This window comes from Carettochelys insculpta, chromosome 10 (assembly GCF_033958435.1).
Source record: "Carettochelys insculpta isolate YL-2023 chromosome 10, ASM3395843v1, whole genome shotgun sequence".
Taxonomy (NCBI): Eukaryota; Metazoa; Chordata; order Testudines; family Carettochelyidae; genus Carettochelys; species Carettochelys insculpta.
In genome coordinates, this window is record NC_134146.1 from 44,384,532 (window position 1) to 44,456,620 (window position 72,089).

The following is a 72,089-nucleotide window of genomic DNA, read 5'->3' on the forward strand; positions in this document are numbered from 1 at the left end:
ATGTATTTCAGCACCTCATTAGTAATCTTCAAAATGGCCATTTGCATGGCCATTTCAAAGATTTGGGCTAGTGTAGACAAGGCCAATATTAATATATGTTTCTCATTTAGGAATTTATTAGCCAAATATTGGTTTTAAAAGCAAAGTAACATTATTACTTACAAAAACATGGGCATGATGTTTTCTTTGTACTTTTTGGAATAGGTATTAATAAAATATTAAATGTATGGAATGCTTTCCCCATTGTTGTGGCTAGCAAAGGACAGAAGGAAACCACATTATATAAGGTGGTGGTTGAGAAGGTATCTATAGTCCTCTTGTTAGTGCACTCTCTTTTAGTGGAGCCCCTGCTTCAAATGAAGCCCCAGCTTGGAGCCCCCTGTCCTGAGCAGGGCTGAATCTCCAAGTCCCAAGAACCGAAGGTGGTGGGGGGATGCCTATTTCTTTCTGATGCGGAGTCACATTTTTTTTAAGTTCAAATGGGGTTGCCAGAACAAAAAGTTTAACATTGGAATAGACTCTCCAATGCAGGGCATCTGTTTTGTATCAAAACTGGCATCTTCCACCCACAGCCCAGCATAAGAGTGTGTGGCACAAATTCAAGCCACAGCATCGTGATTTAATAACCTACAGGGCAAAATTTTAAATAGCGTACCTGAGTGTGACCTTCTGCTATTACTCTGTGGCACTCTTGACCCCCTCCACAGTAGTCTTTTGAGTCTCTGATGCTGCATTTAAGTGGAAGCATTCCACTGGAGTGTTGCCAGTTTCACGGTGAAGTGTGTGACATCTGAGGAGGATCTAGAAGGGTGTTTTGCCCCCTATACCTGGCAATTGAGCATCAAGGAAATGGTTAAATATTCAAATTCTGTCCCCAGTTTCTGGCAGTGTAGTCACATACATTTGACCCTCAAAGCAATAGTAGTGTAGGTTAAGATTCTAAATAAAAATCCATATTTCCTTAAAGAAGGAATAACTTTTTAGAAAAAGTACATCAACATTCACATTAAGGTAAAGGAGAGAGTACTATTCCTTACATATCATTAGGGTTTCTTCCTCAATTCTGTTTGCTATGTTGTTTCCTTTTTATTTTCAATGTGTGCCAGTTGGACATTCCTCACTCTTAATATTTGCTGTGAAAGTCATATAAACTTGCAAAAAGAAAGAGAAAATAGATGATGTGCTAAAACAGTATCATAATCCCATCCAGCTCCAAAATAAGGTGCTTGTCTCTGTATATCTGGGAATTTTATGAATCTGTATTTCATTTCACATTCTTGCCATATGTAGACTTTTTTTATTAGACACACACACACACACACACACACACAAACGTCTGAAGCTGCTGATACAGATTTTTTTACTTAACATGTGTTGATCCCATTAAGAAAGTTTTAGATCTTTTCACTTTTTAAACTGTTAAGCAGTTTGTCTTCATTTAAAGTGTTGCACAATTAGCATTAGAAACCAAAGACCTCACTTTACCTACAGGACAGTAACAGAGAAGGAGCCGTGCTAGTTTATACACTATCAAAACAAAAAGCAGTCAAGTAGCACTTTAAAGACTAGCAAAATAATTTATTAGGTGAGCTTTCATGGGACAGACACTTAAGTGGGTCTGTCCCACGAAAGCTCACCTAATAAATTATTTTGCTATTCTTTAAAGTGCTACTTGACTGCTTTTTGTTTTGACACCTACAGGACAGTTTCATTTGAAAGGTAATGACGTAGCCTCTTTCCAAGCTACCTTGGTAACTTTCCTTAGTAGTGACTTGGGACAAACACTGTCTTCCCCTGTCAAACACTGCTAGGTCTTTCCCTGTCTTCAGAGAAGTCCAGAAAGGATTCTAATTCTGATGGTGGTGTTTGGATAGGCAACAATCTGTTAGGGGCTGGACTACAATCACAAACTAACTCCTTCTGTACAGATTTCTGAACAATCTGTCAGAAAGTTATGGCTTTTAGTTATTGCTGATGTTGGCCAGATTCAAACCAATGACCGAGATGTGAAAGACTCTCCGTCCTATTAACAATCTTTTTTTGTAGGTTCCATCTATTGTTAGCATTTCGTGTCCCTGAAAATTCACATTGCAGAACTTCACTAGTGCCAGTTGATCATAAAAATGAAATATAAGGGGGCATCTCTTGTTGGGGCTAATCAAGTTAACTCTAGCCTTATATTTCTCCTTTCTGCTACATACTTTTTTGCTGTTTGGATAAATTAATGAGCTATCATAGCCCTCAAGTTTTATTTTCTCCTCAAAGTTTTTAGAGATACCAAAGGACACAATTCAAGAGACTAGAATGTAATTATAGATTTTGCATCTCCTGTATGGCCTGTCAGAAGTCTACTGTCACTTATGAAACCATTACAGCATATATTTAATGTCAGCTTGATAGAAGAAATACTTTCATAGGTTGTCTTTGATTGTCACATTTGAAATGACATCAGTTTCTAGCTTTAAAACCCATTGTTATTAGGTCTCTGTTGCTATTTATGTTAGAAACATGTTCACGTATGTCAAAACAATGTATCAGCTTTGCTGATTGGCTGCGCCTAGTTTGTGTTGCCGAGGTAACAGAACAATTGCTTTTAATCTTTTTTAAATTGTCTTGTTGTTTGTGACACAGTTGAAGTTTCAGCTTTAGTTTTTCCAGACCAACAGTGAATGATTATTTTTAAGCACTTTTATAGTGAAATATGCATAGGAATGCATTTTCTGTCGATGGATGTGAGCTTCAAATAGAAATCAAATAAATAAGTGGAGTAATTGTGATAAATGTTTTTTCCACTACATTTTTATGTCGATCATGGAGATATTGGGTTGGTTATTGATCTAAATTTTACACTGGATGCAGAAGATGTACATGCTTTTTTCCCTACTCCTTTATATGTTGCTTGTCTTCACAGACTATCAGGTCTTTGGGTGCAAACTATATGGCCTTTTCTATATGGATTGTTCCTAACCTTCTGCGGGCATGATGAGACTATAAATAGCAATTATTATTGCTGTTAATGTTTCTGGGTCTGTTTTTGTTTGGGAAATAATTTTTCATTCTACAGTTTGAACCTCTCCAACCAGCATCTTTGGAACCTATCTATGCCAGGCGAGAGAATTTGCTGGACCATGGGAGGTCAATATTGTCTAGCGGCATTACTTACACTTCCACTCCTTAGTGAGCTATTAGAAGACATTTAGGGGTAAATTACGACTAAATAACACAATGCTGATAGCCAGGACTGGTAGCCGTAAACAAATTTTATAGGACCATGGGAAATTTGGCTACACCCATGATAAGTAATTGTCCAGCTACCTGAAATCACGCTGGATTACAGATATTGCAGAATGATAGAATTCTCAATTTTAGAAGTTCAACCTGTACTCGTTCCATCTGATGGATTTTTGGGCCCTGTGCAAACCATCCAAAATTCTGTTCTGCAGTTGTAAGTGAGGATGTTTTCCTGTTTGTCCTGGGAGTTAGGTCTGGGTTCCTCAATTGCCATGTCTAATCGGGATATACCAGGCCTCATAACTCTCATAACCCCCTGTACCATTTGGCTGTGAGGAAGCCCCTCACATTTAATTCGGTATGTGGTAGGGCTGAATCCTGGAGATCATTTGTAGGCTTTACCATGTTTTCAGCTGCACACCAGCTTACATTTTTCTGTAATAGTGATGACTGGCATAAGGACCTTAGTTTAACCTTGGGTTGTGGTGGGGCATAGCATTGTTCTTGATTCATGAGATGTCAATATGGTGCATAAGGCATCTCTTGGTCATTCTTCTTCTGTGCATATTTCATGTAGTGTATATATAGCTACATCTACACCAGAGGTTTCTTTCGGAAAAAAGCTGGGCCTTTTTCCAAAGAACATGGTGAGCGTATACACACACAATGTGTTCTTTCAATATTAAATCAGAGTGTGGCACTTTTTCTGGAAGCCCTCTGCCTCTCTCAGATGAGGAAGGGCACCTTTTTCAAAGAATCTTTGCAGAAAAAAATGCATGTAGAAGCTCTAGAGACCCTTTTTCTCAACAAACAGGGCTTCTAGTTCATCAGGCAGCCCTGTTTGCTGACCTTCTGGTTGGCTGTTCTGTCAAGAGAGTGGCCAGACTGCCCAGCTGCTATCTTGACACAGCGGGATTGCTGTTTTGATCTGTTTATTGTGTGTGACCACGGTCTTTGGAAAGAAGTTTTTCAAAAGAGATCTTCTGGAAGACCTTCTTTCGAAGGACCACTGTAGTGTAGCCCGAGCCTATGATTGGTGCATTCCCATCCATTTTATCAGAAGATGGCCTCTTCACTTGTGTACACTGACAATGGTGTTTGGTAAGAAAATATATGTGAAAGGAAATGGGGCATCACCAGACTGTCACCATCATCAGAAATAATACCCATGAAAGACATACAATGTAGGCTTGAAAGGATCTGCCCAAAAGATGAGTCCCTCCATTTCCAGCTCCACTATCATGGTATTAAAAAAGCATTGGATGAGAGTTTGAAGTATGGCAGAACATATAATGTCATACCAAGACCTTCGGAAAATCTGTCTCCTGAAAGTAGGAATCTAAGATGATAAGTGTATGTTGTCATCTTCAGTACTCCCACTAAATATTGTATCACGGATGGAGGTGGTTACTTGTTAACCTTTTGACATCAAGTTACGTCAGTCAAGGACTAGCAGCCCAGGCCTTCTTGAGCTACAAAGAAATTGCAGCAGTCACTGTAGGTGCCTCAGAGGGAAATACAGACCCTGAATTCACAGGCTGAATTCCCAGTAGCAGGATAGGACATGACCATTAATTTAATACATCAAAGGGTTGAGAAGGGTAGTGCACATTTTATGATTAAGGTTGGACCTACATCCCTAGTAGGGCATCTTCCAATAAATCAGGCTTATTTTTAATGTACGTCGAAGAAGATCACAGAGCTCTAACACCTGTGCTGTGATTTATGACCCAACAATAGCACTCAGATTTTGATACTGAAGGAGCTGAGTAACTACAGGTTTGACAACTCAGTAAATACTGTTTGAAGAGACCAAATGAAATTTTAATACAAAAATAAAGGAGACGCATTGTTGATATGACTATAATAGAGAGATTTATGTTGGGAAAAATCAACAAATGCAAATAGTGACTCACCGAGTCCTACTCTGAAAACAAACATGATATTTCAGTATACCACTGGGAGAAATAAGCTTGGAGCTAGCTTAGAGCAGTTCCTCAAGCATCAGATTTCACAACGATCACTGTTTGTGTTCCCAACCCACTCTTTGATGTTATCATGCCACTGGTTCAACTCTTTTCCTAATATATCTTTTAGAACGGTTTGCCAAGTACTGATATAGCTTATACTGTTAGGTGTTTCTCTGAGTTCAACCAAAATGTGAAATGTATGAAGCAATTGCCTCAACATTTCATGAACAATCTGCACAATATTAAACCCTGTAAATGATTAGTTGATGAAATGGAAATATAAAAAGAGAGAGAAATATGGTGTTCAGTGATATTGCAGCTAATGTCCCCCTGGCTGAAAAGATGATAAAAATATATATATATGGGACATTATGGCTCTGAGATGAAGGTTTACGACAACTTTAATAATGTACAGAATTCAAAGTCAGAAGCTACAGCAAGGAGCAAATGTAGAGCAATGTGCAGCTACATTAAAAGTCGAGTGAGACTTCATAAGGTAAAATAGATCAATGTGAGCAGTTTAGACATAAGTTTGAATGGAAAGAACATATAACATATTCTCAGGGGAAAGTGAAGCAGTCAAAGTATAAGGAGCATGCTGAGATTCTTGAGAGTAAGCTAAATGGGATACCTTATTTCACAACCTAGCAGGAAGTCTTAGGTACTTCTGAATGTTGAGATCCAATATTATTTGAAGCCATGGTGCGGATAACATGTCTCCTGACATTCTGAAGTATTTGTGTGCGTTTAATTAGATCCATTCTAGACCAGCAGTTGCTCGAAGACAATATGACTCCATTCCCACAATGGTGAATGTAATGTGTGTGGAAAATGATACAAACCTAACCCTTTCATGTTACAATATTAATCCTAACTGGCACAACATGAGTCCACTTTTATAACAAAGATTGCAAAGGGAATGGGAAATGGAGCACATGTGGACTACTCTCACTGCAATCTCAATAATCTAATCTCATGTGGTCCTCAGAAGTTTAATCCAAGGAGAGTTACAAAATTACAGTTTTTGATTGCAAGAGAGTATTCCATTTCCCAGTATCTTCACTATCTTTGCCAGAACAGGCTCATGTTTATTGCAGTTTCTGTTGGTATTGAAGAATTTGCTGGAGGAGTACTTAATATTTGTAAGCATAACATTTTCTACGAATTACCAGTATACACTATGCTACACGACTATATAGATTTGGATTTACACTGAGTCCTTAAAAGCCATCAGCATTTACTCCAGGCAGTTTGAAATGCTACTTTCAAATAGGAATGTTCTTTATGCTGATTAGATGGTCATTCCACCTCTCTTGTTCTTTTTCTTTTATCATTAATAGAGTATGCATGCAGATTGGCAGCCCTGGAACATAAATGCCCACTTACCACAGAACAACTGCAGAATAGCCAGCTTACCTTTTCCATTGACTCACATGCGTCAAGCCTATTCTGAAGAGACCACTTATTGGGAGGGGACAACAGGTCAGTCTTAATGTTCCTTCAATTCCTGCTTTCGCGTCCGAGACTATTAGTTTATGGCAGTCATGATGGTGATTTTAGTGATACACTCATGCCCACTAGGCAGTGGAGGTGGGCCTACCAATTCATTTCACCTAGTGAATATCTTTCAGATGGGAATGACTCTAATGCACTATAGCCCAGAATCTGCATTAGCATCTACAAGTGGCTCTAGTTTTGGTTGGTTGGTGGAGAGATATGGAGGAGTTGTGAATTAAGCAAATTATGAAGGACTGAAACAGTCACGGAAGTTCAAAAAGTTGGGCTCAATTTTTAAGGCATGTGCATACTACAGGGAAGATTGACCGATTCAGGCTGAGCTTCTGGAGTTTGATTTTGTGCCTCTGGTAGAGATGTGCAAAATCAAACTATCTGGGGTTGACAGTAGACCCCGTACTCCTCATAAGAGTAGTATAGCCTCAGTAGTGCAGCAAGAGTAGTTCAACCTCAACCTCCCTCAGTGAGGGTGGCCAGGTAAGTTAATTGCAGATAGGTCGATTCTAGCTACGCTGTTGCCATAGCTTGAATTACGTATCTGCAATTGACTTACCTGCGTAGTATAGACCAAGCCTTACCATTGTTGAAGCACACCTAAGTCTTGTTGCCTTACTACCTCTTAGGATCAGGCCCTTTATCACTATTTACCCTGGTTTCCAGTATATGAGAGACACTATAAATATGTAACCATTCTCTGGGTGTGCATACAGTAGAACAGAAACAATAAGAAACCACACTAGTACCAATGATTGCAACCAAAAGGGAATCTGTACAAGTTTTAGCCCAGTCTTGTTTCTGGCCTACTGTAGCTAGTGAGCTAGCAGCTACTAGCAGCAATAAATTAATAGAATAAAAATGAAAAATTAACAAAACTATATCTGCCCAGACAGCATCAAAAGCAAAAATATTTTTAAAGGAAAGAAAAAAAATAGACCGCTAATTACAAAGAATTAAGGGGAATAAAAAAGCTAATTATTTTTTAGAGGGAAATAAAAATACTGCCAGAAATAAAAGGAAAAAGCATTAAATAAACAAGGTGGCTGAGAAAAACAGTGTGAAGTTTGCTTATGGTGATAATGCCATTTTTCACAATAACAAATCTACTATATATTTGAGAGAGTCAGTCTGTCTATTCAAGAGTTCATCCTAACTGGGAAGATCTAGGACCACCAAATTTGGTCACAGAGTCACAGGGCTGGAAGGGACCTCAGGAGGTTATCTAGTCCAGCCCCCTGCTTCAAGCAGGATCAACCCCCACTAAGTCATCCCATCCAGGACCTTGTCCAGCCAGGACTTAAAAACCTCAAGGGATGGAGAATCCACCACCTCTCTAGGCAACGCATTCCAGTGCTTAGCCACCTGCCTGGTGAAGTCTAATATCTAACCTACACCTTTCCCTCTTCAACTTCTGACCATTACTCCTTGTTCTGCAATCTGACACCACTGAGAACAGTTTCTCACCCTCCTCTTTAGAGCTCCCCTTCAGGAAGTTGAAGGCTGCTATTAAATCACCTCTAAGTCTTCTCTTCTGTAAACTAAACAAGCCCAAATACCTCAGCCTATCCTCATAGGTCCTGTGCTCCAGACCCTTAATCATTTTTGTTGCCCTTCGCTGAACCTGCTTCAGCAAACCCACATCCTTTTTATACTGGGGGACCCAAAACTGGACACAATATTCCAGATGTGGCCTCACCAGTGCCAAATAAAGAGGAATAACTACTTCTCTAGATCTGCTCAAAATTCTCCTCCTAATGCACCCTAGGATGCCGTTAGCCTTCTTGACTACAAGGGCACACTGTTTACTCATATCCAGCCTTTCATCCACCATAACCCCTAGTTCCTTTCCTATTGTACTTCTGCTGAGCCAGTCGGTCCCCAGCCTGTAACAATGTTTGGGATTCTTCCGCCCCAGGTGCAGGACTCTACACTTCTCCTTGTTGAACCGCATCAGATTTCTTTTGGCCCAGTCCTCCAATTTATCCAGGTCACTCTGGATTCTCTCTCTACCCTCCAACATATCTACCTCTCCCCCTAGTTTTGTGTCATCCGCAAACTTGCTGAGGGTGCAGTCCAGTCCCTCATCCAGGTCATTAATAAAGATGTTGAATAACACCGGCCCCAGAACTGAGCCTTGCGGCACTCCGCTTGAAACAGACCGCCGTCCAGATATTGAGCCATTGACCACTACCCGTTAGGCCCGACCATCAAGCCAGCTTTCTATCCATCTTATAGTCCAAGGATCCAATCCATATTTCCTTAACTTATGGACAAGAATGTTGTGGGAGACCGTAACAAACGCCTTGCTGAAGTCAAGGTATATCACATCCACTGACTTTCTCATGTCCGCAGAGCTTGTTACCTCGTCATAGAAGCTAATCAGATTGGTCAGGCAGGACTTGCCCCTGGTGAATCTATGTTGGCTACTTTTGATCACTTTCCCCTCTTCCAAATGCTCCAAAATGGATTCCTTGAGGATTCCCTCCATTATTTTCTCAGGGATTGAGGTAAGGCTGACGGGTCTATAGTTCCCTGGATTGTCCTTCTTTCCTTTTTTAAAGATGGGCACTATGTTTGCCTTCTTCCAGTCATCCGGTATCTCCCCCGATCTCCAAGAGTCTTCAAGAATAATGGCCAAAGGTTCAGCAATGACCTCTGCCAATTCCCTCAGTACCCTGGGGTGCATTAAATCCAGACCCATGGACTTATGCACATCTAGTTTTTCTAGATAGCTCAGAACTTTTTCCTTCCCCACAGATGGCTGCCCTCCACCCTCCCATACTGCATCGTCTAGGACCGTCATGGGGAAGTTGAATTTGTCCATGAAGACTGAGGCAAAAAAAGCATTGAGTACTTCAGCTTTTCCTGCATCATCTGTCACTAGGTTACCTCCCTCATCCAGTAATGGCCCCATACCTTCTCTGATAACCTGTTTATTGTTCACATGCCTGTAGAAACCCTTCCTGTTACTCTTCACATCCCTTGCCAGCTGCAGTTCCAATTGTGCTTTCACTTTCCTGATTACTGCCCAGCATTCTCCAGCCATATGTTTATACTCCTCCTTAGTCAACTGTCCACGTTTCCATTTCTTGTATGCATCCTTTTTGAATTTAAGCTGACTAAGGATTTCCCTGTTAAGCAAAGCTGGTTGCCTACCATGTTTGCATTTCTTACTGTGCAGCAGGACTGAAGAGAACTGGAAGTATTTTAAAGAAGTCTTGCTGAAGGCACAAGAACAAACAATCCTGCTGCCTTCAGCAAGACTTCTTTAAAATACTTCCAGTTCTCTTCAACTCTTTTCCCCTTCATCTTCGTTTCCCAAGGAATCCTGCTCATCCGGTCTCTTAGGGAGTCAAAGTCTGCTCTTCTGAAATCAAGGATCTGTATGTTACTGCTCATCCTTCTTCCTTTCGTCTGGATCCTGAAATCTACAATCTCATGGTCGTTGCAGCCCAGGTTCCCTCCCACTTCTATTTCTTCTACTAGTTCTTCCCTGTTTGTGAGCAGCAGGTCAAGTTGCGCACGGCCCTGGTCAGTTCCTTTAGCACTTGTACCAAGAAGTTATCCCCAACATTCTCCAAAAACTTCCTGGATTGTCTGTGTGCTGATGTATTGGTCTCCCAACAAATGCTCGGATGATTAAAGTCTCCCATGAGAACCAGGGCCTGTGATTTGGAAGCTTCACTAAGCTGCCTGAAGAAAGCCTCATCCATCTCCTCTCCCTGATCTGGCGGTATATAACAGACACCGACTACAACATCACCTCTGTTGCTTCCACCTCTAAGCTTAACCCAAAGACACTCAACTGGATTTTCTCCTTCCTCATACTGGAGCTCTGAGCAATCATACTGCTCCCTCACACAGAGCGCAACTCCTCCTCCTTTTCTTCTCTGTCTGTCCTTCCTAAACAATTTATAACCTTCCATGACCGTGCTCCAGTTATGCGAATCGTCCCACCAAGTCTCCGTTATTCCAACCACCTCATACTTGTGTGACTGTGCCAGGGCCTCTGATTCTTCCTGTTTGTTTCCCAGGCTTCTGGCATTAGTGTACAAGCATCTTAGAGAAGGGGCTGATTGGCCCACTTTCTCCTCTTCACTCAGGAAACCCACTTGATTGTTTCCTCCTCCTTCCCCACTAACCTCTGGGCTTATGTCACCTTCCCCCAACAAACCTAGTTTAAAGCCCTCTTCACTTGGTCTGCAGCTTTCTCTTATTGTAAGTTAAAGCAAGGTCAGGGCTTGGTTGTGCCAGGAAAATAGGATGTACCTGGAATAGGATTGTCTCTCATAAAACCATACAGAAAAGAGACAATCAGCAGACATGTGAAAGGGACTGACTGAGGACACCCCTCTCCCCATCCAGGACTGCCCCATTCCTGAGCCTCCTACCCCACAGAGCCCTTTAGGTAGAGTGAGAGGGCTGAAGCTCTCCTCTGATTAGTACAGGAACATTGCTGACTATTCCCCTTTATCAGGGAGTGAGGGGAAAGTGCACAGTTTTCTGCATTCCTCACTCTGGCCGGGGGGCACAGGAGGCAGATGAACCATCTGGGGGACGTGCAGCCCTGCCCCTGGCTGTCCCTGCTGGAGTTGCAGCAACCATGGTCCCAAGCTGCTGTGATGAGAGAAGGCTGGGGTAGTCCTATCTCCCCAGACCAGCCTTTATACTGAACCCTTGCCCCATCCCCATCCCAGAACAATGACTTAAATGAAGCTCGTACATTTTTATTTTGTTTTCCAAAAACAAAAATTAATTAAGGACTGGAACAATTGCTCACTTTGATCATTTTTTTCTGATTTGTCCACCTTGATTACTGTTTTTGGTTCTCTGTGCCTTAAATATTGAGTCTGTTCTGGTCTGGCTATGGTCTGAAGAAGTGGGTCTGTCCCATGAAAGCGCACCTAATAAATTATTTTGTTAGTCTTTAAACTGCTACTTGATTGCTTTTTTGGTCTAAATTCTTTAGTTAGGTACAAAACCAGAAACTGCTGTCTTAAGAAGTATGATTTTAAATAAGAACACAATCTACAACAGGATGGCCAAATGTTAATAAATATTTGTGCTCCTCAGGTGCCTACTGAGGGTACTATCCAAAGTATTAACTTTTAATTGTTCCCCTTCTAAAATGTAGAAGGAGTTATCCAGTACCCACAAAGCAAAAATACTCGTGTGGGGTAGGAGAGTAGTTGAAACCAAAGGTCAGAGCAGAGAGAGAAACGAAAATGCCTCTCTCTTCCTTCCTCCTCCATTTATATACCACTTAAATGCTCCTCACTTGCACCCAGAGATCAGTTGCCTTCTTGTTATGTTTTTGTTTTATTTGTGCCTCAACACGATCTTGTTCTGCACCTTGAACTTTTGAATACAGATATTGATATGCTTCCTTAACACTTAAGAGACTATCAAAGCAAAAAAGCAGTAAAGTAGCACTTTAAAGACTAACAAAATAATTTATTAGGTGATGAGCTTTCATGGGACAGACCCACTGCTTCAGATCCCATGGGTCTGTTCCATGAAAGTTCATCACCTAATAAATTATTTTTTTAGTCTTTAAAGTACTACTTTACTGCTTTTTTGTTTTGATAGAATACAGACTAGCTCAGCTATCTCTCTGTCACTTAAGAGACTAGCAGCACTATGTCAATCGAGTTAGGGCTGTGATGATGCAGGTTCCCAACAGAAAAGGGGATATGAGGAATATCCTTCCTCTATCCATGATGCAGCTGTTTGCACTCCCGATACAAGAGTGGTTGCTAGCACTGTTGGCATTGCAAACTCAAGGTAGGCATATCTGGGAAGATTAGGGGGTTTTGACCTTTTCTTCACCCTGTCCGGGTTCCCCTTTCCCATTTAAAATGAGTCTTGATACTGAATGCCCTGTCCTCCCTTCTCACCTCTTAGTACTAGAACAACCACACGGGTGGGAGGGGGCGTGGGTTTGGTGGGAAGGAATGTATGCTTACCTCTTTTGTACAGGTGAATCTAGTACCACTGAAAATAATCCCCACTCACCCTGCACTACTGAATGCATAATGCTTCCTCCAGCCACCACTCTGTTGTCCCCCTTACCCCCACCCCAAGAAAAATCCTACTTAATCAAGTTGTCCCCAAACAATCCTTTGAATGGGTGAGACCTGTCCTACTAAACTAAATTTCATATACCAAGTACTGGTGATCCACAGACCATGCAATTCTGCTTAGTCAATGCTCTCTAATTCATAATTCCAGGTATTCTCACAGAGCACTGGTATGATTTCTATTAGCTACAGTATGCTAGTTTTGTGGTGTAAGTAGATTCTACATTTAATGTTCTCCTGGAGCGATGAGTGTTAACGATCAAAGACCTTAAAAGAACTGAACTTTCCTAACAAAGTATTTCTGACAGGTCGCTCTTCAGCAAAGCAACTGTTGTCCCCAGAGGCTCATTCAACATTCATTTGAATCATGGAGAAAGAAGACCAGCTTGGAAGATGTTTTTTCTGGAGTGCAGAGGGGCACTTTGATCCTAGCTCAGATAACAGCTGTTCTACCTGAGAGGATTTTCTAGTAGATGTATCCTTCAGCCCAGGTAAGCCTCAGGGGAGGTGTCTGGTTGACCTCAAAGCTCTGGCAAGGCACCTGATACCTGAGGGAGGGTCTTTGAATGGGCAAGGGAGCCTGGCATCGCATTTTATCATCCTGTCAGTCTCACGTTTCTGGCAAGAGACAGTGTCCACAGGAAGGGAACTCCTAAAGGGATTTGAGTCTCACCTTGAATTTATTTTGCTCCATTGTAAAATAAGACGAAGGCAAAAAGCCAGAGTACCATGATTAGATTTTGTCTATGCTATTGTGCTTTCTTGCTGCCCTGAGAGAGCACAAAGCAATTCATTTGAAATCTGTGATCACAACTTCCCAGGACAGGAGCAAAAAGCAAATACCTGATACTTGATAAAATTCTTGGAGGAAAACGAAACAGTTCATAAAGCACCTATAAGTATTCAAATGATAGGTGCTATAGATATCCTTTCAGTAGATAGATATAGTTACTAGTGACAAATTCTGTGGTTCTTGTTCAGGTAAAACAGCTATAACAATTAATGGGCATTTTGCCTGGATAAAGTCGTAGTAATGATTGCTGAATTTTCCTTGTGTTTTGTGAAAGGTGTCCGTTCTAGAAAATGCAAATGTAAAGGAGCCTATACACTGTAATTTTTTATTTGACTTTTGACTAAAACATCAAGTTACTATTATTTCCAAATTTATTTCAATTAAATGATGTATTGACCTTTGCATGTCTAGCCATGCTGGACCAGATTCTGATCCCTGTTATACTGGTGTACACCCAGAGTAATTCAGCTGAAGAATTTACTGAGTTACTTTGCATTGTTTTCATTTTACTTCAATTCCATATGGACATGGAAGGGATTTACTACTCCCTAGAAAAATTCTACATCATTTCCTAGTTTCACATCTAGCTGAAATTAGTTCAGTGGGTACTGATGGTTGAAGCTCATTGGCAACCAAAAATATCCTCTGCCCCGGACAGTTTCTTCTATCTTCTTTTATTCTTGATGGATAGGTCCATCCATGGCTATTAGCCAAGAAAGGTAGAAATGGTGTCTGTCTGTTTGACAGAAGCTGGGAATGGTTGACAGGATGGACTGACCACTTGGTGACTGCCTGTTCTGTTCATTCCCGCTGGGGCACTTGGTATTAACAATTGTCAGAAGATAGAGTATGGAGCTGGATGGACCTTTGGTCTGTCCCAGTATGACCATTCTTATTTTGTTATTCATAGAGCATTTGCACAAGCCCTGCTACCCACTGTCTGTCAACCCTGGCCAGAAGGCTTGCTCCTGTGGACTCCAAAATTCTTTGTAGACTTACACTTTTAGGTCTCTATCAGCACATGCTAACACTTTTCGGAAGCATTAGTCAACCCTGATTTCCCCATAAAATATAAGAGACATACTTGCTTGAGACACGTCAACCAAAAAGAAAAAGGATGATGATGATGACGATAACCAGGCCCACTCAGGGTAAGCAGGCCTAGGATGATAATCAGGGTCGGGCAAAGGGGGAAGTTGTCCTGGGGCCCAGCAATACAAAGAGGCCCAGGGCCCTTTAAAGCTCTGTTGGAGCACTGGCGCACGGCAGTTTCCCAGTTGGTTTGCTCTGGGTGGTGCCATCCCAAATCACTCTGAGTGAAATTCACCCCTGTACAAAAGCCCAGCACTAGGCCTGTGTTCTTTTGATGGACAAGTATCAGAAGGGTAGCCAGGTTAGTCTGTATCTTCAAAAACAACAAGAAGTCCTGTGGCACCTTACAGATGGACAGATATTTTGAAGCATAAGCTTTCGTGAGCAAAGACCCACTTTGTCAGGTGAAGTCTTTGCCCACGAAAGTTTATGCTCCATAATACCTGTCAGTCAATAAGGTGCTATAGGACTTTTTGTTGTTTTTGATGGGCAGGTATTCCCAATGGTAAGAGATGGCAGATGAGGCTGAATGGGGTTTATAGAACGCAAGCTGCATGGGGGTTAATTCCACCCTTTCTGAACTGCAGAGGAACATTGTTAGAATGGATTTAGTCCCAGTGAAATGCCACATATAGGGTCAAATCCTGCAACCCTAACCACATAGACTTAGTGAGATAATTTCCTGAGTAAAGACTGCAGAGCAAGCAGCTCCACTGCTTGTACAACAAGGTATCATACAGCCACCCGTGGGATAAAAGAGGGACAGGCAGGTGCAGGAGGACAGCATGGTAAGCAGGTCTTACTTACTCTTGAAAACAGTGCCAGCATTGTATATGGGAAGAACCATTAGTAAAGGCATTTGAAGGGAAAAAAATCTGTGATGTTTCTGTGAAAATTTTACTGAGCTGACCTTTTAACACAACACAACCAGACCCCAGAAACGTTAGTTGTTCCCCAGTTAAGGGCATTGTCCCATTGATCCATGACATTATCCTCCTATAAACCAAAGAGTTTTCAGCTCTAAATAATTTAGCTGTAAGAGTTAGCCTTAGGCCAGGTGCTCTATTTATGCACATGGTGAAATAAATTATTCAGAAACGGAGACAGGTAAAACAGATGGGAAAGGCAGCCAAAACAAAACACCCACGGGGCAGCTGTTTTGCAGCTCCCAAATAAAGTCACTTTCCTCAAAAGGATGGGCTATAGAAATGAGTTAAATTGTGATGTTACAATTGGACAGTGACTTGTTAATCCATGCAGTGGTCACGGTACTATCAACTGTATTTAAGTTGCAGTGCAATGCAAGTAAAAAGCCCATCTTTCATGGTTTAAGAATATGGGACTTAGGCATTTAGAGCTTTTGGAAATTTTAACAGCTAGCCATACATTTTCGCTCAGGAAATAAATTAGCATACAAGCCTCTTAGCTAAATTAATTTTGGAAGTTTTCACAGCATTTTTCTTTGTGATTTAATTTATATTGCTCACAATGTTGATTTAGTTAAATAAATGAACTCTTCTCAAGAAATGTACAAGGTGATGTTTAATTCAAAAAAGTATTAGACTGATTAATGGAGTATAGGTCCATCAATGGCTGTTACCTGTGATGGTCAGGAGATGCCAGTTGTTTCTAAGCATTTAGCTGCCAAAACGTGCTGTTGAATTACAGAGAATGGATCACTTAAAATGCTCTTTTCTGCTCAATCCTTCTTAACTGTGTAGCATTGGCCATTATCAGAGACATGATACTGGGCTAGATGGGCCACTGGTCTGATCCAGTATGTTCAGGCTTGCTGGCAGGATTGTGGGGAGGTTCAAAGAAGGTAGTTGCCCCCAGGCCTGGCCTCTCAAAGGGGCCTGGAGCTCCAGCCGCCACCGCTGCAGCTTGGAGGGAGAAGTGGGGAAGGAGGGAGTGTCACAGTTCTGGCAGAACTGAGGGCCAAATGCCCAGAGCCCTGACTCTTCCACCATTGGTCCCCACCCATTAGAGATCTCATAGTATGGCAGATAGTTCTCTGAAAACATCCACTCAATGTGTAGCAGCAGTCAAAAAAGCAAACAGAATGTTAGGAATCATTACAAAAGATATAGAGAATAAGACAGATAATATTTTTTGCCTCTGTATAAATCAATGGTATGCCCACATCTTGAACACTCTGCACAGATGTGGTTGCCTCATCTCAAAAAAGATATATTGGCATTGGAAAAGGTTTTTAAAAGGGCCACAAAAATTATTAGAGGTTTGGAACGGGTGCTCTATGATGAGAGATTAAAAAGACTGTGACTTTTCAGCTTAGAAAAAAAGAGATTAATGGGGAATATGATAAATGTCTACAAAATCATGATTGGTGTGGAAAAAGTGGCTGAGAAGATGTTATGTTCTTGTTCCCCTAACATAAGAACTTGGGGTCACCAAATGAAATTAATGGGTAGTGGGTTTAAAACAGAAAAAGACAGAAAGAAGTAAACTTTCTGAGGGAGAATTCTAAATGTGCGTCATACTCTGTGAGGTCCTCCATCTTGAATTCCCTCAGTGCTTTGGCCCCAACCATCTGGCACGTTGAGTGCTCACAGGCAGGAATGGAGTCAGTGGCTATGTCTATGCTAGAGAGTTTTGTAGACAAAACTGGGGTTCTGTGTACAAAACTTGCAGAGCATCTACACACAAAATGCATTTTGTCAACAGAAACTGTCGACAAAAAAGCCGTGTAGACACACGGGGGGCCCTTTTGTCAACAGAGCAGATCAAAAGATCAATCCGCTTTTATGTGTAGATGTGATCTGTTGAGAGAAGTTTTGTTGGACCATCTCTTCCAACAGTAACTTCTGTAGACAGATGCTTCTAGTGTAGACATAGCCAAAGTGGTCTAGTGGATAGGACATACATCTGGTTCCAGGAGACACAGGTTTTCTCTCCATGATCAGACTCTGGCCCGTTGTGTGACTTTGAATACGTCACTTTACTTCTGTTTCCCCCCATCATCGTTTGTCTGTCTTATTTAGATTATAAACACTTCAGGGCAGAGATGGTCTCTTCGTCTGAATTTTTTTCAGCCTTTAACCTCTTGAGAGTCAACCTTGGTTACTCTAATGCAAACAAGTGAATAATGGTATTAAATGAGCTGCACCCAGGAAAGAATAGTAACTTCAACGACCACAATAATACTCCTTGGTGTTTATATAATCTTTTAAGGTCTAAATATTTCAGTGTAGGAAGAGTGGGCTCATTTTGATGCTCTGATAGTAGAGATTATAATAATGATGCTTCTTCACCTGAGGAAAGCTCTATTTATCCTTCAACATTATTAGTTATTTCCCTGCCTCTTTCCATTATTATCAAATAATATTCACTTAAATAAAGCTTTGTTCCTTCACAGTTCACCCCTTCTGGCTGCCCAAACCTGAACAGACATCATGCATTTGTGATGTTACAGTCAATTGTAGGGCAAGAGACAGATATCAAAACACAGGATTATGACTTCTCTGCAGGACCAAGCAGGAGACACTAACTTCAAAGGTAAAACTAATAATCTAATTTCAACTGTCTTCAAAGGTAGCAAAGGAAAATACAAAATTAGTAGCACAATAAACTGTTTCCTATATAAGTGTGATTCTTCCCCTGTAAACTTCACCTCACTGTAAACATTACTCACTACATGGTTTCTTGCAGCCACTTTTGCCCATTGCTGTTCCAGAAACTATCTCCTCAGGAGTACAGGATGTTCTAAAAAGTTTGTTTTTGTTGTTTGTTGTTGTCTCGGGGGGTTGAATACATTTTAATATTGCTTGCAGATACTTTTGGCATCTTCAGCCCTTCTTCTAGCAGAGATTCAGCTTGTTCTTTCCCAGATACTAGTGCAACCTCACAGTAGTATAAGGCAAATAATAATATCAGTTGGGCTGAGTGAAATTTTTGGCTGAAATGTTTTTCAGATTGGCCTGAGAGCTGAAACCATACCACTCCCTTTTTCTCCTCTTCCTTCTTCAGGCAACTACTCCCCATCTTTTTCCAAGGGCAGGTCACACTAGGGGGAAAATATGAATACACATGAATAGTGTAGCTGGAGTTTACATAACTTAGTTTGACTTACTGTGTTATCCCCACTGAAGAGGGTTGATGGGACCTCCATAACTCATTGTGACCCCTTGGCATACTGGGGTTGACAGGAGTTGTCAGTTTAGTGCATCCCAACTACACCTGCCAAATCAACCCCCGAGAGATCAATCTTTGGTGCATCAATCTACCAGTAAGTGCAGACAAGCCCCAAGAGCAAGATTTGCTGCGATGTCCACTGTCCTCTCGCTTCCTTCTCCTCTTGTAACCATCACCGTGCTTTCCTGTCTGCTTTTCGTTTCCAGATACTATACCTGCCACAAGTGCATCACCTCCTTCCACATCCTAACATCCCTTGTCTTCACCCCAGCCCTCATCTTTCTCTTTAATTAACCTCCCCTTGTTCCCTAGCTCTCTCCTCTTGAAGTACAAGCAAGCTCTGACCTCATCTAGCCTCAAAACGTTTTCTCTTGACCTTCCTGTTTCTCCAACCATCTTTTTTTCTTTCCTTCACCTCTAAGTTAATTAAACATGTCTTCTTCAGCTTTTCCTCTCTTCCAACCTAGCTTGGACTCTTAGTCTATTCTGGAATCTGGCCTCTCCACACTAATGAAATTGTGCCCATCTAGTCTACTAAAGACCTCTTTGTGACCTATTCCTGAATCTGCACTGCTTCCTCATCCTCTTGGGCCTCTTCTTTGCTTTTGCCACTGATGATCACACCATGATATCTTGTCCTCTCTGGTCCTAGCACAAAACAGTTCTCTCCCACTACTACATCTTTCTCCATGTCTTCAGCAGCAATTTGAGAGGGTGAGCTTTGTCTTTAATACCATCATCCTTTCCTAGGTGATTTTATTTGCCATCATGGCTTGAATTAATGTTTTTAAATCACCTGCATGTCTGCTCCTTCTTGCTCACATTCTGTCAGTAACATACAATTTAATTTCTGATAAGTCAGCTATTTATTAGACAGTAAGGATATCACTGTAAAAATTTATAAAAGATCTTTTTTTGTTCAAATAATTAAGTAAGTCCCATCTTCAGGGAAACAGCTGAACTTACATCTTTGTTAACAACACAAGTTAAGTCATCAGCTTGTTTCACGGGGAGCTGCAGTTTCACCTTCAATTAAAAGATTTTCCTCTTTCTATCAGTCTTTACAATCTGTAAATGAGAGCGATCACAAGTGTCATCGACTAAGCCCTGGAGCAGTGTAAAGCAAATCAAGAAAGCTCTTCTTGCACTGGCTTGTTGTACCTAGTGCAAATCATGGAATTTTCATTTAGTTTATTAAAATAAACTGCATTGTTTGTTTGGAAAAAAAAGTAATTCAGTTGAAACCTGTGGATGCAGAGACTCTGATAGATGCAGGCACATGCCAACAAAACATTCATTCTGATTATCAAAGGCTCTTAGGAGAACTGTATGGAGAGAGTTGTTGCAATTTACAGCTTACTGTTTTCAAAATAAGCACATAGAAAATTCTTAGAAAATGTTTTAAAATAACATTAATATAGGAACGACATTTACAGACATAGCTGAGCAGAGGAACAATACAAAGGACTGCGTAGCAAGGAATTTCTATTAGTAACATCAATTCACACATGCAGATATTGCTTATTGTTTACAAATAATATGTGGGTCATTGAAAGAGAAATGTGTGTCCATCCATTTGTTTAGAAACTTTCAGATATATGCCCATGAACCTCCTTTCCCTCCTTCACACCAGATAAGTGAATGTACAGCTTGTAAAGGACAGAGACTTAGACAATGGTAAAAGACAGTGAAATCTTCAGGGATGGATTTTCAAAAGCACTTAATGTTGGCTTCATTGCTCCTGAATGGAATCCTGGTCCTACTGAAATCAAGGGTAGGAGTTGAATCCTAGTGAGGAGAACAGAAAGGAGCATAAACCGCAGCAAATTATGTTTAAAAAATATAATTAGGAGGACCAGAAAAAGAATTTGAAGAACAACTAAGCCAAAGACTCAAAAAATAATAGCAAAATTTGAAGTGCGTCAGAAGCTTGAAGTCTGCTAAACAACCAGTGAGGCTACTGGATGACTGGGACACTAAACATGCACTTAAGGATGATAAGGTCATTGTGGAGAAACTAAATTAATTCTATGCACCTGTCTTCATGGCTGAGAATATGAGAGACAGGGGAGCTGACAGCCAGTGCAGGTTCCTGTGCAACATGGTGAGGGAGAAGGTGTGGGGGCAGGCAGCTGTACATTTCAAGAAGGGGCGGGACCTTGGACAGAAGGGCAGCCAGTCCACCACACCATCCAGAGCACAGCACTCCCCTCCCCCAGCCCTAAAAGCCATGTGGAATATGCAGTGCAGTGCTCTAACTCAAATTAAAGGGCTTGGGGCTTCAGCCCTGCTATAGTAGTGGCAATGGCAGTGTGGACCCCTGGGCTTCTTTGAATGACTGGGGCCTGGGGCAACTACCTTGCCCTATTCTTTCTAAGTGAAAAAAGATGAATGACTGGCCAAGACTGAGGAGTTATTAAAGAAGGTTTTCGGGCAAATTGATAAACTAAACAGGACCAGACAGCATTCACCCAAGAATTCTGAAGGAACTCAAATGTGAAACTTCAGAGCTACTGACTATGCTTTGTAACTTATTCTTTAAATCAGCTTCTGTACCAAATGACAAGGATATAAAGTGATGGCAATTTTTAAAAAGGGCTCCAAAGGTGATCCTGGCAATTACTGCCAGAAAACGTGATATCTGGCAAACTGGATATGTATAGGTAGACATATAGATGAACATAATTTATTGGGGAAAAAAACAAGCAATCCTGTTGCACCTTAAAGACTAAAAATTTTATTTATTATTCATTTATTTATTAGGTAATACACTTTCATGAGTAATATTCATTTCATCAGATTTCAAACCCAGAAGGGACCATTGTCAGCCCTTCTATAAAACACAGGCTGTAGAACTTCCCTGCAAATAATTCCTAGAGCCTGGCTTGTAGTAAGATATCCAATCTTTATTTAAAAGTTGTCAGTGATAGAGAATCCACCATGAACCATGGCAAATTGCTCCAATGATTAATTACTCTTGATCACTGTTAAAAAAATTTGCACCTTATTTCCAGTCTGAATAAGAACATAAGAACATAAGAATGGCCATACTGGGTCAGACCAAAGGTCCATCCAGCCCAGCATCCCATCTGCCGACGGTGGCCAATGCCAGGTGCCCCAGAGAAGGAGAACAGAAGACAATGATCAAGTGATTTATCTCCTGCCATCCATCTCCTGCCCTTGTTCTGAAGGCTAGGGCACCATACTTTATCCCTGGCTAATAGCCATTTATGGACCTAACCTGCAAAAATTTATCAAGCTCTTTATTAAACCCTAATAGAGTCCTGGCCTTCACAGCCTCCTCGGGCAAGGAGTTCCACAGGTTGACTGTACGCTGTGTGAAGAAAAATTTCCTTTTATTAGTTTTGAACCTACTACCCATCAATTTCATTTGGTGTCCCCTAGTTCTTGTATTATGGGAAAAGGTAAATACTTTTTCTATATTCACTTTCTCCACACCATTCATGATTTTATATACCTCTATCATATCGCCCCTCAATCGCCTTTTTTCCAAACTGAAAAGTCCCAGTCTCTCTAGCCTCTCCCCATATGGGACCCTTTCCAAGCCCCTAATCATCTTAGTCGCCCTTTTCTGAACCTTTTCTAATGCCAATATATCTTTTTTGAGGTGAGGAGACCACATCTGCACGCAGTACTCGAGATGTGGGCGTACCATAGTTTTATATAGGGGAAGTATGATATCTTTTGTCTTATTATCAATCCCTTTTTTAATAATTCCTAACATCCTATTTGCCTTACTAACTGCCGCTGCACACTGCGTGGATGTCTTCAGAGAATTATCCACTATAACTCCAAGATCCCTTTCCTGATCTGTCGTAGCTAAATTTGACTGCAAATTTGAATTGGCAGTATTGGACTGTCATCTAATTTTTTAACTATAATTGTTCCAAATATTTCCACAGAGTTTCGTGCTATTAATGAAATTGCTTCCCAGAGAATAATACAATTCCTGCCATGATCAAAAAGGATGTAATGAATTGCATTCCTCTTTCACTTCGTAGGAACATGCAATGGAAGCCATGAAATAGCCACCTTTGAGTGACTTATGAAAATGAGAAAGGTATACACATTTTAAGCTGCCTTGGATATTTCAGCATAGCCTTCCAGTCAATGCCTTGGGAGCTCTTCTGAAGAGCAGGTAAGAATTTTTGTCAAACGCATTGCAGGAAAAAGACAATGCAGGATGTAATTATTGCTACTGTAATGCATCCAGCCGCATGGATTTGACTGGAGTAGTATTTGCAGATCACTTTATTTTGTTTATCTGTACCTGCTGCCAAAATATAATTGTAATATAACATTCTTGGGGAGACAGCCTTGGCATAAGTGTCTCATTAATCCTTCATGGGCTTGGATCAGTCAATAACAGAACTACTAAAGAGACTGGAAACTTCTGGCCTTATGCTGTGCAACTCTAACCATTGCATGAGGTAGGAGAGATGAGAACTCTGGAAATAAAGGGAGATGAGGGGGCAAGCACTTATTAGGAGTGGCATGTTTAAAAGCTAAGGGTGGTATTTTCTGAAGTGCTCATTATAGGCTTAATTCTGTGCACTGCTTCCAGTAAGGTCAATGGGAGTTGTATCATTGACTACAAAAGGCGACGATTTAGGGCAACATTTTCATGGTGTTTTTCCCCCAGTGTACTCTAGTTGTCGTCAGTGTAACCAATGTGTAGGGCTAAACATTCTACTATATATTTTAGAGCATTAGTCTGTTTGTTCACAAATTCCTCTAAAATTACAAGAGCTAGGACTGCCAAATTTGGTATGGTGCGCCTTCTTAGAACTTAAAGCAAGGTGAGGGATGGTTGTGCCAGGAAAATGGGAAGTGCCCAGAATCAGACTGCTTCTCATTAAAACAAACAGAAAAGAGACAGAATCACCATATCAAGTACAGTCCTCAAAACTGAGATAACTGAGCAAATATTGAACGAGACTGTACCAAGAGGTGCCAGAAAATAGGATGAACCTGGAACAGGATTACTTCTCAATGCACCTTATAGAAAAGAGACAAAATGGAGAAATTTGGAGTAGCACTCAGTTTTGGCACAGCTACATCAATACTTAAAGTTTAAAAACTCCTCCTAAATGGTTAAAAATGAGGCCTACCACATTTAGTATACAGCCTAAAAACAAACAAACAAAAATAATTGAGTTAAGGACTTGAACAACACGGGGTAAATCTGCAAGTAAGATATAATGTTTCAGCTGGCTTGTAACATTTTAGGTTCCTATTTATCACAATCCACTTAATTTTGTGTGCTCCCTGAATAGCAATGAACTTCACCCTAAAAGAATACATTATTGAATAATGAAATAGAGATATAGGCTGTGGCGCTTACAGATTCAAAAGCTTTGTGTGTAAAAGCAATAGTTTAATTTTATCTGAGTACTGCATTTTCATCCTTGATCTATTATGTTTCTCATTATGTTAAAAAATGTAATATTTTAAGAAAGTTTTTGACACTCCAAGGTCAGAAACCCTTTAAATGTTTGCAGTGGCTCCAGGTATCAGTTCTGGAGAGAAGGATTGTATAAAAGTCTTTACAACCTCTTCATAGCTTGGTATAGTGAACCCTGGCAGCCTTGTACAGATTGCAGAGCCCCATTCAGGAAAAAGAGTGAACGACTAGGTTCTGAACATGTGGTACTTGACAACTCTCACTGTGGGTTACAAAAAATATCTGGTTTGTTATTGCCACAAAAGCATTGCCACCATTCTTCTAAATGAGCTGTGTACAGTTTTTAACCAGGACACTCAAGATTTGTTTTTATGAGAGTCATTATGGTCTATCTTTTCAGTGCCTACTTAGGAAGTTTTAATCTGTGGTTTATGAGAGTTCTTACTTCACAAGCCTCTGTAATAACTCATGTTTAGTGCTCCTCAGCTCATGGACATGACTCATTCACTTCCCTCTAGAATATTCTTGTCTACTTATAAGTTATTGTTTTTGTCTCCCAAAAAAAAAATCTATTATACTAGTGAAAGGTCTTATTTACCCTGATATAGGAGAACTTGTTAATAGCTAGGGCATCTAATATTTTCACAAAACACACTTCTTGTAATTTTTCTGCGTTACAAATCCCATAGAAATCAACGGATCAGGCCAAAATTACTTGTCATGCAGTGATCACAAAAACAGTGTGATGGTAGAAGCATCCTGCCCCCACTGAATGATCAAACCAAAATAAGCAAAGTAAGAAAGAAGCAAAAAATACTGCTTTTTCAAATATTTTTGAGTTGGCCCTTTTTATCGACACTGATGTAGTTTTTGTACAAGATTTATAAGATGTATTACACAGGTGGAACCTCTGTATTCTGGCACCCTCAGGATCTGCCCAGTGCTGGATAAAAGAATTTGCCAAACCATGGGAGGTCAATATTGTCTAGCAATATAATTAACACTTCCATTGCTTACTGGGCTCTTAAAAGACATTTAGGAGTAAGTTAGAGCTAAAGAGGAGCACAGAACACTGAGAGCCATGACTTGTGGCTATAAACAAACTTTACAGGACTACAGCAAACTTGACCGCACCCATGATAAGTGGACATCTGGCTAACTAAAATCATACTGGACCACAGATGTTGCCAGATCAGAGAATGCCAGACTACAGAGGTTCAACTTATAAGATGGAAGAGCACGTCTTTTAATGAAATGGAGAGCATTACCTCACAGTGGCTGCTGTCTAGCTACCTAGCTGAGATTTTAAAATCAGGTCAAGATCATTGTATGCCACCTTTGAATATACACAATCATTTTATAGATGAATTATAAAGTCCTAAAACAGGGATGGTTAATAGGTTACATGAACTGTGGCCCTACTCCTTTTGCACGCAGTAGGAGTTCATTCACCTACTACAGCAGACATAGATTCCAGTCTTACATAGGCATGCATGTGCTTACCAGTGCTAACACCAGATGAAGGAAAGGAGCCCTTAACAAAGATGCTATCAAAGAACTGTGCAGCTCATCTGTTGTGTACTCTAACTCTTCATCAGTTGGTAACAGACATCTTACGATGATACTTTGTAAGCAATTGAGAGCCCAGTCTTCAGATGCTAAATATCTTCGGTCCCCAGCAGGAGTGAAGGGTGCTTGTATGATGATGATATGATATTAAAATATGTATACATTTCCCCTTAAAACTTCAGAGAATTTCTCTTTTGTACTCTCTCTAGCAGACCAATAAATTATCACTATTGAAGGGAGCCCAGAATGCCCAGATTCTGCAAAAGTATTTGATGCATCTTGGCCCCATCTCCACTGAAATGTGCTGGAAAGTGACAGTCCACAGGAGTGGAGTCTTCTGTTCTTAGCCTGGATGGGTACAGCACCATGGCAGTGCAAACTTCCCTCTATGCTGCCCTGCCAGTGCATTCCCATCCTGACTTAATAGGAGATCACAAAAATAAATGTGCCTCTTCACCACATTTCTTACTCAGCCCAGTAAAGTCCACAACTGGGAGGCTGCAGCTCCATATAGCTAAAGTGGCGCTGAAAATTTAGAACATGGTGAACTTGAATGATGTTTGTTTGAACATGTACCAGCTCATCTTGAGCTCATATGCATGGGACTGTGGAAAAATTGCATTTTGCTTTTTAATTAGTGAGTGTCAATGCTGCTTGGAAGCCAGATTGTTAGCCTTTAATACCCATTTTCCCCTTTGTTTTTGTTGAAGATGGAAATATGCAAAAGAGGTTGAAGGGCTAAGTTACTTTCCTCAGTGTTTTACTGTTAGACATTTCAAAACTTGGGGGGTCTTTAAAAAACATAATAATTTGTTTCTAGTGTGGTATGAAGAAGTAAGATTTTTATGGTCCTTTTGGATGTACTTATTTCTCAGGGTGAGAATATTTGCAGACGTTTACCTCATGTTAAACAACCTTTATCACAGTTGCAACTAGCCTAGCACAGCTGACGCAGAGTCCAGGGGAGGGAGTTGTAAAACTGTAATGTAGCTGTTCAGGCTTGAGCTCTTCGACCCTCCACTCTCATGGAGTCCCACAACCCAGGCTCCAGCCTGAACCTGAATGTTTACACTGGAGCTTTATAATCTTACAACCTGAGCCCAGAGAGCCCAACACAAGCCTGGTGTGGGTCTTTTATTGCACTGTAGGTATACCCTTTGGCAAAGATTTCTGACCTTGGCTTTTTTTGTCTTGAAGCCTGGATGAAAAGGTCCATAATATATGAGCACCAGTTGCTATTTTTAATTAATATTATTATTGGCTAATCATTAATATCGTCCAATTGCTATGCAAAGTGTGGTTTGAGAGTTCACAACAAGCTGTGGGCTGGACCTATGACAGAACCTTGCATGATTAGGCCAATGGTCCAGATTTTTAAAAGAGTTTAGCACAATGTGAGTTTCTGCATGCAAAAAAATCCTCCTGCCCTTTAATTAAGTGCCTAAAATCTGGCCTTATGGGTTTAAATGATGCATAAGGTTTGTGCTGGTCTGGGTGAATTTTTCCTAGGTTACAATATTTTCAGCACTGATATGGATAGGCTTAACAGAATATAATTTTTATTTTCATTCATTCTCATTTCAATAGACAATATCAGTGTTCATTCTGGAATATTTTTAAATATTTAAATGATCACCATTGTGCAAAATTATGGGTGTCAAGTACATTTGGTTTCTATTTTTATTTGTGGGAAATTCTGATAGGATCAGACAATAATTATTTAATGAGAGTAAGTGTTGAGATTCAAAAAGTTAAAGCTTTGTAATCATTAAAACACAAATTTCCAACATCACATATTAAAATTTACAAAGTAAATAACCATAAATCAGACCCTAAAAAGTTCTCAGGTAGCATTTTTCTCCTTTGCCTATCTATAAATTTCTATTATGGGTGGAAATATTTTCCCTAAACACATGGGTACTTGATTAAATCAAGATTTTCTGATTAAAATCTTAATCCTTCCAATCCTAGAAATGGGACAGGCAGATGATGATCAAGATGTTTCTAATATTGAAATTTAAACATTTATTGCTTGGTACTAGGAATGCGAGCTGATGTTAAGGGCACATACTTTTTTTTTTTTAGTTTTTAGTTTTACTCTTTTATTCTTTAATACATGTCTTCCTTCAGGTTGTAAACATGTTAAAATTATTTCAAAACCATTTAAACTCCCAATTGACACATTAAAAGTGAATAGGAAAAAGAGAGAAAATGTGAGCAATAAGAAATGACCAGCTAAAATTCACATATGATCTGGAGCGGTAGAAACATGGAAAAAATTGTGTTATAATTTAAAACTCATGCGGTCCACTGAAATATGCCAAGTATGTAATGGTCTTTGTGGCTAATGGCCAGGAAAGATGCTGTAAATGCTCCACTATTGATATCTCACAAAGACACTGTCAGAATGACCAGGTGGCCAGGTGAGCCAGTACTTGACTAGCATGGAAACACCCATGGCACACAGCAAGAATAAGGTAGTTTGTCAGCACTTTAGGCCAGGGATCTGCATCCTGTGGCTCTGGAGCCATGTGCAGCTCTTTAAGGACTACTTTGTGGTTCCTGATGCTGCAATTGCAAAGTAAAAACAAAAGCAAAAACCCCTCCTGATTATCTTCAATATTTCGGTGAACATCTAAAAGCCCAACAATGAACAACACATATCTAAATAGCAAACGACATGTGATCTCAAATTGTTGGGTAACTCCTCCTTTATCTTGTGCAGTGCATTGTGCGATATGTGTGTGTGCTGTTCTTAAAATACAGGTTACAAAAAGTATGGCTTAACATTATTTATTAAGGACCACCTCATATTCAAATGCATTGTGGCTCTTGAATTACTGAGTTTTCTACCAAAGTAGGAAAAAATAGCTCTTCTTGCTCTGTTGGGACGGCCGACCTCTGTTTTGAGCAATGGGAGTATTCCCAGTCATGTAGTTACAGTGAACAGAATGAAAAAATTGCTTCACTTAGGAGCCTATCTACCTGCCTTCGGATCATTTGGGGTCCTTGGGGCTACGTCTACACGTGCACCCAACTTCGAAATAGCTTATTTCGATGTTGCGACATCGAAATAGGCTATTTCGATAAATAACGTCTACACGTCCTCCAGGGCTGGCAACGTCGATGTTCAACTTCGACGTTGCTCAGCCCAACATCGAAATAGGCACAGCAAGGGAACGTCTACACGCCAAAGTAGCACACATCGAAATAAGGGAGCCAGGCACAGCTGCAGACAGGGTCACGGGGCGGACTCAACAGCAAGTCGCTCCCTTAAAGGGCCCCTCCCAGACACACTTTCATTAAACAGTGCAAGATACACAGAGCCAACAACTAGTTGCAGACCCTGTATATGCAGCACGGACCCCCAGCTGCAGCAGCAGCAGCCAGAAGCCCTGGGCTAAGGGCTGCTGCCCACGGTGACCACAGAGCCCCGCAAGGGCTGGAGAGAGAGTATCTCTCAACCCCCCAGCTGATGGCCGCCATGGAGGACCCCGCTATTTCGATGTTGCGGGACGCGGATCGTCTACACGTCCCTACTTCGATGTTGAACGTCGAAGTAGGGCGCTATTCCCATCCGCTCATGGGGTTAGCGACTTCGACGTCTCGCCGCCTAACGTCGATTTCAACTTCGAAATAGCGCCCAACACGTGTAGACGTGACGGGCACTATTTCGAAGTTGGTGCCGCTACTTCGAAGTAGCGTGCACGTGTAGACGCAGCCTGGTTGAGGAATAGCTGAAATGTGACCTTTCACAAGACCTTCAGGTAATTGCCTTTGATGAGTCATTATAATCTCTGGCTCTTGGTTGACTCATCAGGTTCCAGGAGGGTCAGACTCTCTGACAGCTCTGGGATGACTCATCACAGATACTCACTTAGCATTAGCTCACTTGTAGAGCTTTCAGATACTTAGCTCCAGTGGAAGAAAAATTCACAATTTTCTTAAGGATGTTTATGTAGAAAATTGTTTAAGCCAAATTGCAGCTGACTATTGGGAAAAAAACAAATATTTGCTTGATACCCAAAGGATTAGCTCAAGAATATTCACCAGCCGTTGTATTGATACATTGCTATATTATCAGGCCAGGTATAGTGCTGTGCACAAAGATGGACGTGTGAGCCTGAGAAAAAAACTCTTGTGACCACCATACAAAGTTATGTCTCTTTGCTCTTAACATACTTCAACAAGGGAGAACATATTGGTCAGATGTCACATGCTGAGTACTCCTCATTCTGCTAGCAAAGACCTGCTGATGCTGGGGTTCATTCAGGCCACAATTATTTTGTGCTAAGCCACACCCCTTTCTGCTCCCTGCAACTTCATGGGCAATGAGGTTACCTATTTTAGAATTATGGCAAACTGCCCTTTCATGGTGCCCTTTTTTCCACAAGCTCTTGCTTACTCAGACCTGGGTACAGTTAAAAAGAGCTTAACCAGAGTTTAGTCCTTCAGTAAGAAAGGGTAGTAGCCATCCCAGTCTTTCAGAAAATGGTTTTAGACATTACTGGTTTTTTTCATTCAGTTTTGGATTTCAAGCACGCCGTTTAGAAATCAGCTACTTCCATTCATTTCAGTGGTGTTATTCCAGATTTAACTCCAGTTAAGTGGGTAGAATTTTGTCTGCACCTTATCGTTGGAACTATACCCACCCACAAATCCTTGTTATTTGAAGGCATAGGTGCTAGAACTAAGACTGTGTGTGTTTCCACAACCCTGGCCTTGAAGGAGTTTCCGTCAGACATTTAGAGCCCTGCAAGGTACAAAAGTGGTATCCCCAGCCTCATCTGCATCTGCAAAAAATAAGCCACAATCCTTGGATATCCACATCCACATTCACAGATGCAGATACAGGTGCACGCAAATATTGGATGTCTGCAGATTTGCAGAGGTCTAGCTACAAAATGTATATCTGCATCTATATCTGCAAAGCTGAGCTGCAGATATCTGCATCCATATTTGCATATTGGCTATCCATTGTTTTGCAGGGCTCTACAAGTATGGAGTTAGCAGTTTGATTCAATGTCAGCAACCGTGCTAGGAGTCTTTCAGAAAATGAAAAGAGAGCCATGCATGGTATTCCCTATAAGCTGAGTGCTTAGGCACCAGCCTAGCAGAAATTCAGGTGCTATCTAGGTGATTAGCAGAGTGTCCACAGCCAGCAGTATGTGTTTTTACTGGTGGTGCACATTTGCGCATGCCTTGGTGCACAAAACAAAATTTATTCTTCCCAATGGAGGGAAAAATGTAGAGGGAACGCTGGCCATGTACATAACAAGTATTCACTGATTAAAGGAAAACAAGAATGCTGAAACTGTAACTGATCTGTGAGATTAAGCAAATAATGGAGTGTTTCAACTGACAATGTGTAACATTTCAGATTCCCGTTTATCCCATCCGTATGATTTCAAGTAATTCTCTGAATATGCTTCCTTTTGAAGCAGTAAATAGGAGAAAAGTGATAAAGAAATAGGCAAAGGTGACAACCTGAATATATACTTGGAAATTCAAAACAAGCGATGTGTAAAGAAGCTATTCGAGATTAAGCTGAGCATGGGTAAGTGCTTATTGCTTTCTTTTTAGCTTGCCAGAAGAAAGAAAATGGTTGGTTTAATAAGTCTAATTGTAGAAGTATTTCCTCTTGAAAACTGTACATGGGATTTCTTTTGTGAATGATAATAAAGATGATCCCGTATTTATAACAGAGCCTTTGAAGGATCCCAAAGCATTTTACAGTAAAACCCCTATTTACACGATTTCAACTTGCATGTTACTTGGATTAACGCGAGTTGAAAACATGAGTGGCAGAGACCTGGGAAATTAACCAGCGCTGTTGTGCCTGTCAGTTTCCTGACTCCCAGGAGTAGTGGGGTGCTGGGAACCAGGCAGCACCCTGGCTCCTGGCTCACCTATGCTTGTGAGAGCTGGGAACCAGCTGACTGCCAATTGCAGGAGCCAGGAAACTGACCAGCGCAGCAGTGCTGGACAGCTTCCTGGCTCCTGCAAGGAGAGGAGCCAGAAGCCAGGCTGCCACCTGGTTTGTGGCTCCCCGCCAGTCCTGGCAGCCAGGAAACTGACCAACAGCAGCACTGGTCAGTTTCCCAGCTCCTCCGATTTGCACGAAATTTGACTCACATATGGTTGACTAGGAGTGCAACCTATGCATAAGTCAGGGGGTTAACTGTACACCTTTAACAGTCTAATATTCCTACTATAGCTGTATTGTTTCCTGATGATGAAGTGAAGCTATGAGTGGGATGAAATGTGAGAAGTCCACACAGTAACAGGGTGCAACTGGAAGGGTCAGGAGTGAATGTAATTATCCCAGTTGGATGATCAGCTTAGAAATACTAGAAGACTGGGGTATTTACATAATGTATCATACTGCATACAGATGTGGTTACCTCACCTCAAAAATGACATATTGGCATTGGAAAAGGTTCAGAAAAGGGCAGCAAAAATTATCAGGGGTTTGGAATGGGTGCCATATGAAGAAGGATTAGAAAGACTGGGACTTTTCAGCTTAGAAAAGAGGAGGCTCAGTGGAACGATGATAGGGGTCTATAAAATCATGACAGAAAAAGCAAATAAGACAAAGTTGTATATTTGTTCCCATTATGTAAGAATTAGGGGGTCACCAAATAAAATTAATGGGCAGCAGGTTCAAAACTAATAAAAAGGGAGTTTTTCTTCATGCAGTACGTGGTAGACCTGTTGAACTCCTTGCCAGAGGATGTTGGAGACCAGGGCTTTAATGAGGTTCAAAAAAAGAGCTAAATAAATTCATGGAGGTTAGGTACATCAATGGGTATTAGCCAGGATGAGTAAGAATGGTGTCCTTAGCCTCTGTTTTTCAGAGGCTGGAAATGGATGACAGAAGAGGGATCACTTTGATGATTACGTGTTCTGTTCACTCTCTCTGGGGCATCTGCCATTGGCCGCAGTCAGAAGACAGCGTATTGGGCTAAATTGACTTTTGGTCTGACCCAGCATAGCCATTCTTATTTACAGCTTGATTCAGCAAAGCACATGCTCAATTGGAGTGGGACTTGTTTGCATGTTTAGGTGGTTTGAAAGCAAGTGCTATGCCTTGGGAAGTGTTACTTGATTAAGCTTTTAATCCAGCTCCAGTCAGAGGAAAGATTCTCACAAGGCACTTAGGCTCTAAGATTCTTTTTAACTCTGTGTTTGAGATATTGGGTCCAAAGAACTTTATGAAAACTCCTGGAGAAGATTAAGTTTACACTGCTCTCTAGGTCCTTCCCTATCCTAAAATACAGCAACATTATTAAAAATGCTAGTACCTTATATAGCACTATTTTCTGTAGTTCCCAACATGGTTTAAAAAGGAACATGCCATTCTTCACAAAGTCAATCCATGTGCCAGAAAACACAGACAAACCAAGCAGATGTGAGTATAAAGGAGTAAAGTGATGTGACCAAGATCACCCAGCAAATCAGTGGCAAACCCCTGGACTAGAACCCCAGATTCCTGATTCACACGAGTGCCATGATGCAAAATGGTTTTTGAACAATAAGACAAGTGTAATGCTTGGGAAGCAGGACCCTGATTTTCCTAATTTTGAATATACATTGTGGGCAGGGGGTCAAAAGTTCAGCTCAAACTCAAATACTACAGGTGCGAGAGGGGAAAAAACAGTGCAGAGAGAACAGAATCCCAGGGAACATTAGCAACAGTAATTTCCGTATCCTGTAGGCAGGCTTCATGTTTGTGCCAGGTGACGGAGAAAAGAAGATATGGGAGGTGATGACCTGAGAAAGGAAGACTATGGAGATTGTCTTTGTTGCCTTGGTGAGAGAAACTTCTATTCCTAAGAACATTTCTAGGCCTGAGAGTGACAGATAAAAGCTTGAAAATATGACCCATGCATCAGTTAAAGGTTTGAAAAACCAGAAAGCAAATAAAAAGAACCCCAGATATGTAAGAATCTTTCTTCAATTTAGGGTGCCTGGCTCAGGATTTTTGAGCATTTGAGGCTGGCCATACTACTTATTACACTCCTTGATTTCAGTGGGATTACCTACTAAGGTGCTCCTGAATTGGAGACTGTCTTAAATAAATATTATATTCTTTGAGGTGGTTTTCCATGAGGGTAACACTTCAAATCGACTGTAACAAGAGGCAGGAAATATTTGTTTTGCTCTGTTACTATTCATCTATGTTGGCTGCTATTATTAACTTGCATATTGTTGCCATGAATCACAGAGAGAGATTAAACAGGATTATGAACCAAATAAAGGCATAACCATTCTCCTAAATCATGTCACACCAGTCAAACCGCTTCTTGGAATCCCCTAACCATTTACTTACAAGATAAAACATGGCTAGTTCACATTACTAGCATGGTAAGATTAAAATAATCTCACAGCACATATTACTCACAGAATCATAGAAACATAAGGCTGGAAGGGACCCCAGGAGGTCATCTAGTCCGGCCCCCTGCTTCAAGCAGGATCAACCCCCCCCACTAAGTCATTCCATCCAGGATCTTGTCAAGCCGGGACTTAAAAACCTCGAGGGATGGAGAATCCACCACCTCTCTAGGCAATGCATTCCAATGCTTCACCACGCTCCTGGTGAAGTAGTTTTTCCTAATATCTAACCTACACCTCTCCCTCTTCAACTTCAGGCTGTTACTCCTTGTTCTGCCATCTGACACCACTGAGAACAGTTTCTCACCCTCCTCTTTAGAGCTCCCCTTCAGGAAGTTGAAGGCTGCTATTAAATCTCCCCTAAATCTTCTCTTCTGTAAACTAAACAAGCCCAAATCCCTTAGCCTGTCCTCATAGGTCTTGTGCTCCAGCCCCTTAATCATTTTTGTTGCCCTCCACTGAACCTGCTCCAGTACATCCACATCATATTTATACTGCGGGGCCCAAAACTGGACATAATATTTCAGATGTGGCCTCACCAGTGTCGAATAAAGAGGAATAACTACTTCTCTAGATCTGCTTGAAATGCTCCTCCTAATGCACCCTAGGATGCCGTTAGCCTTCTTGGCTGCAAGAGCACACTGTTTACTCATATTCAGCCTTTCATCCACCACAACCCCTAGGTCTCTTTCCGTCGTACTGCTGCTGAGCCAGTCGGTCCCCAGCCTATAACAATGCTTGGGATTCTTCCGCCCCAGGTGCCGGACGCTACACTTCTCCTTGTTGAACCGCATCAGATTTCTTTTGGCCCAATCCTCCAATATATCCAGATCACTCTGGATTCTCTGTCTACCCTCCAATGTAGCTACCACTCCCCCTAGTTTTGTGTCATCCGCAAACTTGCTGAGGGTGCAATCCAGTCGCTCATCCAGGTCATTAATAAAGATGTTGAACAACACCGGCCCCAGGACCGAGTCTTGTGGCACTCCACTTGAAAGTGACTGCCATCCAGATATGGAGCCATTGACCACTACCCATTGAGCCCAACCATCAAGCCAGCTTTCTATCCATCTTATAGTCCAAGGATCCAATCCATATTTCCTTAACTTACGGACAAGAATGTTGTGGGAGACCGTTTCAAAAGCTTTGCTGAAGTCAAGGTATATTAGATTCACTGACCTCCCCATGTCCACAGAGCCTGTTACCTTATCGTAGAAGCTAATCATATTGGTCAGGCAGGACTTGCCCCTGGTGAATCTATGTTGGTTATTTTTGATCACTTTCCCCTCTTCCAAGTGCTCCAAAATGGATTCCTTGAGGATTCCCTCCATTATTTTCCGAGGGATTGAGGTAAGGCTGACTGGTCTATAGTTCCCTGGATTGCCCTTCTTTCCTTTTTTAAAGATGTGCACTACATTTGCCTTTTTCCAGTCATCCAGTATCTCCCCTGATCTCCAAAAGTCTTCAAAGATAATGGCCAAAGGTTTAGCAATGACATCTGCCAATTCCCTCAGTACCCTTGTGTGCATTAAATCCAGACCCATGGATCTGTGTACATCCAGTTTTTCTAGATAGCGCAGAACTTGTTCCTTCCCCACAGATGGCTGCCCTCCACCTTCCCATACTGCATTGTCTAAGACAAGCAACTTTGACTGAATTAGAACTGGGTGAAGAATTTACAAATACTTGTCAAACTAAGTTATTAGTAAAATTATTACAAAATTGATATTACAGTAGACAAAGCCCTGTTAGTATCTACAACAGATGCTTTTCACCAACCAGTGGCCCTATAACCAGCATATACTTGACTCTGCTGCAACATGTTTGTATAGCAAAAATTCAAAGGTCATATCATAGCAATCTTCTTTTGCGTGTTTCACTCTACTTTTCCAAACACTTTGCTGAGTCCATTCTTGCTGTAAATTATCACTGTTACATTTAGTCTATTTTAATTATGACATATAGAGACTTCCTGTCCATTTTCCTTACTCTCTTGGCCATTGAGGTTTTTCAATAATTAGAACAGCATGGTAACCAACAGAGATCCAGATGCATAATAATCTTTCCCTCCTCCACCTTTCTTCCATTTAAGAGCCCTGTTTTAGAGCATTTTTCCTAACTGTATGGCGAGAGAAAAATGAATGCTCACATCTGCTTGCATTGTCCATGCCTTCTCGCAGAAAGATTGATTTTTTCCCCCTCAAAATGGAAAAACGAACTGTGGGAAATAGATATAAGATGAGCATTGAGTCTCTCTTACTCTGTTCAGGGCCTAGCACAATGGGCCTTAATCTTGGTTGTGGCCTTTCAGTGCTACTGGAATACAAACAATTAATAATTATAATCATTCATTGCAAAGCTGAACTATTTATGTGAAACCCATCATTCTGGATGCCATATTAAAGAGTCTGCCAAAGAGTGTGGGTGAGGGACATGGGTAGAAAAGACGTACATGCCATGTATAAGCCTGAGTGGGGGATTCGGTGTGATAGAACAACTGTAAACCTGTGATCAGCTATCAAAGTGCTCAGCAGGTTGTAGGTGCATTAGTAATTTATCTATGGTACTTTATGCAGCCCACATCCCTGAAGTACGAGGGCAGCTCACAAATTTTAATGCATTTATTCAGCCTCACAACACCCCTGTGAGGTAGAACAAAGCAATTTTCTCCATTTTACACCTGGAATTGAGGCCCAGAGAGATGAAGTAATTTGTCTATGGTTACATAGGATGTCTTGGTAGATTGATCTCAAGTCTCCCGTGACTCAGGCTGGCACTGTAGCTATGGGATCATTCTTCCTCCTGATCAGTTAGATTGATGGAGCTACTGGACCTTGTGCAGTCACTCAGCCCCTCTGTGCTGTGCTGTTTTTATGGGAGGCAGGATAGGAGGACATAACAGTATGTTGGCACCTCCAGCATGAGACAAGCTAACAATGGAGCCCCTCTTGATCCTTTATCACAAAGTTTTGCAAACTGCTGACCAAGACTTGAAGGTGGATTGTGACTTCATTTTAATGTGATTGCTAAGGATGACAGACATATTGGAGCCTTGGGCCAAAGCCAAACATTGAGCTCCACCAGTTGGGTCTAAAGCTGAAACCAGCGTCCCGCTGCCCAGGGCTTCAGCCTTGGGCATTGGGGGTCCAGTTAGAGGCCCCTGCCTAGGGCTGAAGCACTTGGACTTTGTCATTGGGCCCATCACACAAGGCAGTGGGGCTCAGGCTTTTGTCCCCCCACCTGGACAGCAGGGCTCAGGTGGGTTCAGGCTTCAGGCTCCACTCTTTGGGTCTTGTCGTAATTTTTGTTGTCAGAAGGCATCATGGTGCAATGGAATTCTGAGAAGCCTTGCTTAGCACAAACCCAACACTTAAGGCATGCAGACTAAAGCAAAGCCTTTCTGAGGGGTGTTATTTTCATTTTACACTTGTACAGTTGTTCATTTGCCCCATAGCTAAGCCCTGAAGAATAAGACTACAGGCATTGCACAGATTTACTGATGAGGGTTTAATTTTAGAAATGCTCTCCTACTAATTCTCAGGTGCCCCCATATTTAGTGAAGTTCAGATCTGGATTCTCAGCTGCAGTTAGGTAATTTAGAAGTAGCTGATAGTAATTACATAACAACAGGAGGTGTTTAGATGGAAAAAAAATAAAACTTTTTATACTTAAGACTCTAATTATCAACATCACATGTCAAAATGCACAAAGTAAATATCTTTAAATCAAACTCTAATAAATTCTCAAGCAGCATTTTTCTTACATTGCTTATCTGCACATTTTGACTATTATTGTTGGAATATTGTTTCATTAGTTCACGTGTATATGATGAAACGGTCATCATTTCATTATGATGAAATCTAATCCCTTTCAGCCCACTTAGAATGAAATACATGAGAACAGGCAGTCTTGAAATATGAAGTATTTTGGAATGAAATCACTTTTGCGAATGCCTCTTAACACCAAGGAAAAGAGGAGTGTGTTAAACCAAGTGGAGGCCCTTATCCCGTATTATATGTCTCTTAAGTAGTTAATTTAATGTCAAAAGCTTATCGCTGTAACTTTCCATACTGTGCAATGGAATTGGTCATATACTGTACATGTTTTGGTTTTTAAAAAAAGACAGTTTGAGTGTCATTTTGTTTTAGGTCAAAGGGCAAAATATTTCACAATAGAGGTCAACTGAATGTGGAGGCCGGGGTTATGGGAGAAGCCTCCTATCTGATTAGCAAGCAAATTGCTGTAGGGGTTGTCAGTCACAGTTTGACTAGTTCAACACACAAATGCACATTTATTTTTAGCCTCTCTGTGCCTGCCTAGCAAAAGACATTAAGGGAATGGTTTTGAGAAATGTTGAACACTCAGCTCCTACTGAAACAAAGAGAAATTGTGAGTACTCAGCACCTTTCTTAATCAGCCCCTACCTATATTGCACCACTTGGCAGTGTCTACAAATAATGTAGCTGGCATTCAGTTTCTAGGAAAACAATACTCTTTATAAATGTATCTTGCTGTTTTGTCTTGTTGTTAAGTGTTTTTGTTGTACTCAGAGTCTGTATCTTCACGACACAAAAAAGGCAGTCCTGTAGCGCTCGAAAGACTAACAAAATAACGTATTAGCTTTCGTGGGACAGACCTGCTTCTTCAGATCTGGGTCTGTCCCATGAAAGCTCATCACCTAATACATTATTTTGTTAGTCTTCAAAGTGCTACAGGACTGCTTTTTTGTTGTACTCAATCACTGAGAACACACACTCAGGTACTATATATTAGATATTAATAATAGTAACACCTAATGCATAGTTTGTGTTTCTGTACTCATACTGAGAACATAAACAGTTTTAAAATTAGTAAACTACCTTTAGAAAGAGAATTGTATAGTAAATATACACTAGTATGTAACACCTGACTCTACATTCACATGCAAAAGCACGGCTAACATGGCTACCCCTCTGATACATTCACATGGGAATAAACCAGGGATAACTCCACTGAACTCCAAGTAGTTATGTTATTGCAAGTGAGGACAGAATCAAACTTATAATATGTATATTTATATTTATGTATGTAGGTAGACAGATAGATAGAAGTGGACGTATATGAAAGATGGATTAATTTAGAAACCCTGTAATGTACCTAAATTTATATTATGTGTATGCATGTACCTTCTTACAATGATTTCCAACAGAGTTAAAGCAAAACTCTGTGCCATTGCCTTTCTGTTTTGTTTCAGAAACTTAAACTAAAATGAGCTTTCTTTACAAACAAGCTGCATCTGTTTAACATAAAAGTGCAAAAATAATCATAAAGGCACTATATGTTTTATTTTTTCATTCTTATTTTTTTGGAATATCCAAATAACAAGGAAAAATAACATCCATCTGGTCTGTAGTATAGCTGGTTTTTACATCATCTGAATGTTTTGGGGATTACAAGATTCAACACTTATCTTTAAGCAGAGTGAGTTTCTAAAGATGTAGCATCCAGAAACTTATGACTAATCTTTCTTCTTAGAAGTACAATGTTGCATTACCAGATCTTCTGAGCAAATGCTCAATAAAGTTAATCCTTTGGTTCTGGAAAAGCTGTAGGTATTGCAATGGCAGATGTGCTGAAACAGAAGTGTTTACATTTGTTAGGGCTTGTGAAACAGCAAAGCTTGCCAGCTCACAAGTATTTGAATTTCCTGCAAACAGTTACCTACAGGCCATGCCGGGGGAAGAAAAGGACTCAGGAGGCTCACGGAGTCAGCCTTGTTGGAAGACTGGCAAATCTGTCTTGTGTTTGAATTGCCTATGGATTGGTTGGAACCATTCTTCATTTTCTTGTTTATTTCTTACAAAGCTCCTTCGTTTTCTGTCTCAGTATTGAGCTGTTTTCAACACACCCATCTCTGTGGTATCCCAGGGTAAAATATTATATGGAGTAATTCTCAGGTGCAATTAATGTGTTCACCCCCTCTCCCTTCTTCTTCTGGCCTGAGTGTGGGAGGAAGACTTCAGCTGGAGGAGCTCGTATACTTTGAGGGAGTGTTTCTTTCCTTGATCTGTGGGTAGGGAGATGCCTATACATAGACTCATCACTCTTCATGGGGCTGGTTGTAGAAATAATATATATTAGGGACACTACTTTTAGTTGTATTTATTTTTATTGCAGTATCACCTAGTGGCCTCAACTGAACTTGAGGTCCCATCACCTGGGCACTGGAAAGAACACAGTGAGACACAGGTAAAATGACCCCTCTCATAGAAATCATGGTACAGTGGCTGTAGCATAGAATGGCTCTCAAGGCACATGGGTCTTATTCTTCCCTCTTCTACAGATATGCTGGGTGATTTAGGTCTGCTAAATCTTGGAGAGTTTGATGTACAGTTTGTAAAATGGAGACCATAACTTTGCCAGGGACATCTCCTCCCCTATTAACTAAGGTACAGATAGGTACAGTTTGAGAAAGAAGCTGGGACAATGGGAATTAAAGTGTTATTTTGGGACTATCTCTAGGAGAGCTAGGTGCATCTGTGAGACGGCTCTGGCAACATTAGAATTTATTGGATTTTTGTTTCATGTCCTTTTTTTTTTTTTTTTAAATACACCCGATGGTATAATACTTTTCTGCCTCACTAGCATCTGTGTCAGACTTCGTTCACTAATGTTTGTAAAATACTTTAAGATACGCAGAGAGAAGGTGGCGTAAAATGGAGAGTGTTCTGTTAATTTTAGATGGTTTGATTTTCCCCCCACTTGTCGAATTTAAATGTCAAGCCAAGCATATTTCCATCCCTCTTCAGAAAGTACTTGGGTTGCCCAGACAATGTAAAAGTAATGTTTTGTGAGTAGTTGGCTTATTTTTTTAACCACAGGGAATATACGTCATGACGTCAGTGTAAATAACAATGGAAGAGTATTAGAATGAGTTGCCATATAGTCTGTGGAATAGATTAGTCTTTCAGCCAGTTAGTTCAAAGCATCAGCCTTTTTGTTCTGGAAGAGGGAGTTCAAACCTCGGCTTAAAGCTGAATGTTGTTCTCCCATGTGGGCCTCTGTTGAAAGCAATGACTGTGCATGCTCATCTGAGGGAAGAATTTGGACTGTCATTTATAAGTGAAAATGGGCTCCGTGGCCTTGTGCTACTACCAATTTGAGCACTTCTCACAATTCAGGATAATTGTACAATCAGTACGATTTCTGTTCAAGAGAGGCAGAGACACATGAGTGTTGCAGGTCAAGGTTGAGGTGCATTGACAGAGCTGCATGAGGAAGCTCATACAATGCCTGGCTTAAGCACAAAACACTCACAGTATTTGGGTGGAGGGAGGGGAGGATGAAAAATAATGTGGTTGCCCAAGCAGTTTCTCAGTGGAGCTCCATATTCAGGGCTCTTGTTAAAGGGTATGAACTCAATAATAACACTTAGCAACAGCTGTAGAAAATAGAGTGCTTTTCAGCAGCAGATCTCAAAGCACTACACAGTGTTTAACGTATTTATCCTCAGAATACCCCTGTAAAGTGGGAAAGTGCCATTAGCCCCATTTTTACAGACGGGGGCCCAAAGTGCAGAGAGGCTTAAGTGACCTGCCCACAGGGGAAGTCTGTGACTGAGCAGAGAATTGAACTTGCTTTCCTAAGTCAGAGGCTAGTACAGTGCCTTTGTGCCCTCACCCATAGTTGCTGGAGCAGTAGAGAGAGAGTTCAGTTTCATACACCCCCTCTAGGTAGGGCAACCATATCTCCCTGTCTCAAATACGGGACCGAGATATGGGAGGGAGGGGTGCCTCCTACCGGCTCCACCAATCCATGGGGAGCTGGGATGGAGGCAGCAGCTGCCAGCCCTCTTCAAGCCTCAGGGAAGTGGCAGCTGCCAGCCCTTCTCCGGAGCACTGGGGAAGTGGCAGTTGCCAGCACTCCCTGGGAGCCCTGGGAAGCAGCAGCCATTGGCGCTCCCCAAGCCCTGGGGAAGCGGTAGCTGCTGGCCCTCCCCAGCAGCCCCGAGGAAGTGGCAGGGACACGGAAGCTGCCCCTGCTTCCCTGACGTTCGGGGAAGTGACTCCCACCAGCAGCTGCTGGTGGAAAAGGGCAGCAGGAGCAGGGCCCAAATCCAGGGCAATTAGTCCCTTTTGAAAAATAAGTAGGGACACCTTTTTGGCATCCCAAATACAGGACCATCCCACCTAATACAGGTCAGATGATCACCCTACCACTAGGCACGTGAAATCAAACCCCCAAGATCAATCCTGACCAGGCTGATCTCCTGGTAAGTATAGACATACCCTAAGTCAGAAAGTCACTTGAGGTGGTGCCTTTCTTGTTCTTGTTTTGTTTTCATTTCAGTGTATAGAAATGTAACTATGCAGTGCTGTGGGCATATTTTGCAAATGATTGTGATTATTTAAAGTGCAATGCACATTTTCATGTAACTACTATTCAATAACATCCACCCTCTTACATCAGAAATAAAATGCTCCCCAGTATCTACTCAACTCATTTATTCAGAAAAATCCTGGGAAAACAGGCTTTGCCATCTGCCCCACAGATCACTATATTTGGGTTCTAACTGATCCAGGGGGAGGTGTGAGCAGTGTTCCCTGTAAGCTGAGTGCTTAGGTGACTATCTAGGAGAGGTTCAGGTGCTGCCTGCCTGATTAGCAGGGCACCCACAGCCACCCACAGTGGGCAGCATTTATTTCTGTTAGTGGTGCACATCTGAACATGCCTTGGTGCACATACCAGAATTTATTCTGCCCATGGATTGAAAAAATTAGGGAGAACACTGGGGCTATGTCTACATTAGAGAGTTTTGTCAACAAAACTGACGTTTTGTCAACAAAATCCATGGAGCGTCCACATTTCCAAGGCGTCCTGTCGACAGTAAATTGACAGAATGCGGCACATCTGTCGACAGCATTCTGCCTCCCCCCATGAGGCCGAACACTTCTGTTGACAGAGTCTGTTGACAGAAAGCCAGTCTGGATGTTCCGGGGGAACCCCTTTGTCAACAGACAGGGCTTCTGGGACGCCAGGCAGCTTTATCTGCTGTGCTTCCAGTTGGCCATTCTGTCGAGAGAGCAGCTAGTTTTGTCTGAATATAGCTTCTGATAGAAACTTCTGTTAACAGATTCCTCTCATGTAGACAGAGCCTGGGTGTGAGTTACAGAACTGGGAAACCTTCATTAAAACTCCCAGTTGAAGAGAATACATTCAGAAATGTGAGTTGTATACTCAAGGAAAATGTCTGTGGCCCTTTGCCCAGCTCAGATTTTTAATGAGTCTTTTGCAGTATGTATAATTAGCTACCCAAGGAGGAGACGCCTACCTAAGCTGTTGTCTGGACTGGAACAATGCAATAGGCTTTGGAGAACCTTAAGGTTTTGACCCAGGACTTGCCACTCTCTTTCCTGACTAATATCAGAGGGGTAGCCGAGTTCATCTGTATCTTCAAAAACAAGAAGTCCTGTTGCAACTTATAGAATAACAGATATTTTGGAGCATAAGCTTTCATGGGCAAAGACCCATTTTAGCCGTGTCTACACGTGGATGCTACTTCGAAGTAGCGACACTAACTTCAAAATAGTGCCCGTCACGGCTACACGTGTTGGGCGCTATTTCGATGTTAACATCGACATTAGGCAGCGAGACGTCGAAGCCACTAACCCCATGAGGGGATGGGAATAGCGCCCTACTTCGACGTTCAACGTCGAAGTAGGGACCGTGTAGTCATTGCGCGTCCCGCAACGTCGAAATTGCGGGGTCCTCCATGGCGGCCATCAGCTGAGGGGTTGAGAGACGCTCTCTCCAGCCCCTCAGCTCAATGGTGGCCACGTGGAGCGGCCCCTTAAAGGTCCCCACCCCCTCCCTTCCTGTGCAGGAAGCTGAGAGAACGTGCAGGCGGCAGCCCAGACACACAGCCAGCCTGCATGTCTCTGAGTGCCACAGACACGCACCCCAGCTGTGATGGCCGCACGGCAGCCCCCCCAGCGCCCCCAGGGGACCCCGCCCAAGGGGAGCCAGGGCAGCCAGGGCTCCCAGGCTGGCAGCCAGGCCGGGAAGCGGCAGCGGGGCCCCTCCTGGACGGAGGCCGAGTTTCGTGACCTGCTGGGGCTCTGGAGCGAGGAGGAGGTGCTCCAGGTAATGGGGATCAAGAGGCGGAACGCGGATGCGTTCACTCAGCTGGCCGAGGGCCTGGCCACCCGGGGTCACCCTGCCCGCACTCCGGATCATGTACGCAGTAAAGTGAAGGAGCTGCGGCAGGGTTACGCCCAGGCCCGGGATGCGGCCGGCTGATCTGGGGCCGCCCCCGTCACTTGCCCCTTTTACAGGGAGCTCAGGGACATCCTGGGCCCCCGGCACACCTCCTCCCCTCTGGCCACACTTGATACCTCAGCTGAGGAGCCCCAGCAGGCGCCAGAGCCGGAGTCCGCCCCGGAGGTAAGCCCCACACCCCGGGGGCCCCCCCTGGAGCCCACCCCCGGGGCACCAGAGCAGGAGGAGGAGGAGGGGGACTCCTCCTCTACTGACACCAGCCTGCACATCCTCCTGCCATCCCGGAGCAGCAGCCGGGCATCCGCCCCCCGGGTGTCCCCCGACCGTGGGAGTGGACCTACAGGTATGTACCCCCCTGGTGTACACCCCCGGGGTTGAGGGGCGGGTGTAATAGATATGTGGCCAGGGCCCTCCGCATGCCCAGATGGCCATGGCCCCAAGGACAGCAGTGCCATGTCCCTCACGGGAGTGCATCAGCCCCTGCCCCGCCCCAGCATGACAGTGCCATGCCCCATCCCTGGGGCTGGGGGGAGCAGAACCTCTAGGGTCCCCCGGAAGGAGGGGGTGGGACACCCCGCAGCAGCAGCAGCAGCCGCAGCAGCAGCAGCATGTGATGGAGTGGGGGGAGTGCAAATGTGAGTCTCAGGCTAGATATGAGCAACCAGCTGAATAGCTCCCAGTGGCTAAGGATGATCCTGGGGCTACAACTGGCAGGTTACACCTCTGCCCTGGACAAAGAGGAGGGAGGAGCCGAGCTGGCTTTGAATCGGGGGCCGCAGGTAGAGGCTAGGGGAAGGGAGAGCTGGAAGGCAGCCAGCCTGAGGAGGGGGAAAGCTACACCCCAGAGGGGCACCCCTTGGGGTCTTCTCCCCAGGACGGGTTGGAAGGACTGTCTCTGACTGCTGTACTGTCACTTCTGGGAGAAACTGGGCATCTGTTGCCTAAGAAACCTCTCCTGTCAGAGACCCTGCTGAGTGAAGTGAGAGTCACTCCTGCCGGGGGACGGGGTGCAGTGCAGGGGGACCCTTCAGCCCCATCACAGCAGCATCTCCCGGGGACGGGGATGGGGAACCTGCAGCACAGGGGTGGGGGGACAAGGGCCACGGCTCAGGGCCCACACTAACGCCTGTCTCCACTCTTCTTCCCCTCCTCCTGTGTTCCACAGCTGCACCATCGGAAGGACCAGAGAGCGCCGGCGAGGCTTCAGTGGTCCCGGAATCCCCTCCGGGGCCATCGCACCAGGCCAGCCCCTCGGCGGAGGACCAACCGGCCCCATGGCGGGCAAGACGGTGGACCCAGCACCAGCCGCCAGCGACGGACCCCCAGCTGCTGGCCCTCCACCGCTGGCAGGTGGAGGTCGCGGAGCAGCGCCTGCGGGTGGAGCAACGCCGCCTCCACCTCCAGGAGCGGGAGCTGGCCTGGCGCCAAGAGGCATGGGGGGCCTACATGGAGACTTTCAACCGCATAGCGGACTACCTGGCCCCCCATGCCGCGCCGGCCACAGCTGCACCCGCCGCGCCACCCGCTGCTCTGCTCGTCACCGCGCCGGCCGCCATCGCCCCGCCACCTGCCACCGAGGGCTGTTCCGCCGAGGGAGTCCTGGGGCCAGCTGACACTTGCCGGACGTATCTGCCGGTCCACCCGGCCCCCAGCCAGTCCCGGACAGGGCTGCGGCCGAGGCGGGGCTCCCGGCTGCCCACCCCCAGTGCCGGACTATAGGGGCGTGGGGCCCAGGACGTGCCCCCCCCCCCGTATATAGTTGGTATTTATTTATTTGTGCTCCCCGTTTGCCCAGTCCCCCCGCCCATGTAAATAGTTCTCTCCTTCCTTGTTATCCCTGGTTTTTTTTGTTAATATACACATACACTTTTCATATTTAAGTTAGTTAGAAGTTCCTGTATATAGTTTGTATTAGTTAGTTATAGAACAGAGTTGAAAGTAAACCAGTTTGATTTCACAAACAAGTGTCTGCTTTTATTTGTGCAGGAAAAGTGTGTGGGGGGGGTGCTGTTGGGTGCTCCGTGGTGTGGGCGTAGGGGCAGAGAGTGTTGTGGAGGATGGGGGTGGGGCGCAGTGGGGGGCCTGGCAGCGTTCACCCCGCGGCCTCATCGAAGTGGGCCTGCAGGGCCTCCCGGACCTGGGTCCCTTCGGGGTCCACCTGGCGACTAGGGGCAGCGGGTGGCTGCACGTCGGCCCTGCCGGCCTCCACAGCCCAGCCCTGAAAAAAGGCCTCCCCCTTGCTCTCCACCAGATTGTGTAGGGCGCTGCATGCACCCACAATGTGGGGGATGTTGGTGGGGCCTGCATCCAGGCGGGTGAGGAGACATCTCCAGCGCCCTTTGAGACGGCCAAATGACGCTCCACCACCTGGCGCGCATGGTTCAGGTGCTGTTTGAAGCGCTCCTGGCTGGCAGAGAGATGGCCCGTGTACGGGTGTATGAGCCAGGGCCGGAGGGGGTATGCCACATCTGCGATGACACAGAGGGGCATGGTGGTGTCCCCCACAGGGCTCTCCCACTGGGGGATGTAGGTCCCCGCCTCCAGCTGGCGGCACAGGCCCGAGTTCCGGAAAACCCGGGCATTGTGGGTGCTGCCAGGCCAGCCCACATAAATATCCTGGAAACGGCCCCAGCTGTCCACCAAGGCCTGGAGGACCACTGAGTGGTAGCCCTTCCGGTTTATGTAGCGTCCTCCACTGTGCACTGGGGCGCGGATGGGGATGTGAGTCCCATCCAGAGCCCCGAAGCAATTGGAGAAGCCCAGGGTGGCAAAGCCCGCAATGGTGGCATCCAGGTCCCCCAGCCTCACGAGCCTGTGGAGGAGCATGGCATTGATGGCACGCATGACCTGCAGGGGAAGCACATGGGAGAGCACCAATGAGGGGTGAGCAGGGTGTGTGTGGCCCTCCCCTGCCCTGCCCTGCCCTGCCCTCCCCTGCCCGGGCCGCCCTGCCCTGCCCTGCCCGGGCCCGCCTGCCCTGCCAGGGCTGCCTCCCCCCCTTCCCCCATGGGTCCTCTTACCTCCATGAGGACAGCCCCGACGGTGGCCTTGCCCATGCCAAACTGCTGTCCCACGGATCAGTAGCTTCCTGGAGCGGCCAGCTTCCAGACAGCGATGCCGACCCATTTCTCCACAGGGAGGGCACTCCGCATGGCGGTGTCCTGGTGCCTGAGTGCGGGGGTGAGCCACTGGCATAGCTCCATAAATGTCTGCCGGCTCATTCTAACGTTCCTGAGCCAGCGGTCGTCGTCCCACTCCCCAAGCACCAGCCGCTCCCACCAGTTGGTGCTGGTGGGGTAGCTCCACAGCTGCTGGCTTGTGAGGTGGGTGGGGGTCGGGGTGCTGCAGGGTTGGGGGTTGAGTCCTTCTCCCCTGCGGGCCGCTCCTCCTCCTGTGTGGCAAGGAGGTGCTCAGCTGCCTCCCGCATGGCATGGGGTGGCTGGGTGGACCTCTGGCTGCTGCTGCTGCTGCTGCTGCTGCTGGGGGTCCATGACTGCGTCGCCCAGGGTCTGTGTGCCTATGGCTCTGCAGACCGCGTGCTGTGCAGGCTGTGTGTGTCTGGGAGGGGCCCTTTAAGGGAGCGGCTAGCTGTTGCCCCGGAAGCACTAGCCCGCCCTGTGACCCTGTCTGCAGCTGTGCCTGGCACCCCTATTTCGATGTGTGCTACTTTGGCGTGTAGACGTTCCCTCGCTGAGCCTATTTCGATGTGGTGCTGCGCAACATCGATGTTGAACATCGATGTTACCAGCCGTGGAGGACGTGTAGACATTATTCATCGAAATAGGCTACTTCGATGTAGGCTTCACGTGTAGACGTAGCTTTTGTGTGTTTCTTGACTGTCTTCCCTAAATATATAGATTTATACTCCCAACAAAGTGTCCACGCTGTCTTCTGTCAGAGGAGTAATTCACCCAGTATCTCTGTCTCTGCTCACAACAAGGTTGTCCTTGAACTGCAAATAATAGCAGTGACAGGCCTGGATAGTTAAATTGTATTTAAAGTAAGTTTACGTGACCATTGCAATGTGAAGTGCCATTACGATATCATGGCCCAATAAGGCAATTTCTTCCAAGGTCACATCATGAAAATTCCCCTTTATAGTAAGGAGGATCCAAAGTTTTTCTTCTGAACCTGGAGCCAAACTCTACTGAAGTCTGAAGGAGTTTAGTGTTCCATTGTAGATTCATCCCTGAATAGGACTTCCTAATTTAGACTAACTTCTTCCACTGTCGAGATCAAAACTCTTCCTATCCTATTTGCATGCCAGCTAGAAAACACTAGCAATGCTTTCATTACCCTGCACAGGCCTCGTTATTTATATCAAGCCCCAATTAAAACCCAAGCTAGAATGTAATGGTGCAAACATTATTTACAATATATTAAGACAATCCATTACTTCTGCTCATTACTCTGTTGAAACCTAATATTAGTAACAGCATGTACAGGAGATCTGGACCATGAATTAATTATGAGGCGCTTGTACTGGAAAACATGTCAGACTCTGGTTCTTTCAGTTGGCAGACATCCGGTGGAGACTGGTTCACTCTTCCTGGCACTGTGATCAAATCATTTGTTTGACTAAATAATCAGGAGGCAAAGTATTTCTGATTAGTCTACTTCTTCAGATGATCATTTACTGAAAACGATCAGGAAGAAAGACAACAATAAATTACAGGTCTCACAATAGTAAATAAATCTTTAAACCAATCAGCACAATGCCATTGACATCTTTGGATGTTGGGGAGTCTCTCTTAAATTGTTTTTTGGGAGACCACATTCCATAACCTGCCATCTTTACAAATCCCTATGACCCCAAAGGTGCCTCATGCATTTTTTTAATCATGAGTTGATTTTTGAACAAACTTATTTCTCCCTTAATTCCAAAATACATGGAATTTTCTTAGCTCAGTCTCACTGCTATGTTTCAAAATATTTAATGTGTTTGTAAAAAACACCACACAGGAAGGCAGATGGTTTATATCTATATTTTATTGAAGCAGATTCCAAACAGAAAATCAGCATGCAAATGAATCAAGTAAGCAAAACAAGAACATAGCAGAAAGATGCCCTTCTGGTTCAGACATGTGGCCAACATATGGGGGATGTAAACTGTATTTGTAGTTTTGACACAAAATCATAGAATCCTAGGGCTGGAAGAGACCTCAGGATGTCATTGAGTCCTTTCCCCTGCCCAACCAGGACCAGCCTTAACTAAATCATTCCAGCCAGGACTTTGTCAAACCAAGATTTACAAACCTCCTAGGGATGGAGATTCCACCACCTTTCTAAGTAACACATTCCAGTGCTTCACCACCCTCCTGGTGATATATTATTTCCTAATATCCAACCTAGACCTATCTTACTGTAACTTGAGACCGTTGCTCCTTGTTCTGCCATCCGTCACTATTGAGAATAGCCTCTCTCCACCTTCTTTAGAACCCCACTTAAGGAAGTTGAAGGCTGCTATCATTAGACTTCCTGTGTGACATTGGGCAAGTCAATTAACTGCTGTTCCTCTGTTTTCCCAGCAGTGAAAATGGGAATATTATTTTCTTATCTCAAAAGGATGTTGTAACATTCAATTAATTCATATTTGTGAAGAGTGTTTTGACCCTATGGGGGAATTTAAAAAAATGGAAAATAAACATCGCAGACAGATCCAAAAAACTATAGCAAAGGACATGAAGTTAGCAAAGTGAAGCACTCAAAAATTAGCAATTGCCAAAATTAAGCTTGCCCGGCCTTCTTGTGCATTGTGATGCAGTGTTTAATTAGAGTACTATATTCCATTTTTTCAACAGGAACTCATTTCATTCAGTGGACAGGGAGAATGGTGTTTACCAGTTAGGTAGTTATTCAATACTTCCCTTTGTTCTCATCATTCCGTGTGTCTTCCAGTGCATAATTTGCTGTATAGCATCCAAAATCTGCACTGAGTACAGAATTATTGATTTCCTTATGGGCTTTTCTAAGCGGTTGTCATCATAGTATCTTAGTTCTTTGCAAACATAGATGACTTTGTTTGCAACACCATCAGGAGAGTAATGATTAAAGCCAAAATGATCAAAAGTGTAAATTTCTTGTAAGGACTTCTTTGAGAAACATAGAGCCTGAGTATTTAGCATATGTTGGGCATCCAGGAAATAAACACACCTGTATTTCAGAAACATACTTCACCAGTGAAAAATGTTGAGTGCTTGACTTCACTACCTTAGCAGTCTTAGAATGTTGCGTTTTTAAAGTAAGTTTTAAGAATCTTATAAACTGGGGGAAAAAAAAAAAAACCAAAATTTCCACCATACTGAGCTTTCCCTCTCTGCTCGTCAGAGAGATCTTTGCAAAAGGTGATTGTCCTCTGTGTGGATCCACCACTAGAGGGAGTTGGAAATACACCATTTGCCAGTGGATTTCCTAGCTAAATTTGGAAACAATAGGTTCCAGTCTAGGCTCTGTAGGGGTTATGTGACATTAGATAAGTCAGTTAACTGTTGTGCCTCAATTTTCCCAGCAGTAAATATGGGGATATTATTTTCCTATCTCAAAAGGATAGGAAAAGAAAAAGGATAACCTGCCTCCTTCAGCCTTTTTAATGTGTCTTTCTGCTCATATCCCAAATTCCTGTTCCTATGGACCATTGTTATAATCCTATCTGGTTCTAGTCTGTTCCTCTCCCCACACACTTATGCCTGTGTCTTTCCCCAGCTCCTGTTCTCCTCACTGTGCCCTGCCTTTCTAAACTCATCCGTTCTCACTCCCATTTCCTTCTTTCCTTGAGCATCTACTGTTGTCAGTCCTTGTTTCTCTGCATTTCAGTCAGGTTGCTGCCACCTCCTCCGGACTGCCTGGACACCAGCCCTGGGATCACAGAAGAGACTGGGGCTTGTTCTACACTAGGGAGTTAAGTCAATTGCAGATACACAATTTTAGCTACCACAATTGCATAACTAGAATCGACTTATCCGCAATCGACTTACCTGGCCATCTATGCAGAGGGAGGTCGACAGGAGCGGTCCCTTTGACCTCCCTTACTCCTTGCAATATCAAGGAGTACAAGGATCAACTACTGACCCAAGATAGTTCCGTTTCACATGTCTCGACCAGGTGTGAGAAATCATACCCTGGGAGATCAACCCTGACCAGGCTGATCTTCCCAGTAATGTAGACATACCCTCTGTCTCTGATTTCAGTGGTGGTGATCACCAGCCTGGCTGCTGGAAAGAGCAATTTCAGGGGAAGTCCTGCATATTGCAGGGATTGTTCATGCTCAGTTGCTTTGTGAGGATGGTGTGTGGTCTGGTTGGCCCTGGATGCTTTGAGGGAATGGTGGAACATGCTTAGTGTAGACAAACTCTTCAGATAATATAGCTGCCAAACTGTAATAAGTCTCCACTGAGAATGTGTGGACTTTGATTCTCAGAAATTTATAACATATCCAGATTTGGGCAGATGTTAATTAGCGCGACAGAAAGCATGGAGAGGAAACCAAGTCCAACCCTCAGCCAAATTTCAACATTCTGCTCCAAAGTCTGAAAGGAGGAGGGGTGCTCTAGCCTCACAATGATAAAATTTTAATAACATCTAGTGTAAAAACTGCACGTTTCCCAACCTTATTTGGGAAACAGTGAAACCATTAGCTAAAATTTACAGGAAAAAAAAATGACACCGAGTCGCCAATCAGTATGGAAAATTTGAGGCTGAATAAGTGAAGTTTAACAAATGTGTAAATAGATAAAAATGCAGTCTTATAATGGAAAGTGTTGGGGAATCTTAACTCTAAGCATTTCCCCATGCCTGCACTCAGGTCACTTTAGAGCACTAATGTAATAATATGTGCCTGCATCTAGCTATATTGCCTCATATTATCCTCCCCATTTATGGATCTTCCACCTCATAGGGGTTCTTCTCAGGGTCTTGGAGAACAGGTGTATTTTGTTGTGGAGGTAACTGGCTCTCTGTGCTTTGACAGTCTTTTCCTCTTTCTACATCCCATACACGGCAAGTCCCCACTAACTTTCTATCACTTTGTAGGCACAGTGAGAAGTGTCTTCAACAGTGGCTGAAAATAAATAATTTTTGAAACTATACTTGCCCTGAAACTTTGGTTTTGTGGTAAAGTTACACATACTCCCTTCCTTTAAGATGAAGCCACATCCGTATCCCCTGGGAATTCCGGGAGTAAATTGTGTATAATTCACTTTGGAGTCTATTGCTGCACTCTCAAAACTGTAAACAAAAAGGAGCCTTCTCTGGCTGTAAGGTGCAGAAAGATTTCACAGAGTAGAAGAGAGAAAACTATTACGTAATTTTATGTAATTTTTGTTGCAGGAAATAATTTTGTCAATGCACCTGCATAGGGGGGAAAAAAAGAAACACCAGCAAGGCGGCTTCAGCCATCAATCTGTGGGACCTAAGCGCTCAGGCTGAAAGCAAAGGTGAAATGGAATACGAAAATTGCAGAGCAGCAGAAGAGGAGTCAGCTATCACAGGGCCCCTACTGAAATCCCATCTTTGGGGTAGGATTTCTTGTGCATTTTCATGTTTTGGTCACCTGACCTTCGCTCCCTGGTCTAATTGGTCTCCTCATTTACAGACTAACTAATGATGTAACCAGAGTGTGTGGGAACCAGCACTGTGTGACAGATACAATTTTTCCCAGTCATTTATGAGGCTTGGATACTAATTCTGCCTGCTTACCTGGTTCTACTGCTGGTTATCGGGAAATTTGAACTTCTTAAAGGACATAATGAGGCTAGCTTTAACTGAGGCTGAACTTAGTCACTTTCACGTAAAACTATACCTGCCGCACAATATATTCATCTGTGAAATCTAATTATTTCTGACAGTGCTCTGTATTTTAGTAGACAATGCAACGAACAGTGTTCTATATTTTAATACAAATGGCTGTGTCTATATCTCTTATTTATTTTTCCTATTAATTGGCTAAAGTGAAAATTATTCTCACTGCAGACTCAAGAAACAGATTAACTTACGTTGGCTCAAAAAGTGTTATTTTATCCACTTTTTGATTCTCCTTCCCTGCCATCATACAAGACTTTTGCACAAACACTATTGTCTGGTTTTACTGGTGCAATTTGTTACCATGGTAGTATTAACAACTATAATAATGTTTGCATTATAACAGCACAAAAAGGACCCACCTATGACTGGTGTTCGTGCATTGTGCAAAGGTATAGTGTGAGATGATCTCTATCCCAAAGTGTTTTATAATTTAAATAGACCAGACAGAGATGGATTGGGACTTGGAAAGGGGATATAACACATAAGTAGAGCCAACAGAGGTGGTAGTTTTGAAACTGCTTGATGCTGTATAAGAAACAACTTACTAACAATATAGCTGAGGTAAAAAGCTGCATTTGGACAACTCTTTCTAAATGCCAGTGATTATATCCTGGATGAACTTAATAAATTCAGGATGTTGTAGATATGATGCCACATGTTGAAATTTTTTTCTCCTTACTTTGTCCCATGATATTGATTGGGACATGGTCTCCTGATTTGAGGGGGAGGGTCACAAGCAGTTGGGGGACATGGCCAGCCTCTTGTTTCATGGCTGATGAAGGGAGGGGAGGAGCCCAAAACTTTATTCTATAGTATTCTTTATTCTAAAGTTCCCACGTGAAAAAGTTAAGAACCATGACAGTAGGGAATCTTTGAATGGACACCTGCATGCCGTAGATTTTGAGGATTCTTGTTTGGTATTATTTTATAAATCTAGTTAAAGTAATCTAGTGGCAGTGGGTTGCTCCACATTAGGAAACATTATCAATAATCGGGAGAAACTAAAAGCAGTAGCAAAAACATGGAATCCTATGGAAGTGCATTAATTTTCTGTTTCCTATGCAAATAGGACCTCTGTCTGCAGTTAAAAGTTGACAGTGATGCATATTTCACAGCTTTGCATATGCACATAGTGGTAAATCCAGTCAGCAAACATGTAAAAGAAGGAAATCCCTCAGTGCTTCTGTGTCTTTTTTAAGTTTATCTGATGCCCAACACATATGCAATGGATCTGGGTCCTGACATCTATTTAAACTCTTTGGGAGTTATATCAAACATTAATGGGGATTAGTGTTAGAACTGGTGTAAACATAGCAAACAATCTGCTGTAAGTGTATGCTCACATTTCCATATGTTATGTAGGTAAGCAGAGCTAGTAAGGAGGAGAGTAACTCTTGGAGATGGTTCTCAGTTAACTAGTCTTGGGGTTGGTAGAAGCAAACACTACTAGAGCATGGTTATTTCATTATATCAGCATCTTGGAAGCTGCAATTAATTTTACTAAAAGACACGTCAGATTTAAGGAGATGCATTTTCATTGTGCAAGCCACTAGAATATAGATAAAAGTTATTTAGTACTTCCAGGTGCACTTGGCAGAAAAAGTTAATTCCAGGTGTGGAACTTCAAAAAAAATTATAATACCCTGTTGTCAAAGCTGGATAAAATCATCAAGTTAGAAAAAGGAAAGCTAAACTAGGAACAAAGTCCCAAAAATGACTAAGGAAAGGCCATCTCTCTGTGAAGAAATTATGGCATACAAGAGAATTTCCCTGTTGCTTATGTAAACACGTTTGGATCTGGGTAAAATTACAAAAGAGATAAAACTTTGGCATGCATGAGCACACGGAAGTATGACATCGTCTCAGTGGGAGGTATAGGGTAGGGTTTTAAGGACAGAGCCAAAACCTACCTCACACATGTATACTCAGGACTCGATCCAAAGTGAGGTGAAGTTAGCATCAAATCTTTCCTCAGTGGGCTTTTTTCTTCATTCACAGGAAGAAAGGAGAGGAAACATAGATTTATTTCTTCACATAAAATCAAATTATTTAGAGCCTTTTCCTGCCCAGTTTTAGCCTGTAGGTGTTTTATCACTGACATCCTTGGGAGCAGGCCCTTAATTAGCAAGTCAAATGATAAACTATACCACAAAATGGAAAATATTATTATATCAGTTAAAGCAATTTGCTAGCAGGGAATGTGCGTTATTCCATAATGTAATGCACATTATTCATTTGACACCTTTTTAAAACAGATTTTGTTTGTATGATAAGTTTCTGGACGAATATGCACTGAATGCTTTTAAATCCCATTGTGGCTTGTTTTTCGTTCCACATGTTCAGATGAAACGACAGTTACTATCGCTAGAAGTTTGCATACTAATAGCGGCTCTTCCAGCATGTGCCAGTTTTGTCCCTGACAGGGGTCATTACCGCAATATTAATATCCTGTGAGTCTAGTTAATCTAAAAAATATGTGGTTTGATGTACTGTATTGCTTGGTACATGCCATTTTTCCATCTGGTTCAGAAGGGACACTGAACTAAACCAATGCACGCCTCCAAGTGAATAGGTTTTTGTCAATGCCATGGGCACATAGACTGAGGATGAACATGGTAAGGTCTTCTCCCAAAGGTGCATATGTAAATCCTATCAGGATCAATTGTGCTAAGTAGGGATGAACCAAACTTCTCGGTGAAGAGTGAGCTTCTCTGGTGATTGAGTTGTTCAGCTCACTTTGTTGTCCTGACCAATCGCTGATGGCTTTTCTCCCTGGAGATGTATTCCACAATAGTTATACCTGATTAACTGCGTGTCTGAATGTTCTTGTTTTGACGTAAGAATGCCTTGTTTTGAATTAACTTAATCTGCTTGAAATAAGAGTAACCCCACATGATAAGGAGAAATTTAATCCACTTTAAATTCAGATCCAAGCATAGTCTGGACTCCCTTTCAGATATAGACAAACTCAATGCATGATAGTACTTGGGGATACCGTCCACCTTAAATATCTGAGATGGCTTGAATTGCTCCTATGAAAGGGTTTCCCTAGCTCTAACCCTAACCAAAAGTTTTTGTAGAAGCTCACACCTTACTCAGTCATATGATTATTCTCTGGCATTAGCCATGCCAGCTCTTATCCTTACGATCCTCATCAGTGATATGACTGTGACATCAGCTGGGCAGATACGGGACTTGAGCAATGTGAAAATAATACCAACAAATGCCATAGTCTGTTTTAAAGGAGTTTTCACCTGGAAACTGATGGGTTTCCTGGCCTATTTGCTTTGCAGCTAGACAGTGTGATGATGTTCACAGGGCAGAGCAAATAACATAGCTCATCTGCAATTGCAGTTATAATTCCATTAAGTTCATAGATAGATGCTTATCTCAGTGCAGGCAGAAAGGTGAAATTGCAGCTGTTGCCATTGTCTGAGCGTTTTATAATATTTAGGGTGTTCAGTAGGCACTAATTTGCATTGCATTGCAGTGACAGCAAGGTCATCTCTCATTGAGGCCAGGTCTACCTTTAAAACTTAGGTCAACCTAGCTATGTTGTTCAGTGTCATAGGCAATGAATGGAGGGGGGCACAGAATGTCACCTGCACCCCATGCCCAGAGGTGGGGAGGAAGGGCCAGGGGTCAGCAGCCAGGGGCCAGGTTGCCTAGCTGCCAAACTCTCCCAGGCAGCCTCAGATCATGAGGCTGCCTGCCTGGGAAAGACAGAGGAGACAGCTGTCTGTGACAGTTCTCTGTCTCCCTCCCACCCCAGCTCACTAACAGTTCTGCCAGGTAATGGGGTTGGGATGGGAAGGGGGAAGAGGGGGCCCTGTGTGGGACAAAGAGGGGCAACCACTCAGGGGAAGTGGGAAAGAGGGGCAGCTCTTGGGGATGGGGGGGGAGAAGGGGCAGCTGTTTGGGGAGGGAAGAGGCAACCCCGGTGCAGGGGGTAGTGGAAGGTAACTAATTGCAGGGGGGCTGCGCTTAGCTTGTTCATCCATAGGTGGCAGCAGTGAAAAAACAGGAGTGTCTCTGGCATAAAGAGGGGCCGTGGGACCTAGGCTAGGGACTAGTTGGAGATCACAGGTTTGGGGAAGTCCCATGGGGAATGCGGGGTCAGATCTCAGGAGAGAGAAGAGACAGGAACAAGAGAACAGGGGAAGTGAATCATGGAGAAGGATAGGCAGGGCTATATTAATTCAGCTCGGGTCCCAGGGCTATTAAATTTTATGGGACCCTCTAGGATCTGTGGTGGGGCCAAAATTAAGGGACCCAGAATGTGGGAGGGAGATCCAGGCTGGGGCAGAAGTGTGGGATGTGAGAGGGAGTGAGGGCTCTGGCTGAGGGTGTGGGCTCTGAGGTGGAGCCAAGGATGAGGAGTTTGTGATACAGGGGAGGGTGCAGACTGGGACTCAGAGGTCTGGAGTGCGGGAGGGCGCTCAGCCAGACCCGCTGACAAAGGGAGCAAAGGAGGAAATTTTCTAGGGGCCTGAACAATTAAAATGTGCATGGGGGCTCCAGAGCCTTGTAAATCTCTCTGGCAAGGGTGGCAGGTGGAGCGCCCTTTAGAGAGACTAGCCCCTGGCTCCATTCCTTCTGAGTGTGCCTTCCCCCTGACACCAGAGCCTGGAGACCGCTTGTCATCTACCATGGCCGAAGCTGCAGCTTCTCACCCCTGGATGGATGATGGGAGAAACAAAGAGTAGGTGGGAGAAATAGGGGGTAGGCAGGGGTCAGTGGGATATAAGGGGTGGGGAGGTTGGACTGCCCCATTCACATAGGAGATGTTAATGCTTTAGAAAGGAAAGGATTCTTTTAACACTACAATTCTTTTGGCATTTCATAGATATCTGAAAACTGTGATCAATAATTTACAAAAAATACTGTGTTACTAATTAATGCCTGGGAAATTCAAAACTGGAAAAACAACAGAAGTTCTGTGGCACCTTATAGACCAACAGATTTTTTGGAACTTCAGCTTTCATCAGCAAAGACCCACTTTGTCAGATGCATGTGTCCACGTTTTTTTTCATGAGGTTGATGGATTTCCACTCCATGCGGCTAAATATGGTGTGTTGCATGGTGACAAGTATCAGAGGGGTAGTTCGTCACATGCATCTGACAAAGTGGGTCTTTGCCCATGAAAGCATATGCTCCAAAAAATCTGTTTGTCCTTAAGCTTCCACAGTACTTTTCGGGTTGTTTTGTGGATACAGACTAACATGGCTACCCCTCTGATTCAAAACTGAAAGGTTGATCGTGGATCCTGTTTATTAGTTTGGCCTTTCAAATAGAGTTGGATTCCACACACATGATTTCCATTCAGTTTTAGAATTTGTTTGTGAAGAAGTATTGGAAACCATTAAGGTTATACAGTATTGTTCTGGCTCTTCAGAGTGCTCACGTTGAATCATAAGTAGCAAGCACTAGATGTGGTGCTTCGATATTTTGGAGAATAAAGATCTTACTGGAAAATAGGATTTCTATGCTGAGTTTTTGAGGTTTTTGTGCTTACACACATATATACATACACACACACACACACACACACACTTTGCCTTTTTCTGCAGCATGACTCTGTTGGAATTGCACAGCATAGGTTCCAAACACTCATTTAAAACACCCATCACCAGCCGCTAGGGTTATGTCTACGTTAGAGAGTTTTGTCCACAAATCTGGAATTTTGTCACCAAAACCCACAGAGCATCCATGTCCCCAGGGCACCCTGTCAACAGTAAATTGACAGAACGTGGCACTTCTGTTGACTGTGTTCTGCTACTTTCTCATGAGATGGAACACCTCTGTTGACAGATTGTACCGACAGAAAGCCAGTCTGGATGCTCTGGGGGCCCTCTGTTGACAGACAGGGCTTCCAGGACACCGGGCAGCCCTGTTTGCTGTGCTTCCACTTGGCCATTCTGTTGAGAAAGCGGCTGGGCGGTCTGGCTGCTCTCTGTTGACAGAGTGGATCTGGCCACAATCTGTCGACAGAAGTTTTGTCAGAAGAGAGCTTTCAACAAAAAAGTCTGTCGACAGATTGCTCTAGTGTAGACACAGCCTAGGTGTTTTACTTCTCTTTGCATTTTCAGCGATGTCGTTTGTTTAGTTTTGGTTTGAGAATGTGACTATTTCTAGTTGAGTCATGTAGATTTGTGGGGCTTCTTACAGCTGAGGTATATGTGCAGATAATGTGTGTGCCAGAGGCATAGTTTTCTGAACTGTAAACATCCCTAGTCAAGGCCCCAAGCAGCAGTCACTTTCTTAATCCAGCCCAGCACCACTGAGAGCCACAATGGGTCCTGGGGTAAGGTGGGAGGAGGACACGGCTCCATGCCTCAGAAGGGGCAGGACCAAAGACAGAAGGGGCAGGGCCTAGGGCATTTGGCCATCAGCCCCACAGAGTCTGCAGCACTCTGTCCCCTCCCTCCACTCTCTCCAAGCTGCACACACTTTGGCAGCAGCGGTTGCTGGAGCTCCAGGCCCTCTTTGGTAACCCCCACACCCTTATGGGCGGGCCTGACCCAGCATTGCAGGGTGGGGAAGCTAGCTGGACCAGGGCTGCCCACAGGCAGCAACTAGGAAACAAACAGGCACCATGTGGCTTGGACCTGAGCATCTCTGAGCTGAAGAAGGGCAGCTGGCCCCAGAGGTCAGATGGGAAGTCAGATCACTATTTGTGACAAATAACCCCATGATGGGGAATTTTTATGGGAGATCGGGGGAGTAACAACAGGGTGCAAGGGATGAGTATTTCCAAGCCTGTCAATGCTGTGCCTCTCATAGAGGCTTGTACGTTACAAGCTCTGAAAATACAGTTTACAAAGAGGAATATTAGAAGGTAGGTCTGTTGTATAGAGAGTGGTGGCGGGGGGGAAGGTATGGCAATGATTCCGTGTGCACAGGCAGTATTTGAAGCTATTCTGTACTGTACTGAACACAGTGTGGCAGTGAAAGGTATCAGGTCTGGAATAATATATTGTTGCATTTTCAAAGCTAGGGGTGTGGCCCCAGCGAAATTACAGCAGGGGGTAAAATTGACCTAGTAGACTTAATTCTTATACAACTGCAAAAATATCTACTGATATACATTATTCCAGAAATCCTCACCATCATACAATTAATTATGTTTTGTTCCTGCTTGCTTGTGTAACAAAAACAGAATGAAAAGAGAAATGGTAGGCTAAGCCAGAAAGCCTGAAGTGGCAAGTAATTTACAGCTCTCTCCCCTCCCACCAAACACAGTTTGCTAGTACACCTCATGGCTGCCCTTCCACATTCCCTGCTGTTCCAGTTGGGAGCCTCTGTGCAGCTTTTGCCGTCTGATGCCTTGCCCCCTCTCTGTCGTGCTATAAGACTTGCTTTTGTTTCTGTAAGATACGAAGACACTTTCTGAGAAATGGCCTGAGACCTGTAAACTCCTTTAACTTTTGCCCAAGCTGTTGGGCCAGTGTATTCTCTCCATGCAGGATTAAAATCTGTTGGGCTCCTGGGTGTCTGGTGAATCTAGGCATCATGTAGCTTAGGAGTGAGCAGCAGGGGTAGGGGCTAGCAATGGTGGGGTGGAATTTCGGAGGGTGGATGTGAAGCAACAAGACCAGGTATGATGAGGTGTATTGGTAGGAGCTGAAGGAGGAGACGGAAGTAGCCAGGGTACATGTGGGTGAGTCTGGGTTGTAGTGGGGGCTACAGGGACAGTGAGCATGTGGGGGAAGCAGCAGGAGCCAGGGCACCAACATTCAAGTTCTCCAAAGGCACCATTTCTGTCAGGCTGTCTTTGAGTGGGAGCAAGGTGGTGCCAGCTTGGTGGGAGGCCTGAGGAGAGTTGGAATTTATTACTAAACTTTAATAACAGAAACAACTGGTGTCTGAGTAAAAATCGTTCTCACATGACTTACATTTTTCAGACAAAACAAAAGAAAGCAGCCCTGTAGCACCTTTAAGACTAACAGAACAATGTATTAGGTGATGAGCTTTCTTGGGACAGACCCACTTCTTCAGAGCTGGAAATTGTGAGCCACACTTTTTCAGTCAGTGTGTGTGTGGCATTTGCAAATGTATTAATTAGGCCTTGGATTTTTATTTTGTTTTTGTTTTTTTTACTAGTTTCCCTGAAAAGTTGGTTCAAGGACAGTCTGTGTTAAAACTGATCTAGTTAAATAATGGTGTCATTATTCACTTTGCACAACGGCAAAAAAGACAGATAAGTTTGGAAGTTTTCTATGCAAAGTACGCTACATTGCCAAAGCCAATACACTAGTAACTGCACCTGACTCTTCTGGAGCTCACAATTTTGTGCACAGGAGAAATGAATGTTACAACGATACTGTGGAGGGATAGGGTTAAGGTTGTGCTGGGGTTATATTTATTCACAAGACTGATTCTAGCACTTCATTCTGAGGTAGCAGTGAGCACACACCAAAGTAGCAAATGACAGAATGTATTTCTGTGAGTGCTCTGTCACTTCCTTGCTGGGGGATCTTGAGCAGGTCACTTCATAGCTCTTTGTTTCAGTTTCTCTTTCTGTAAAATGGGCATGGTAATACTAAACTCCTTGGTAAAGTAATTGGAGCTCTACAGATGAAAAGCCCTTTATAAGAGTGAGATATTATTAATCTCTCTCCATTCTCCTGTGGAGAGACAACAACTAGGAGTTTGATGTAGTGTTATCTTCATGCCCATGTAGTCAGGATACTACAGATAGATACTGCGGTAACCAATGGCCAGGCCTGCCAATGGAGGGGAGGGAAGGCAGGGCAAATACACAGGGGCCCAGTGTTTCAAAGAGGCCCAGAGCTCCCAGCTTTCACAGTTTCTGAATACATGGGGAGATGGGGTGTGGTGTCATGCTCAGAGCAGCACCCAGTGTTGGCTGACCTTGTCCCCACCCCTTCTGCCTGAAGCTCCACCCATTCCAGGAGCATGGAGCTGGGCCCCTTACACCTTGCTTCCCCCTGGCCTGCAATGGCTGTCAGCCCTGATGCCAATGGCAACTGAATGTGCGCTGTAGCATATCTCATAGACATAGTACATTTCTAGGTTATGGTCAAAAAGTTAATCCCATAGCCAATTTAATCTATAAAATCTTTCTTATTCATTGTCCAGTGTGTTTCTCTCCAGTTCTCATACTTTGTTCTTTGACTAAAGAAGGAAAGAGACTGTTCGTTTTATGTCTATTCCAATGGCATAGATACTTTTTTGGTGAATAACAGAGAAGTTGCTATCTATATACTGGGGGTAAAAGAGGTTTAAAGTAGTATAGTTAAAAAGTAAAGTAATTAGTAAGGAACTAATTTGTGATTTTGGATCGCTATGTAATTGGGTCAAATTGGTAGTAACAGTCCACAGTAAGGCTTATGGTGCCTTAAGACAGCATTAAGATAAGCAATGATTTGAGCTAGTTGAATATTTTTTAGCAAAGCATTTTGTTACCATTTTGTTTAATCAAACACAACAGTTTTCCAAGACCATGTCATTTTCAACACATTTTTATTTCTCAGTGACAAGTTTCAAAATGAAACAGTAAATATTTTTGTTTTAATTCAGGTCACATTCCATTTTTCATTTTCATTCATTTTTTGAAAACAGACTTTTATATTCAGTTTTTCAGTCCCCATTTTCCCTTCTACTCCTTGTTACTTTTTCCACTGGGAAAAAAAAGGGAATGAGGGTTGTGGGTAAAGAGCTGTGACAAAGTGGAGAAGACCTTGTTTTTAATTTTTAGTCACTGGAAAAAGTTAGGAAAAAAGTTTTTTTTAAAGTGAAACAAAATGTGTGTGCAGAAGGGGAAGAACATTTTCTTCATTTTTCCACGTTTTCCAACTAAAAATGTCTTAAAAAACTGACTCTCACTTTTTAAACAATATTTTCACATTTTTCACATTTTGAAAAAAAATAAATCAAAGTAGCCTTTTCCCTGCCTCTCTCTGTCCTTTCTCTTTTTTCCCTTATTTTTTCAAAGAAAGAGGAAATGAAAGGTATTAGAGAAGAAAATTTAAAAAAAAATTAAAAAAACCTGAGAATGAAAAACCTAAATATTTCAGGTCTCAAACGCTGTAATAGAATTTTGTGTTTGAAATCAAATATATGTTTTGATTTGAACTGAAACAAAACCAAAAATATTCTTATTCAAAAATTTCCAATCATCCAACATTTTGAGCAGAAAAATTCAAATGAAAAAAAACTATGGGACAATAAAAATTTTCAGTCAGTCCAAAAATGATTTTTTCTGATTTCCGTTCACTCTTCAGCTAAGATTTATTAATGTATGATTCTTCTATATGCGACTTACAATTATTCAGCTTTTTATTGAGACTAGAAATTAAGTCTGCTGGAAATAACACTGGTGGATCTACCATAGATCTATTAGTAATAGTGTTGCAATAAAAACAATGCTATATTTCTATAGCACCTTTCCACTGAGAATCTCAATGCTTTGCAAACATGAATGAGTTAAGCCTCAGCACCTCTGTTACATTTTACAAATGAGTAAATGGAAGCAAAAAGTGTTGACTTGTACAGATGGCCTAACACTGTACAGCTCATATTTGGATCTGGATTTTAAATAATCTAGAAGTCTGTCCATATTTGCCTCTGGCATTTTGATTCGGTCTGTTTTAGAGATAGGAAGCAGCTCTGACATTGAGTAGTGTCAAAGTTCAGATTCCAGAAACATCCCCTTGCCAACAGTTTGGGTTTCCTCTGAGACACTGTCCTCATTCATTATAGGGTGCTGAAATCCTAATACTGATGTTAGTGGAGGTTCTCTCTGTATCCAACATTTCTGAGTGTTTCCAACTTCTGTTCATGGGTATCGCCAATTAAAGTAAAAGTAGCTTAGGAACATATCCTAGAAAAACAACAGTAATACAACAAGGTATCTCAAATCAACTTGCCTAGCAGTCTTTGAGACAACAAAGGGAAGGCGCTGTAACCTTGTTTTTTCTCTTTTGATCACTGTTATTTGTAATCTATTTGTAATGTAAGCTTGGAAATGCTACGTGCATTTTGGACATTTTTTCTGTTTCCTGTCAAGAGCATTGATATTGGCCCTTGATGGTGAAAATACACCAGCCAAGATGGCTCTTCTTCATTATTCCTTGTCAGCAAAGCCCTCAAGAACAATTGTTTGTTCATAACCTCGGCTCCCTCTGCTGGCTGGCTCTGCAGCCGTCTAGCCCCAAATATTGTTAACCCAACAAAAATTACAGCTTTTATCGTTAAAAATGTAAATGAGAGAAGACAATATAGGACTTTTCTTAAAAGGGCAAATCTCAAGGCAATTCACCATCAAAATATAAAGTGACTCAGGCAGATCTGGGATTCTAGCTATTTGCCAGTATTCCTTCCAAGACAGGCTTTCCTGGAGAGAATGTTGGAGAGTATTTGCCACGTATTCCCTTACTCAATTTTTCTGGATTTTTGCTGTGTTTCCACCTTGTCTTCCAAGCTCTAGACTTCCACTTACTAAATGTCCCAGTAAAGACTGTGTGAACTAGCCTTAAGCCGCCCACCTGATAATGGTTTTATTTTCTACTTGCTGCTTCCGTCATCTCCTCAGCAAAGGCTTTAGCATGAAGCATAATGAGGTAGAACTTGAGGAGGAGAATGGGAGCCAGAAGAGAAAATACTTGTGTAATGACACTGTAGCCTGGAAAAGCTCTTTTCAAATCAATTACGGAGCCTGGATTGCCTAAAACTAAGGACAGAGTGCCTGTTTTAATTTGTCGATGCATCTAAATTACTATAATAAGGACAGAGTTCCTGCTTTATTTCCAGGTGCCTGCAGTGTTCCCTCTAATTTTTTGCACTCTTGAGCAGAATACATTTTGTTATGTACACCAAGGCATACGTGGATGTGCACCAGCAATAGGAGCACATGCTGCCCCCTGTGGGTGGCTGTGGGTGCTCTGCTAATCAGCTGGGAGGCACACTCATCGTCTGTCATTAATACTCAAGTATTCCTTCCTGTAGTTTCTGAAGTGTTTTCAGCACATATTTTTATTCAATTAGAGTATTAATAATGCCTTGCCCTTGCATGACTCCTTCAGGGCTGTACAAACATTAATGAATTAACCCTTGCTGCACCCTTTGAAGAAGGTATTCAGATGTCCATTTGGCAGGTGGACAAACTGAAGTACAGAGTGGCAATGCAAGGTGATTGAATACAACAGAGATAAGCATGTGTGTAAAATCCTAGGCTGAGGTCACCATGCAAATCAATATCTCACGAAGAATAGGACCCAGGAATCATCTGCTGCAAACTCTTTCCTATCCAGCAGCCCCAGGACCGGGAGGTTGCCAGATATTCAAATATTCTGGATAATAGAGAGGTATACCTAGCAATGGATAACCCTTAAGAAAAACAAGATGAGATATTAAGAAACAAACAAAAGGTATGCAGAGTACTTTATTTACCAACAGCGGTAGTATTGTACGCTGTAAACTTATACTGTATTTGCTGTATTTATTTGTATATACTTTCACTATACTGTACTTAAGGAAAACATAGCCAAAAGTTACCTTTGGTTAAAATGCTGAGGTTATTTGAGGTTTCCGGATAGTAGAATGACAGATGTGAAAGAGTTTACTGTATTCAGAGATACAGTTCCCAGCTTTGACTGATTCTTCTATGAGCTTCTCAAAAGCATGTGGTGGAGTGAAGTGATGGAATAACAAACTCAAGTATCAGTGGCATACGTACCAAATTTTAGGAATTCCTGATGCCCAGCCTCATACCAGTTCCCAAACTTCAGGACTTCTACTGCTGGTGGGACATGAGCAAAGGCATCTGCTGACTCAGGTACTTGCTGTCTCTCTTTAAAATCTCTAATGTATCTCTGGGAAACACATCATGATGTAACTGTGGACTGAACAAGCACATCTTACTGTGTTGTTTAAAGTGCATTTAGTGCTGGTGAAGGTTTGCTGATGGACAGCACTGGAAAACACATTTAATTATATATCCACAAAAGAACACCAGCCGCTGTTACAAGCAAGCCCACCAATGGTGGAGGACGTGGGGGGTGAAAGGGGCAATTACCCCAGGCCAGCCTTTCAAAGGGGCCGAGAGCTCAGGCTGCCGCTGCTGGTACTTTGGTTGTCAGGGGGAGGCGCAGTGCCATGGTTTAGGTGGCACTGAGAGCTGAATGCCTTCAGCCCTACTCCTTCTACTCTTGGTCCTGTCTCTTGCAGGATGCAGAAATGGGCCCCCTCCCATCTTTCCCTGAGGCCCATGGCAGCTGCTATACCGCTGGGTCCAAGCTTCCCGTAGTGCCATATGAAGTGCCTGGAGGGGACCCCTATTCAGTTCACAATCTCAGCAATGAAGCTACTCATTTAAAAAGCTGGGTACTATAGGGAGTGTCTCTGAGGGTCAGTAGTTTTCACACTGTGTCAATGAACTACAGTGTTCTAGCCCTCCCCCACACTCATGCATCTGATGAAGCAGGTCTTTGCCCACAAAAGCTTATGCTCCAAAATATGTTTGTCTATAAGGTGCCACAAGACTTCTTGTTGTTCTCGAAGCTACAGACTAACAAGGCTACCTCTCTGATAGGGTGTTCCACAGAGAATTAATTGCAGCGCGCTGGCTTCCCTTTTATTCCACCTCCAGTTATGTTAAGAAAAGTAAAAAAATTACATTCAATTCTGTTCTGATATTAATTTTCCATGTAAGCGATTATTTAGATCTCACAGAAACTTTATTCAATGGCCAGAAGAAAATGAGGGTGCCCAGGTTGTCATGATTCAGGAGGCAGGTGCCCATGAGACACTCCTCCTCTCAAGATAAAGCATGATATGAAAATGTCTCAGAATGTCTCATGCAAGTATTTATGGGGCAACACTCATTGTCTAAGCCCATTTACTTGTACTAGAGTCACCCTTATCAAAACATCTGCCCACTAGGAAATGAAGTTAGAGCTCCACCTCATGCCAGTTCAGCCACTGAATAGTGGTAGCTTTCCGATAGCGATAACTTTCTGCCGCCACCAGCTCAAAATGTGTTTGATCTGGTGACTCAGAGGTGAAAGGCTCCATATCTCCTTACCAATCCCCTTAGTTGCTGAGTCCTGAAAAGCGTCTTAGTTCTGAATGTGCCATTAGATTGCACGGCACATCTGAAAAACAGTAGATTTATTTCCAAGAAAAATAAAACATTTATCCTGTTAAAGCAAGCTACACAAAATCATGTTTTAATACAGGTGCCATAGGTATTTCCACTGCACTCTTTATTCTTTTTTATGTAGCTGCTAAAGTTTACATTACCAGCAGCTGCTCGCTACACTGAGAGAGCCAAAATTCTTCTGCTTTTAAAAATTTGAATTTTACCTCTGTATTGAAAGCAAAAACTAATTTGAAAAACATGACAGATTTATTTCTAAAGCTTATAAACTATTGTAGACACATACAATCTGCACTGAAAGATACCAGATTCACGTTATGATGATCACAGAAGTAGACTGGAGCTAACAGCTGGCAGCCTGGTTAGTTTTAACGTAGTTCAAACTGAGGCCATGCTGGAAGGAAGGCAAATTCCAATTTCTGTTTTACGAAAGCTCTGTACAGAGGTAAAGATCAGCTTCAGTGTTCAGTTAAAATTCTGCTACGATGCATGTTGTCAGATCTAGTGAGCTGACAACTGCCCCAGAATAAAATTACCAACATGCTGTGTGGGTATTTTTATTAACATTAACATTTTTATACATCTGAAAAAAAAATCCAATGAATTAACAAACTCTGTCACTCCCACCCCAACCTGTAGGGAAATACATGTGAGCTTTTTTATTACATGTTAAGTTTTTATCCTTACTGAGTTAAAGATAGAATATTGTGTTCTCAAATAGCACTGCCCTTCTACAGCACTCTCTGATGATATATATATATATTTCTCCCACTCATTTCATACAGTTAAATTTGTACAAGACTGAAACCCAGAGGTGGGAAGGGGATGGGAGTGCTAACCAGCAACTTGGACTGTTGAGAAAAAAATCATCTTCATCTCTAGGAAAGCTCAGAATGGCAAAAAGAGTTAGACTTTAGCTTCCTTTTTCTCAAGTCTTTCACCATATGAGGGGTTTTTAAGAGGGGGAGGGAGCCAAAAATGCTGACCTTAATTAATGGAGACCCACTAGACCCAAAGGAAAAGTTTGGCTCTCAAGGCCTTGGCCTCCCCCTGAGCCTCTCTTGGGTGTAATGAGAGAGCTCAGCTTCATTACTGGCAGCTGAGGGGAAGGGTCACTGGGGATGGATTTGCAAGGCCCTCATTGAGAGATCACTCCATGCTGAGAGGAGCTGGCCATGCTCTTGGACACCTGGTCATTAACATTGCTAATTAGTGCCCATTAATCAGGGCTCTCATTTTTTTTGTTGTGTGTCACCGGCTCAGAGGAACCAAGTGAATAAGAAGATTGTTTCATTACCTCCACAAGAGGTAGAATGAAAGCAGTTCCCATCAGCTCAAGATGAGATGGATTAAGGGAAAGGTTAGACAACAGTTTAAGATGAGTCAGGGAGGGGGGACAAGGGGACCTGAGCTGTCCTGTGAGGGGAAAACCAGTCACCTATAATTAATGAAATCTTCCGCAACCTAATTCTAATCACCGTGTGAGCTTCCCACGAGCAACCAAACTTCTGCAACTTTGGAGCTCTGATTTATCTGTTTGTGCATGAAATTATCCAGCAACACATTTCTCTCTTTTTCTGTGAATTTCTCCCTAGTTTAGGTTTTTTTCCAAACCTAGCAGGTTTAAATTATATGCCACTTTGCATCTATCTAGATAAAGAAATTACATTTTGTTCAATACACTTGATTAAATTGGTCAGGATGCCCCTTCCCCAGACCATCTAGCGGCAAAGAAAATATTTTAATAGCCTAATGTAGAGCTAAATTCATTAGGAATAACTGAGAAAAGTATAGAAGAAAATGGAGTTGAAATCTTTCAGACACACAAGAATTAAAACAATATTTGTTTGGCTAGAAAAAAAAAGATAAAGGAAAAATATAATTACTGGTGTATATAGACCCAAATAAAGAATTTAATGAGGCACTAGATTAACAGCTCCTTTGCTTGTGAAAACACACTGTGATCCTCTGATGCCCTATTGTATAACTTTATAGAACAGGTGCCTAATTCTCCTACTGGGGTACATTTTAATTGAGCAGTTTGGTTGCTTTACACCAATTTTAATTTTTTTGTTTACTTTTACATTTACAAGCTCTTTATTTCTACAGATGCGGATACCCTCAGGAATGTGATTATAGCAGGTTTTATCTGTCTGCCTTTCTGTAAAGAGCATTTTGATTTCTAAAACAAACTAACGAAAAGCTTGATTTGTTCTGCCTGTGAGTGAGAGCCAGTAACTTTTAGTCATATGCAGTGAGCATTTCAATCGAGTTGTTTGCATATCCATTCATTTCAGAACGACACTCAAAATGGATTACAAACATTTAATTGTGACAGGCATAAAGTAGTTAAGCAAGGACAAATGAAAGTTCAAAATATGCCTAAGGATTCACTAGTGTTACTAGATTGTTCTGATCATGGAACATAAATTCCCCCTTGTACTTTCAAAGTGACTTCATTAAACTAATGTCTATTCCCTTTCATAATAACCAAAAGCAAACCGGTTTCTTGTGTATTTGAATTCTCTATTTATGTGAAACTTGGGTTAAAATGCTCATAAAACCAACCTTTGGAGCATCACATTTGGGCTGGAAATGGAATAATATGATTTCTGGGACTTCATGGGAAAGTTGAAGGCTTAAGGGGCAATCACACAATGAACAGCTGAGAAAAAGTTGCATTCTGGCACAGAATCATGCAAATGGGGCACATTCTTCAGTTTTCTCAGGACGGATTGTCTCTGAAACTACTGAGCCAAGCTGCTGAAATGCTAATGAAGGAGATGCATCAATGAGCTGTGTCATCCCCGGGGGCTTCTGAAGGGGACAAAGTAGGAGAGAAAGCAAGGGGGGGAGGAAGGAAGGAAGAAAGGAAGAATGAAAAGAGGGGCAGAAGGAGTTTCAAATATTGGGGCTGACCTGGTCTTAAAATTAAGTAGAAAGGAAGAAATAGAGCTGCAGTGAACTCTGATGAACAAAGTCTCTGAGGGGTACCTGTGTTAGTCTCTAACTTTCAAAACAGCAAGCAGTCCTGTGGCACCTTAGAGACTAACATTTTTATTAGGTCATGAGCTTTTGTGGGTAAAGCCCTCCTTAAAAATGTAAAAGGGCTCACAAGCCAGCTGCCCATTAGACTTCAGATGGGAGTGAAAATGAAGGTTGGGATCTGCAATTTTTTTCAGGGAGGGAAGGTTATGTTTTGCAAGAATCAGATCAATGTCGTAAATAGGGGAAACTTCTCGTGAAAAAAAACGTGCTTTTACAAACTCTGTTCCATTACATGGTATGCAGGAGTTTATATTTGTTAAGAAGTTATGTTACTTTTCATCCAGGCTAATAGAAAGCCATGGGACTAAATTTTTTTGCTAGCTGGGTCTTAAGTTGGCATGTGACATTTGCTGCCTTCCCCACCTAAGAATTTGTTTTATAAAACTTATTAATGGTGATGCACCAAGATCTGGATTTTGTTATAATGGCCTCTGGCTTTATAGGGCATGAGCTAAAATCTCAGAACTTTACAGGAGATTTGGATCTCCGTATTAATGCTAGAGACCAGTGTTCCTCTAACTTTTTCCATACCTGAGCAGAATAAATTTTATGTGCATACACGCGTATGTGGACGTACACCACCAATGAAACACAATCTGCCCCCTTTGGCTGGCTCAGAGAGGTGGTCCCCCTCTGCTAATCAGTGGGGCAGCAACCAACTCACTCCTGGAAAGCTGCCCAACTTCTCAGTTTACAGGGAACACTGCTAGAGACTGTCTCTACTAGTCTTAAAAAATATGCTGTAGGACCCACTGAGGAATGTTTTTTGTTTTGTTCTTTTTTAAGAGTTCAGCTCCCATTTAATTTAATTTAATTTAATTAACACTTCTCTGATGTCTTTTGAAAATCTGACTGTGTTCAAAATGGGAATTGCTGGGGGCTGAATACTTTTACAAATCTGCACCCGGTTGTGCATGCTGAGCACTTGAACATATGGACATTTAACTCTCCAAATATAATACACTGGATTCACCCTTATAAATTTGTCATGAAGCTAAAGCAACAAGGGGTCCTGTGGCACCTTATAGACTAACAGAAATGTATGAGCATAAGCTTCCGTGGGCAAAGACCCACTTCGTCCGATGCAGGTCTGACCTGCATCTGACCTTCATCTGACGAAGTGGGTCTTTGCCCATGAAAGCTTATGCTCATATGTTTCTGTTAGTCTATAAGGTGCCACAGGACCCCTTGTTGCTTTTGCAGATCCAAACTAACCTGGCTACCCCCTGATACTTGACATCATGAAGCTGAGGCATACAATCTATTCACCTGCCATTTGCTGTGATGATTGAGGATAATAGATTTTTTTATTATTATTCTTATTTACTTCCCCCAGACAAATGGGCAAATACACTTTGGTGAGTCTTGTTTCATGTAAAGGCATCAGACCAAATCCTGTGTGGATTGATACCATAGGAGAGGCATCTTGGCCTAACAGATAGGAAACTGGGCCAACTGTCAGGAGACTTGGACTTTATTGTCAGCTCTGGCCCTGATCTGCTGTGTGACCTCGTGCATGCCCCTTCACCTCTCTTTGTTCTCTTCCTTCTTTGTCTGTTTAGGTCTATCTGTGCTTTTTGGGCAGAGATTACAGTTGTTTAGTGTGTGCTCGTTTGTGCAGCACCTAGCACAGTGAAGCCACAAT

At 42.8% G+C, this 72,089-nt stretch overlaps 1 long non-coding RNA gene across 1 annotated transcript; it reads left to right on the plus strand.

Annotated features, from left to right (window-relative positions):
* Window positions 1-18,138: 18,138 nt before the first annotated feature.
* On the plus strand, window positions 18,139-52,878 carry LOC142018609 (uncharacterized). The gene is made up of 3 exons (XR_012646871.1): window positions 18,139-18,194; window positions 22,853-22,989; window positions 52,801-52,878. It is a non-coding gene; the product is annotated as an uncharacterized LOC142018609 (long non-coding RNA).
* The last annotated feature ends 19,211 nt before the right edge of the window (window positions 52,879-72,089 follow it).